The sequence below is a fragment of the Lathamus discolor genome, chromosome 11, assembly GCF_037157495.1.
Source record: "Lathamus discolor isolate bLatDis1 chromosome 11, bLatDis1.hap1, whole genome shotgun sequence".
In the NCBI taxonomy this organism is placed as follows: domain Eukaryota; kingdom Metazoa; phylum Chordata; class Aves; order Psittaciformes; family Psittacidae; genus Lathamus; species Lathamus discolor.
Window position 1 is genome coordinate 8,362,821 of NC_088894.1, and position 72,089 is coordinate 8,434,909.

General features: G+C 40.8%; 2 protein-coding genes across 2 annotated transcripts; one reads left to right on the forward strand and one right to left on the reverse strand.

Annotated features, from left to right (window-relative positions):
- Window positions 1-13,289: 13,289 nt before the first annotated feature.
- LOC136020465 (1,25-dihydroxyvitamin D(3) 24-hydroxylase, mitochondrial) lies at window positions 13,290-22,498 on the reverse strand. The gene is made up of 12 exons (XM_065691581.1): window positions 22,265-22,498; window positions 21,971-22,161; window positions 21,513-21,606; window positions 20,745-20,841; window positions 19,476-19,567; window positions 18,579-18,690; window positions 17,024-17,169; window positions 16,529-16,695; window positions 16,263-16,341; window positions 15,653-15,847; window positions 15,431-15,542; window positions 13,290-14,571 (listed from the first exon to the last, which is right to left on the reverse strand). Exons 1-11 carry the CDS (start codon window positions 22,484-22,486, stop codon window positions 15,432-15,434), a joined length of 1,506 nt encoding a protein of 501 aa, XP_065547653.1. The 5' UTR covers window positions 22,487-22,498; the 3' UTR covers window positions 13,290-14,571; window position 15,431.
- A 14,874-nt stretch (window positions 22,499-37,372) lies between these two features.
- On the forward strand, window positions 37,373-40,059 carry PFDN4 (prefoldin subunit 4). The gene is made up of 4 exons (XM_065691331.1): window positions 37,373-37,569; window positions 38,429-38,536; window positions 39,178-39,321; window positions 39,646-40,059. The coding sequence occupies exons 1-4, from the start codon at window positions 37,546-37,548 to the stop codon at window positions 39,775-39,777; spliced, it is 408 nt and encodes a 135-aa protein (XP_065547403.1). The 5' UTR covers window positions 37,373-37,545; the 3' UTR covers window positions 39,778-40,059.
- Window positions 40,060-72,089: the final 32,030 nt, after the last annotated feature.

A 72,089-nucleotide genomic window follows, 5' to 3' on the forward strand; every position in this document is an offset into this window, starting at 1 on the left:
CTCTTCAGGTAACGGAGTCCAGTAGACAATTATTGCCTGACACTTTAGTTTTCTATTTGGATAATTTGACCTTTTAATTGAGCACTTAACCTGAAAGTTTACACAGTTTGGGGCCACTTTCAGGGAAAAAAGACCCTCTACTATCTATATTCTTCTCCGATTTTCCAATTAAATGGAAAAAGAACTGAAAGGTGTAAAGGTTTTCATTTAGCTGATGGCTGGTGTTAAAGTTCATGTGAAAAATACAGGGGTGTTTTTAACTTCAATTGGTGTTGCCCATGTTTTCCAGCAGGGCAGAGTGGGTCACGTACTCATGTCAGCGGTGGGATAGGCTGCACTCTCTGGCCTTTCCCTTATCGCGTGAAGGATTCATGCTGTCTATTTGTTCTGCACACACATAGTAGATCCAGTGTGAGGTGGGTTTGCTGTGCATACACAACATGACCATATTTCATGTTTTCCCAAGAGGCGATGCTTTCCTGGAAGGACTGGATTCGCTCTGTGTGTGCAGTTCATTCACTCAGCAAATTCTTAAGGACATGCTCGGAAAAGGCTTGAGGAGGCAGCAGCTGGGACTGGGCTGTTCCTGCTGCCCGGATGATCAAGCCTACCTGCAACCTGCTCTCTTCACTTCCCAAATTGCTCCCAAGAAGAGGCATTTCAAAGACTGGGCTGAGTACTCTTTTAGTTGTCTTGATGGTCCAGATACTGCCTGCAAGTTGCAGGCTGAGTTGCATACCTAAGATTGAGACTGCTTATCAAAGACAATTCTGCTGAAAACATTGTTTGTTTAGGAAAGCCATGTCTTGATAGAAGAAAATACAATCCTTCGTGTACTTTCTGCAGCAGCTGGTTAATTTTACAGCTCTTACAGACTGCCCAGCTGGTAAAATGGGTTGTAACTCTACAAAGAACTAACATGGGGTTTCTGACAACTCAAATTCCAATGCTGGTGTTTTTTTCTCACCCTTAATAGTGTCTAATAAAAGATAAAGGATGAGAACCAAACTGTTTTCCTTTAGATCAAAGACTGCTGAAAGCAAGGGCAGTGCTCTTACTCATAAGCAAGCTTGATAATCCCAGCAAACTCACTCATCCATTCTCTGAGACAAACATATTCCAGTTCAGATCATGCAGTTCATTTCTGGTAAGAAGGTGGGACAAACTTTTGCAATAAGTTCCTGTGAGCTGATCATCCTTTTCTACTCATTTTTTTTCCTAACAGGTTGCCCAATAAAATTAAAGATAACCCAAACTAGACTTTGCACACCACTGACTACCCAATGCTTTTGTTGGCTGCAACAAACCTGGACTTAGAAGATTTTGTGCAACAGATAGGTGGAATGGGTGGTGGGGAGAATAACTGAAAATGCAACACCAACTCAGCATTTAGGATGTGGGATTTAGGATGCTTCTGCGTTGGGTAAGAGAGGGACAGAGAGAAAGGAGTTTGACACAGAACCAGTTCTAGCAGAAAATTCTCAGTGAAATTCTAAGGAATTTAGGAAGAAATGGTTGTGGAAGATAACTTTTATAGCGGTTCTCAAAACATTGGCATGGCAAAGATAGAACAGTGGCTATAAAGACTTTTATGTCTTTGTTGCCAGTTAGGCTCTGATTATTTTCAGCATCCTCTGTGCGGTAAGAAAACGACGTTGACTTAAGCCTCCTTGAACAAGGTGTCCACAACTGTCCTGATTGGCAGTTCTAGCTGAAAAAACAAGCAATTAATGTGCAAAATTAATTATAAACTCTGTTCTAGAACAAGACTCTTGAGCTAGTGGAGGTTTTATGATGTCTGTCTGGAAATGGTCATTTCCAGCAGAGCCAGACCTACCCCTTTTACCACCAAAACCAGGAAAGTAATGTTGTGCATTTGGGATCTTGTATGTCATCGTAAGATGGAGATGATATACAATTAATGGAGACATAAGCTTTAAATCAAGGTAAATGTAAAGAGTCTTGTTTAGCAAATATAGCCACTGGAACCTCCTCCTGCTGTGCTGGTGACAATGATCAGACACATTTCCTTGTACTTGCCCCATTTTCTTTCATAATAAACCACCCACTAAACCATGAGTGGACAACAGACAAAAATGGCAGAAAAACACTTTTCAAAGAACAGCACATAGCTACATTCCTTTTTTCACACACCACTAATGAATAACTTGCACTGAGAGTTGGGTTCCTTGGGCTGGCTCAGAACACGCAGTTCTGTCAGCTCTCTGGGTGAGGGCTAAATTGACTCCTGCTTAATCAATCAGAGGTACAGGAGTTCATATGAGCTAGCAAAGGAAAGTCATAACCTGCATGTGTTTATTGTACTGTCAGTCAACCCATTCTGGCTCTAGCCTTGCCCTGAGACACAGCCATCCCAAACCTTGTGCTTCCTCTGTTCTGGCTGTAAGACCCTTTTCACCTTTACCCAAGGAATGGTATCTGTGGGCTCGGAACTGATAAGGTAGAAATCTTGCTCTGACAGTGCCCATGAGAAGGAATATTTAACTCGTAAGAGCAGGTAAAAGCATTCTGTGTGTTTTTATTATTCGTGCCTTAATCCTGTCCAGTTTGGAAATTTTTTTTCACATATTCCGTATGTGAACACAAATATAGATTAATCCCTCTAACCTTACAGGAAAACTGGGGGTGCTGAAGGTCCAAAAGGAGGGGAAATCTGTATGGGCCTGAAAATACATTAACATTTTTGCAAGTAAACATAATGTGTAGTTGGGTGATAAAAGCTGCTGCATTAGTTCAATATTATTCTTGGAACAGAGTAGCAAGCACTCAATTTCTGTTTCTCACTTAACCTTTCAAGTAAAATAACATTAGACACGAGAGTGTCTTATATTGCTGTGACATAAATGCAGCTCTCCTGGCCTGGTTTTCCTACCCAGATTTTCCTCCTTTCTTCTGAGCTGTGTCACCCACACACTGACACTGACTCCCACTTGCTGCACCACAACCCATGGTGGCGTTTTTGTTTTACACATATGACCCACATTATCTTTCTGCAACAAGGCATCTTAAATGATCTGGGGTTTTTATTTCCTCTTAAATCAGGACTATTCCCTGCTTTTCAGGCTCAAACCGGCTCCTGACACACTTGTATTAGGGAGTCTGGGAAGAAAGTGCAGCTGAGACTTGTGATCCTTTATCTGCCACTTGTCCCTGCATCCCTGTGAGACACTCCAGCCCCGTGATGCTCCCCTCCTACATCAACAGGCAGGTTGAGGCAGGCAGCTTGTGGCTATTTGGCCCCAGTTCTGACTATTGAGGCTGTGGCTGCTCAGTCACCAGCCAGGAGGAAGCTTGTCACCCTGGGAGCAAGAGCCCCCCCCCCGCCCCAGCATGCGGATGAGTCCTGGCCGCACAAGGCACCTGCTCCTTCTTGCCCAAGCATCCTGGCAGAGCCCTCTATTGTTTTTTAAGTGGGTATCAAGTCATAAGGTTCACAGAAGCAAACTGCATCGCAGTGGGAATGTATTGCCATGCACTGTCAGGCTGGTTACTTATTGAGACCTTTTCTATTCATAGTAAAACACCATCAAGAGGTCAGGAGTGCAAGTTCAGTCGGTGCATTTTTCAGCTGAAGGATGCCAAAAATAGACACACAAAAGTCCAATCCTGATGAAATTTTAATTGTTTTTAGTACAAAACACATACTACACTGACTCTGTGAGCCCTGGAGGCACTGATCCCTGATACTCACTTGCTACTTCCGTGGAAGTTACTGAATAAACACTATGTTAAAAAAAGCAGGTGAGCATCATCTGCTTTATTTGTAATCTCTCTTTTAGTAGTGTTTACAAATTAATATAGATCAAAGTTCATTTCTGCTTTTCAGCTGATGAAATCCTTGAAGTTCATGGACTTTTAAATGTATTTTATTAACTGCAGTCATTAAGCAACTGTTAAGTCAATTCTAAACCAAGTAAGGTATTGGATTTCAGATTAAATGTTATGAAGCTGCCAAGATTCATCCTATGACTGCAGTCACCCCTAGTTAAGAACCTACCTGTTCCCAAAGATATTCCACTAAGGACCCAAACCTACATTTCTTGAACTTACAAGAAAGTTAACAGGTATTTTCAGCATTCAAGACAGGATTGAGCACTGCAGTATGTAAAGACAAACCAGACTAACCAAAAAGTTGTTCTCCATATCTGAAGAACTGTTCACCCTAAGCAGCAGAACTTTCAGGGATTAACAGTGAAGTAGTTAAACCTTCTGTTTCTGGGATGCGCTGAATAACAAAATATATGGTGTAAGAGCTGCTCCAGATCCCTCCAAACACAATCCTAGTTTTTTTCCATGCCCTTCCACAGGAAGAAACAGTGACAAAAACAAAAAGAAGAAAGGGCTTAAAAGAAAGGAGTCGTACCAGCTATACCCTTGTCTCCTCCCCGGCAATTGTAAGACATTGCAGGGATGACGAATCATTGCTTTAGACACAGTCTGTAAATTTCTCTTCTTGAAGCAGATCAGAAGAGGTGCTATGTGGCATAGTCCACCTTTTTTTTACATCTCACCTACTGAATGCCATTCATCAATGGCAGCAGGTTCATATTCTTTTGCAGTGGCCCTCCACAGTGTTTTGCTGGGGCAATAGCTGTGCTAAAACAAGCCTTCTGGCCATCCTAAAGTAGCTCAGCCATGGACACCGGCAGAATATGTTACCTTCATTGCCCTGTCTGGTTTCGCTTCACTTGTCTCAAGGAAGATATGGTGCAGGCTGAGAAAACATCACAGGGAATGCTAGGAAGTGGGTAGCTGGGTGAAATACGCATGTGGGGATTATCCAAGAGCAAAGAAGAAAGGTGTCTGACAGGCTGAGATAAGCACCGAGGGTGAGAATTGATGGATCCTCCATTTCTGTCCAACGGCATGAGATAAATCTGGAAAGGTGCAGCATGAAATGAGTGCTCTGCGGAGACACAAAAGAGACAGCATCTGCCTGCTTTTGAGCAAGTGTGGTATTAACTTTAAGTCAAATGGTGTTACCAGGGCTTTTAAAACATCTTCCTGATTTAAGTCACCAATAATAAAATATTTATGCTTGCTATGCAAGCAAAGAATATTATGAAGACCTGCTCAGACTGTTGGAAATGACTCAGAGGACAGGTTTCCCCTGTGAATGACACTGCCTAACTAAAGTGTGGTCCTCCAAGGCAAGTGTCACAGAAGCAAAACTCTAGCTCTGGATTAGCAACCGAAAATAAACTAGTTGACTCTTTGTGCACATGCTAAGACAAGAGCATGTAGGAAAGGGAACAATGGTTGTGTATTTCTGAAGACTTCAGTGTTATCCACACATAAAATAGATGCAACCTTTGACAGAAATCCAGTGTAAAGTTTTCTGATGACTACTCAGTCATTCATCAGGAAAAATCTTTGTCCTGGCATAATTTCTTGTAACAGCCCTGCTACTCCTTAAAAACAGTTCTAAGGAATTGTTTTCCCTGGAAGGGAATCTAAAAGTTTCCCACTTCATTTTTGTTTAATCCCATTCATATTTCCAAACACAGAAGAATTTTATATTTCAAGATTAACCAAAAAAAAGAAATCAAACCTATTTCCCATTCTCCTTCAGCTGCAATGGAAGTCACCAGCCCTATGCAAGATGTAAAGACAAGGAGCTGTCAGCTTCAGGACACATAGCACAGAGTACAATATCCCTCCGGAAAGAAGAATGGAAAGTGGAGGAGTTTGAGCGTGGCCAGTGTCAGGCATGTGGCTTCACAGCCACTCTGTTGTAAGACTGAGCGCCCTGTAAGACTGTTGGGGAGGACAGCACATGTCCGTGCTTTGCGTAGTGCATTTTGTTGTGACTATACAAGCACATTCCTTGGCAGTGCAACTGTCCCTGAGTATTTGTGCCATGCAGGTCCAGCATCCGTCTCCCTTCCCTGGGCACCCTACCCGGGTGCTGGGAGATGGGAGCTAGGGGATGTGGAGCCTGGCGGAGGCTGTGCCCAGCACGAGCACTCATGCTGCCAAACACAACATCTGCTTCCTGTCATAATCCTCATCAGCTTTGTTCCTGATCTCTGTTACTGATTGCTGTGTGACCTGTCTGAACACCCTCTACTTTAACCTCCCTTATGAGCATGTTAATTCCATTCTGCAGGATTCACACCTTTGTTTATTTGCCCAGCAGCTCTCATTTTCCCCAGAACTGCCAGTTTCTCCTTCAATTGTTTTCCCTGGATCCCATTGACTTCTAAAAATAGCAGAGTACTCTTCATGTTCTCAGAAATCTTTTGCCTTTTCCAATGAAGCACATTGGGTGCCAATCACAGCCCAAGAGGGGCTTGGAGGAAACAGTGGCTTCCGAGGGGCTATTGAATATGCAGAAAAATGTGTGCTCTGTTTTCCTAAGGGCACCTGCCAGAACCCTGCTGTTGGATCAAAGCACAGATCAAATATTTGGCATCAGCAGGTAGTATAATATGCTATTTTTTAATATTTATTCCATTCATTTATATCTACACATAAACAAAACTTCCCTCCCTTCCCGCAGTGACTGGTGAATATCTGCACACTGCTGGCTCAGAGCTACCTCTTTGATTCCTCAAGGATTGAGCTGATCTGGTTTCTCTTTCAATTCTGCCTTTGGGCAAGAAAAACTTTGCAGGAGTTATGAGTCAATTGTATTTGAAGCCAGTCTCCTTCCTGGAAAATGTCCTCAAGCACATCTCCCCATGCATTAGTTGCCAGACTTCCCACTGTGTGTGCCCCTTTGCTGGAAATCTGCTTTGCCATGGTTCAGCAACAACAGCTTTCGCAATTCTTTTCTGATTTGTTCAAAACAGAAGGAAAGTTCCTGAGTGAAACTTTGGCATTTAGTGGAAAAAAAAAATCCCTAATCCCCCAAATGAAAACATCCTCTAGGATGTAGATGGCTTAATTTAATGTAAATATTTAATAATCTGAGGGGTTGCATTGAAAACTAAATGGTTCAGCACCCATATTTCTCTTGAGTGATCTTGGGAGTCAACTGCAACTACAGGTACAGTTATATGGTTCCTATAATATACCCTAGGTACATGCTCATGCCACTTTCCTGCTGTTGACTCCAGCAGTTTTGTAGCTACGTGGTGAATCAGAGCTCTCTGATCCTACCTGCAAAAAAGGGCTTTGTTTGGATGAAAGTCTCCTGGTTGAGAGAGAGCAGGATACACAGTCATGAGAGGGGTGGGTGATGACAACCCATGATTAGTCTGTGAACCCACAAAGTTCTCTCGGGGTGCAGTCTCCATGGGGCTTTTATTGGAGGTTAGCTAACCACACCTAAAAAATCACACGACTACCCTGCCTGCTCTTTTGAATTGGTGTCAATGGACAAGTCCTTTCCATTTTCAGAAGAGGCTGCACAGTTTTAACTCTCACTGAGAGCTAATATAATGGAAGCCCCAGGTGGCTAAATCAGTGATGAAAACATCATTTATAAAGACACCTCAAAACCCTCCAAAAGTATCCTTATAATTATGGGCTTGCATTCTTCTTGTAACTCTACTGCACTTTCCCTCCCTGAAAAGTCTTTTACAATCTGCATGTAACTAGGTATTTAATACACAGGCAGGTTGAGCAGAAGCCTCCACAAAGATGCAGCATTGCTTCTGGATGCAAAAAGCAATTTGGCAAAGCAATATTGCATTTCACTGCAAATGTTTCCCTCAGTATGCACTTTTTATCAGTCTTTTCAAGACAAAGCACTTAGACATGAACCTTGAAGTATTACATTTTCTTAGGAAAAGCAATACCTGATATGGAGCCAAATTCTAATAATATGAACGTATCTTTAATTTTTCCTCTTTTCTGGAAGCTGGTGAGGAAAGAAGACTTAGAGTTCTTCTTAGTCCAATTAACATTTCTTTTATTCAAGTGTTAAAATGTATAAGTCATGATAACTGAACATCTGCATGGAGCACTGTTTTGAATTGAGCTGGTTGCCATTAATAGCAAAGCGCACTTGGACTCTTGTCACTTAGAGCAATAGCATCTTTTTATTAAATAGATCATTCATGGTCAGAAGTTACCTTTTTCTTCATAAAAAATCCAGTATTTATTCAAAAGTGTCTCTGCAGGGATGTATACTTTTGATAGGTACCAAAACATGACTTTTTAGTATCTTCCTTGATGACAACCCAGCATTATTTTGTGTTATCTAACAAATTTCTGTTCCTCCACTGATTTATGTTCTTCAAAGCTAAATGTCAGACACTGCTGTATACCTCCCTTCCTAAAAGCAAACACCCCCAAATTGCTTTACTTTTCACCTCTCAAATAACATCTTCCTCATTTACTGATGAATAATTTGTATTAGAATGTAAAACTGAAATTTCTTAGCAGAAACTCAGTTCCATAAAGAACTTTATTTGGTCACTAACCTTGCGAAGAAAATATCCTGAGTTTTTACTGAGTATTTTTAGAGGTGTTATCAATGCTTATTATAGGCTTTTGAATTTTTTAAATACACGTAGTTGAAGATCTCCCTGCTTATTGCAGGGAGGTGGGTTGGACTAGATGATCTTTAAAGGTCCCTTCCAGCTGAAGCTGTTCTATGACTCTATGACATACCCAAGTGTTTCATTCACTGCGATGACTGAAAAATGTCATCAGTGAAACACTGCTGTGGGAAAATACCTGTCTGATTCATCCCGTGATGATATTTAAACAGAGCATTGCATTCAATTTAAGTTTAAAGGAGAAAAACTTGTATTATGAAAAACTAGCACCCAGAATTAGCTATTTAATAAAGGTATATTGCTGCTGGTCAGGTATCATGAGCAATTTGAGTATATGAAGTATGTTTAAGGAGCAGCTAATTTTTCCTTCTTTGAAGTTATTGAAGGATTTCACAACTCTGCAAGCTGCACGGCCTGCTTCCCTCAGGTAGAAAATCCAAGATGCTCTGGGGTTTAGTCTTTAATGATTAAAACCAACTTTCAGTGGCATTCCAACCTCTTGTACACTTATTAAAAAGAGAAGCTACAGTGGAAGCTCCTGATACGGATTTAATAATATGTCCAGGTTGTTCAATTACTTGAGAAATTCAAATCAGGGTGTTCAGTGACTACCTACAAGGTATCTCCTGTTTTGTTGTCTTTGGTTTGGTTGGGTTCTTTTTAGTAGGGTGTGCTTTGAAGCTTTTCACTTGCACTGAAATGAGATACTGACTGTGTGTGTCACAGGAGCAATGCATATTTATAGCTTTTCTTTTCTATTGCTCTGACTTTCAAACATAGCCAGAGGGAAGACAGACTTGTTCTGGAGTACCAAAACTTGGCATCTCCTGAACAGAGCAAATGATGTGTGTGAACCCAACTACCTACAATGTTATCGTGCCCACAATCTTGCTCCCAAAATCTTCCTTATTCAACTTATGCTCTGCAGGCCCTATTTAAAATGAATAAAACCTGGGTCCCAGCCAAGGACTTCTCCTGGGCCAGTTTAATCCTATCCGGTGCAACCTCAACACAGTGAATGTGTTGGTAAAGAGCAGTTGGGTCTCTGCAGCCTGTGGTTGAAAGCCCCTGCCAAAGCAGCTCCCAGTTTTAGGACTGAGGGTGGCCTTTGCCCATGGATCAAGCTGGCTCTTGGCTGACACACCTGATCAGATATGTGGGTACCTTTGCCTTGAACCAAGTGCGACTGTGCTTGATTCAGGCATTGACCTCATCTGCAACACTATTTGTGATTCCCGTTGGTATAACTGAGATAAACAACAAGGGGTTTTTGTTTTTTATGGGAACTTGAATGTCTAGATAAGTGCAGTCCATACTGCCTGAGCTGTGAGCTTTTCAGACTTCCTTCCATTTACATTCTTTCATTTTTACATTAAATTTGGATGACATTTTTCCATTCTTCACCTTGAATCTACTCTGTGCCACTGGAAGTCCACCTGACAGTGAGGATCCCCTTTAGTTTAAGGTAATCAAGACATGCACCATTCCCCTGCTTTTCTCCTGTCTCCTCTTTTATGTGGAACACAGTTCAATTGCAGTGTGAATTGGATGTGATTTGTTTGATTTACAATCAAGTTTCTGGGTACCTAAGTTGATAGCGAAAGGTAAAGTATATCATAAACGTGCATACGAGTTGGGGAAGACCAAGGGGTAACTCTCGTACTCAGAGTTCCCTTTATTGCCTTGTTGTGCTCCTTGCCAGCAGCAGTCTTCACTGGCTTCCCTTCTGCTCTGATATGTGGTGCCTGGAGTTCATTCAACATGCTGAATAATTAGAGGCAAGGAGTCCGAACTTGCCAAGAGGAACATGCCCATGAAAGCAAAGTATAATTTACCCTGATTATAAACTGCATTCCATTCCACACCTGTTTGACACTGTCCCTTGGAGAAAAATATTCTGCCTCATAAAGAAGTCTCACTGTTGTTTTCCTTGTCAGGAGGAGGATTGCTCTATAAGTGTTCAGCTCCATCCAAAACCCATGATGTAAAGATTTATGAAATCGCCTTCTGAACCCTAATGCTGTAGCTAAAGTTTAACATTTTTGTTGTTGTTCTAAAGCCACAGGCTCCTGATCTTACAGCTGAGACAAAAAATATGGACAAGAGATGGAAGTCAATGTAGTCCTTCTTCTGCTAGCAAAGAAGAATATAGAAATATAGAGGTTTAGGTGCAGATAGGTATAGTATGATGTGTTAATGCACTTCCTGATAAACAGACAAGAAAGAAGCCGGCAGTAATATTCATATGGAGAGTTGGGCTGTCTTGGAAAAAGAACACTGTAATGTTGAACCAGGTCCCAAATGTGGTCTCCATCAGCACTGGTTACATTACCCTGCCCAAACAATTGTACTGATTCTGTCGTGACCAATACCGGTTTTGTGTTAGTTTACATTTCTCGGTGTCAACAAATGTATTCCTGGTTTATATCTCAGCATATGAAAGGGATTTAAGGCAGTGAGATTGCAGCCCTGAGCTACAGCACAAGAGAGCTGAGAGTTAGGAACATCAGCAGAAAGGACAGGACGTGCTATTTCTGTGACAAAACAACTTAGCATCTCTCTATTTTTTACTCTCTTGAAAGCTGACACTCAGAAATACCCAAGATTAAATGTAAGTATAATGCTCAGTTTCATAATATAACATTAATGCTTTTTCCCAAGCCATGCCTAGGAGGACACACCAAAAAAATTTGAATACAGCCACCCACATGATGGTATATCAATCCACAAGTCATCAGAACAATACACACATCCAGGGCAGGAGATTAATGAGACTGCTTGTAGTTTCAATCTCAACAGGCCCTTTGTTTCTATTGTCTGACGTAAAAAGTCAGCTTTTTCCTCTAAAGCTACAACCCTTACATGAATTTTGAGCATGTGTGCCACAAATGACATGCTGGAAATAACGATAACACAATAAAACCCCCACATGCGCACATACAGCCTCACTGAGGTCCATGTGATGTTTCACTTAGTTAAAGCTAAGCATGTGCAAAGTTATTCCCCTACAATTTGTTCTAGAATGAACTTTAGCTGTGAGCACCTTTCAGAGTTATTTTTTCAGAGCTTGGGTTATTTTGTCCCATCAGTTAAAGTCAGCATTGACACAGCTGTGAATCCTACCTCTAGCTGCTGAGAACAAAGCTCTTTCTCAGTATACAAGAAGGCAAACTAGAACACCTTATCTGTCATCTAATCACAGCACTGAGAGGTGTATGCAAAGACTGACTCAGAGCAGTGTGAAACAGCCAGCTTATAATGAGCAGGACATGTATGAAAAAGGCCAGCTTGTCAGTCCTGAAAACTGGCATCCTCTACTCATAAAAATCCCCACAGATAAGTTGGCTCCAACTTCATTTTTATCATTCCCACTAACCTGCCTAAAGCCTGAAAAGGATTGCTTTCCTTTTGGGTAGGTAAACTTCGTTCACTTCCTTGTTGAGAAAGTTAATGTGGAGGCCAATTAATTCCATTCATTTTACAATCCAGATATTTTCCTCTGAGGAGTAAGTGTAGGAAACTATAACAGGGAAGTAGTTGTGCCATTGTCTTTCTCGTAAGTAATTCTGAATGAGCAAACCATTGCAAAGAAGCAAAGAACTGAACTGAATGTATCCAGCTGACCACAGATGAAAGGTTTCGTGGACATTTATTAATCTCAGAAGCATCATGCTGGATTTATGAAATACGAGAAAAAGCAAGCCATATGGGTTTCTCAATGTTAAAGTCTGGCTTGGTCATTCATTATCTGTGTAGTTTGATAATTACCTATTTCCTAGCTAAATCGCTTTGCACATTTACTTCGAGGTAGCAGATTAATGAAGTTCTTTGAAAACTTCAGGAACTTGAAAATCTACAAAGCTTCCGGAACACGATTTTCCAGGTCGGTGGGTATTGTACTTTTAGAAATCCAGAAGACAGCACACATTTGTTGCTCAAAACCTTAGAGCAACACTTGTGTAGATCTTTGTGTCTACTAAATTTAAATAGTGAAAATAATCAGTATTCCAGTAAGCATGAACCTGTGATTTACTATACAGAAGCAATAAAGGATTTCAAAATAGCTGATAACTAGGCTGTCAAGGCCAATGCGACTAGATAACACCTCCTCTCTTTGGCTGTCTTTAAAAGTTAAACCATTGGAACATTTGTGTGCAGGGTGATGTGCCCGGAATTGTACAACAGACCTCGCTTTCTGCTAACACTTGTTTCACATTGGCACAACTCCATTGGCTCTAAGGAGTTATATTTGTTTATAATACTATAAACAATATAACAAGAGACTTAGTGCATATTATTGTTGTAGCACCTTGTGTAGATCTCTGCACATGGTCTTGCACCTCAGGGGAGCTGCCAAAGCTTCCCATTGATCATGCAAGACCTATGGTCTCCCAGCCCACCCAGTGCTCCCAGCTCTCAGGTTAGTTTCAGCAACACAAACCACAGTCACTCCGAAGGACACGTTGCAATATGATCTTCAGAGAAGTGACATGCTCACAGAGTGCTGTATGGTTTTTCTTACACCACCACTCACTCAGCCAGAGGCAGCCTTCACTTGGCACAAACAGCACGGTTTTGATAACTGTCAGATTTGCTCTTTGCGTAACCACCCAGCTGTCAGTCACGGTGCTGGGTCGGTGGCACTTTTTCATATCCATCATTTCTTTTGATCCTGCAAAGCTTCAAACTATTTTCATCCTTCCTCAAAACTTTATATTGATTTTATTTTGCACCACAGCAACTTGTTGCAAGAAGTTACCACAAATGAAAAGATTTTTGTAATGCTACAAAGACCTTATAGTAAACTATGGAAGACTATTTATAGACAAAAAAATAGATATCTTTATTTTATTAGAAAATTTACTATTACCAAATGAGACAGACCAACAAATGCCATGAAGCTGTAACATTGCAGAATGTAAAAAAATAAAAATAACCATTCATGTCATATATATAAACCTGTACTTGAAACTGCGTCATGGGAAAATACACTAGTGGCTGTAACAGCTAACATACGGTATAACATGCAGGGCAGTGACAACTTTAACCTTCAGATACAGATATTGAAATCTCCACAAAAAATAGATCTCTTAAAAATATTTATTATCCTTATTTCTTGTGGTTCTTTGAAACACATATTTTATATTGCTCATTGATAAAGTAACTATCCTGTTAGGATATCATAATTTAATAGTGGCAGAACCCATAGGATTCTAGTGATTATATTTATGGATAAAGCCTTTCATGCAATAAAAGACCACTAAGGTTTTGCAATAAAGTCATGATAAAATGGCTTGTGTGGGAGTTGGAGGCACGAAACTCTATGGGTAAGAGCAGAGTATGCAGCAGTATACTCTGTACTCAGTAGTACTGCAATTGTTGGAATCAAAGTACTGTGCAGGAATGAGGAATAAATCCTGTTATATCTCTTTGTCCTTATTTCCCTGTTATTAAGGAAGTGAATAATGTTAGGGAAAATATATTTCTTTAACTATCCTGATTTTTAAGCCCTGTTGTTACCTTTGCTACAGACTGCCATCTTACTTATCAGGTTAATTCATGACATTGGCAATTTGATAAAGACTAAGCAAGTTTCTTTCCCCTTAGGCTGACTTCTCAAAGCTCCTCAACTCTGAGCTAACAGGGCAGTTCAGTTGGGGCTGTTGTTCCCCAGGTGTCCTGTATGATACCCACAGACTGGAAGCCAGCTCTTTCCAAGCCAGCCTGTTGAACAGCTTGAGGACATAATAATTTCACTGGTCACTAATAAGAACTGTACATAACACTGCACAGCTCACTATCAAGCTCTACCCTGAACAGTCCCCCTCAGCTGCACTAAATCAGTATATTTGCATAGGTATATGAACGTGCATGGTATTTTTCTTTCCTTTTAACACTGCTAAGCACAGCTGAACTAACTAACCACATTCTCCCAATAAAACAGTATGGGAGATTTTCTTGGTGCTGTTTCTGGCTCCGCAGTTGTTCAAGGGATGTGTGTAGCAGTTTCTCCACTGGTTACCATAGGCTTTGACTTTCCCAGTTGATATGTGTTTTTTCGCAGAAGGCAGCAGCAGGGGTGTCATTTATTTTCTGCAAGCTGTATTAAACAGAAAAAGAATCTACAGGGTGATCGATTTTTAAAAGCAAATAGCTCTGAACGAATTTCAGTTAAAGGAATTAATACCCTTATTCAGATTGTGCTGGGGGATTTTTCCCCTGTGGTGTTGGCCAGGCAAAAAAAAAAATCTCTCTCACAGTATTTAAATGTCACTTGATTTCTAATTTGAAAACTTAAATCTAGATCAAAGACCCAGCTTTCCCATTTAGATTTTTACACAAATAAGCTTTTTTATTTTTTTTTTTTATTATTATTATTTTTATAAGCTTGTGAGCAGAGAAAATCTTGCATTCAATTTTTTGGAAGCAAAAAATTTATAATAAGTTGCAACACTGCATCACTATTTACAAATGGGTATTTCTTTTCTCTGTCCTTCTGCCTAAATATTTTTTTCTTATCAATACTCCATAGTGCACTGGTGCATTCTTCCTTCACTAGGGAATTTTCTTTTTAATCTGTGCACTGATGCTCAAAATCAGATGCTATTTTCCAGGAAATATCTTCTAGAAATGCAGTGGAGAATGTATAATAATAGCCATTATCTTGTTTTCTCCAATGGTATATACATTTTGATTTCCTTGTTTCTGATCTGCACCATGCACAGAAGACATGCTCTCATGGAGTTTAAAACTTGACAGCTAACTTCAGAGCCATAAGTACAAAACTTGTGTTCTTAGTACATGGAATATTTTCTGTTAAAAATAACAGAACGTGATGGTGTTTAATAAATCTCACATTGTGAGAGTAAAGCTTAGACAGACATCTGCTTTGTGATCCTATAAAAATTCTAAATGAGGTTCAAAGAAAAGCCTCCCGAGAGAGACCCTTAGGCACATACCTTATCGTCTGTGAAACGCAATGGGAAGTTCCCTGCTGGGAATCAGTATTCCTGAATGGAGCGTTTCTACTGGTTTGTCATCAGTGGCTACAATTTGGTATTTGCGAATGAGCTGAAACACAGACATTTCGGTCAGCATGCTATGGCTTCTAGACCTTCTCATTAGGTTACGTGTTGAACAACCAGGCACTGTGTACAGAATGACATTTTTAGAGTATTTACCCAACAAAGAGCCAAGTGAAGCTGCAGCTCTGCGACGCGGCGTCCAATGCACATCCTCTTCCCAATGCCAAATGGAACATGAGAAAATGGATTTATTAAGTTTTTCTGAAACCAGCGCTCTGGTTTAAACTGAGTCCAGCTATTAAAGTACTCTTCATTGCAACCCAAGGCATGGCTATTTATCATTAGTATGGTCTATAAACAAAGCAATAGAAAGAGTCTCATTACAAATTGGCTTAGAGCTACCAAGGGAATCAGATTGTTAATGGAACAAAATAATTCAACAGTAAAGGTGAGGCAGTTTTCACAGAAAATGCTGTGTAATTCTCTGAAGATCAAAAAGGTCATCATTTTCTCAGAAAATCATGGGAAAATTTGACAAATAAATTTCAAATAGCACGCAAAACTATTTTTGTCTAACTCCAAAAGCAGTGCAGGCGGGTATGGCTTTCCGTTTATGGGAATTCTTGGTGCAAATTCCCCATTCCTCACTCTGGGACTTGTCCTTTGGCAAAATCATTTTGAGACTGAAATATGACCAACTTCAGTGGTTTACAGGACAGTTAATCAATGACAACATATTCTAGTAAGGTAAATTAATTTGACTTACCCCTTTGGGCAGATGATAATCTCCCAGAACCATTTCTGTGTCGATGGTGCGAGTGGTAAATGGCACAGATGGTGTTAATCTACAGCGAAAGAAATAAAATGGGTTAAATTTCCAGCATTTTTTCTTCCTATATTTATCATCGTTTCCCTTAACCAGAAAGGTGAACAAAATTATACATACTAGAGAATTCTTTCTCCCTGTTATACACTGGCTGGTAAAAACCTTTGTGATCATTTTGATTTTTGCAAATTATTTGAGAACTTTACCTCATGGATTCTTTCAGACATGCTTTTAGGTAAGGCATATTTTTCAGGTTCTCAGCACTTGGACCCTCATTAGCTGCCAAAACACTCTGTATTTCCTGGAAAAGCTTCTGCTGAACATGCGGATTGCGTGAAATGTTATACAAAGCCCATAGTAAACTATTGGCTGTCTGAAACAAAGCAAAAAGAAATGTAAGACCTCTGTTGGTGGTGACACAAACATGCAGTTGCCAAAAGTGCAAAGCTGCCTCTATGGCTGGTTGCTGTTTTGCAGTATTTTGCAAGCCTAAGGGGTTATGGGCCATCCCAGTTGTTCTCTAGGAGTACCGAGCAGAAGGAAGAATTTAGTGACTTCAGGTAAAAATTCACTTGCACATAGGCCACCAAAGGTACTACGGGATGAGCTCACTCTCAGATGTTGTGATGGTTAGGTGATGGAAGAAAGCAGGGAGTTGCAAGGGTGCCAATTTTCGCGAGCTCTTGGAAAGGCAGGTTTACCGTTTCAACTCCAGCAATCTGGAGCTCTGCGATGGCAGCATACAGCTCCTTCTTGGAAAGTTGTCCTCCAGAATAGATGTCACACAGGAAATCCTCCTGAGGGTTTGCAGAGTGTTTTTCCAGTCGGCAGTCAATGGAGTGCTTAGCTGAGGAGGGAGGAGCAGTAGGTGATTAGTAGAAAATCACTATAAATACTGTAATAATAAAAGCAAAAGCATGTTTCATGCAGGATTTTGAAAGAAGATACCAAGCTGTGCTCTTTTGTCAAGCAATGAGCATTATATTGAATAAATAATGCCATTTTCACCTTTTAGACAAAAAAAATAAATAGATCACAAAAATCACTTCTGAACAGAAGGAGCTTCTGCAAACTATTAGGAATTCTGCTTTCTTAAATTAGCAGTGGAAATCACTGATGTGTTGAGTGAAATATTTAGCAAACAGGAATACAAGCATGTAAAATTTATTAGCTTGGATTTTCAAAGGGATCAAGATATTAGAAAATCAAAGAGACTTAGCACTCAGAATCCCTGAGGGGAAATTGAAGCCTTTGATTTACAAAGGGAAGGCAAAAACAGATGCCAAATTTTTACATTTTGTTTGTTTGCTTTTAAATATAGAGGACTAGACTTCGGCCACCCTTTCTCATGAATATCCCGACTGTTTAGAGCAGTTCCTACTAAGGAGCTCTTTCTGTCAAGTGAAGGTGTCAAACTATTTTTTCTGGACAAAACCGGTTTCAAGTGTCCTTCCTAAAGCCCATAAACTAAGAAGTAATACATAAGTGCGTATGTGGCTGGCATGACCAGAAGTCCTGACATACCAAGTACTCAAATACCTAAGAGAAATATATCACTGAGCACCTCAATCATGCAAATGCCAAGCCCTCTCTCAATCTTCACCTAGAACTGTCACTATCTAGAAAAATATTGAAAAAGAGAAACTGAACTTCATATCTGGAGTTAGAGTAATTTTTGTAATGTGAAGGCCAATCCATCTTAGACATTGTTGTCAAAAATGTTGTCAAAAAGCCAAACTGTAGTTTAGGATTTAGATTGCTGATGCTTTTAAGAGTTTAGACTATATTCCAGGCTGTTCTGAAAACCTATAATTTCTCTTTGTTTTACTGAAGCAAACAGGCTTTCATTGTATGTAAAATGCTTGTTTCTCAGGAAAAAAACTCCCTTTGAGGTGCCTTTGAGAGCAGTCCCTTTTCTCACCCATATACCTCATATTTAAAGAGTTTATACGCTTTCTGACTATTTCATTTTATGACAGATTAAAGTTGGCTCACAGCGTTGCTAGCTCCTAAATTTCTGGGGCTTTCCTGGGGATTGGGTATTGCCCTACAAGCAGACCTAAGTGTTAGTCATAAGACAACAGTATTCTTGTGCTTGGAAGAGCTTTGTGGTTAGCTGCAGCAAGTGTCTCAATCTGTGCTGAAGGCAGCAATGAACAGCAGCACAGGGCAGTAGCAAGTATGAAGGAAGTTAATTCCACCAAGTAGGAAGCAGAGACAAAGGGAAAGAAGACAAATTATGTTTAAGACAATAACCTGTTTTAAATATATCATCCCATGCTTTTGTGTGAGCCTGCCAGACTTTAGTGTTCAGACCCTTGTGAAGTTCTACAGGGGTCACCATCATCATTCCAAAAGTAGCCATCATCTGTGGTGGAGAGAAAGTTCTTGAAATCTCTCTTTAATCTACCTACTTGCAATCTCCAAACAACATTAGACTGTAAAGTAGGAAGCAATTTTTAAGGAAGTCAAGATTCCAGCAGGTATTCCAACCTGGACCAAAAGGATGGGTCTCAATCTACTTGGAGCATATCCAGCTAAAAGTTAGCGACAACCAGCGGAGGTTAGGAGACATCTCCAGCGAGTGATTCATCCTGTTTTAGGTGACTGTTTTAGAGTGGGGCAAGCCACTCTTTGGCAGTGCCTCTCTCTCCCTTGAAAATGGATGGAGCCTAAAGTCAGCCATCTAAAAGATAGGTACCTGGTCTAGTTTTTTAGGCTAAAACTAGGCAGATGCATATCACCCAAGTCCATATTGCAGCAAAATGCACATCAGGTGTGCTTGCAGGAGTGACTAACCTCCAAGCCCAGTGTATTTGCATAATCCCACACAACTCCAGGAGTCCCACTCAACAAACAGCAGTGTTGCACAACGGGTGTCTCACAGGGAGAGGAAAGTTAACCAACCAACCTGACAACTCTATTTCCAGGATTACCCTCATGTCCACACATTTTTCCCCTACAGCTTTAGGCATTTTATAAATGAGACTGTCAGATGTTCAGTGCTAGCTTTGCACATACAAGTGTCACCTTGGATGTGCAAGGCTGCCAATACACTTTTAGTACAGAAGCTTGAGTTTCTTTTTTCAGGTACCCTCTCATTAGTAATTAGAGTAGAAAATCAAAACAGCCCCTGTAAAGACTCCTCCATACCGTTTTTACTGCCTTGATGAAGTTCAAACTTTCTTCTTCTACATCGTTCTGTAGGAGACCAAACCTCTTTCCATACAGCACCAGACAGATACCTGTTGTTAAGCAATATTATAATTAAATGATATAAACAGAAGGGTGCATGGTGTCACCATTACTTATCAAGGAATGGCTTGGATTAGCCTAAAAAACATTCTATGATATGCATCTATGAGAGCAGCACTTTGAAACACCTTCTGCACATTTGCCTCAGACCCAGGAAGCAGTATGTCTAGGTAAGGTGTCCTTACAGTAGCAGTTTCTTCACAAAAAAGAATAACTACATGGATCCCCTCACAAGCAGCAGATCATTGTGCCAAGCAGGGCTGGCATATTTGGCAATGCTACTGAAAAGAACTGAATCGCAGAAAACTGGAGCTGGAGAAGCCATCTATTCCAGCATCTTCTTGCCCTTTCCACAGCCGGAAAGCACTTGCAGACACTGGCTGCATCCCACACTCCACTAGTTTCCACCTCTTTCCACTTTCTTTTTTCTTGTTTTAAAGCTGTCACTTCCTATTTCTCCCTTTCTAAAAGCAGCCATCACCACAGAGTGGAAAGAAAAACCACACCCAAACACTTTGTGAGCTCAGTACACAGGTTGCTGAGATGAGCCAGCCAAGAGCAGATGTGTCTGGCAGAGCTTCAGTTCCCCACTGTAGCTGACCGTCCCTCCTTTTGGGAACCACTGATGCAGTTTCTTCTGCCTTAAGTCATTCCTGGCACAAGGTTCCTTAGTGTACTCTGAAAGGTTTCTAAAGGTGGAGGCTCCCGTCTTGGTAACTTATTCCAGTGCTCCTCAATCCCAATGTAAACATTTAAAAAGGGGATTTTCTAACCCTTGTTTACAATGAATACACTTCACTGTTAGTGAATCGGTTCATCAGTCTTGTGCAGCTGATAATTAACAAATATCAGATGGACAAAACCAGTTGAGTGCTCTCTGATCCCACTCCAGATAAATGCACTGTGATTCCTCCAGGCTTTGGATTTATAAGCCACTTTTATGTTTGAGGTTTTTTGGAAGAGACATAGATGACCAGAAGAGTCTGCATACCTGCTGCTGAATTTTGCACGTGTACTGCTAGTCCCTGGCTCTTCTGCAACTCACTTCCCATATAGTAGGTGACAGCTTGGAAACGATCAGCCCACAAGTTTCTCACTGAACATACTTTAACTGAAATGCCTTAGAAGGTACAAAATGCATACTGTTTACAGGCAAAACCAACTTACTTTCAAATGACCATTTGTTGAATTCTGAATAGACATCTTCCATTTGTCCATTGTGATTACAAACATCATCTATTCTGTGCATGAAGTCTTCCAGGACCTAAGTGGTGGAGAGAAGAGAGAGAATAAAAGGGAATAAAATGACATCAATTAATAAAACCCCCGTGCAATTCAGCATTTCAGCTGTCTTTTCAATAGATAACAATCTCACATAGGAGAGGAATACTTATGTTCTTTGAATGAGATTCAGTTTCCCTCTGTCTTAATATATCTGGATTTTACATGACTCTCTTGTTATTACTGCTTGTACATTGATGAACTGAGCTTTCCTCCACAGGGTTGAAATGCTTCGGTCTGATGCTGGGACAATAGGAGTTTCACAGTAAGAAGGATTAACCTGTTTATCACAGATGCTCCTCAAACTCAGTGAAGAACACAGAGGTTAAAGAGGATGAAGGAATAAAGGCAAAAAACACAGAATACAAGAAAAACAAGAAAAAACTCTGGGTTTGCAGGTGCCTGTATCATTGTGGAATAATCTTGCTATTCTTGGGGAGACAGACTGTGTCAACTGTGTGGTCTCACTTGTGGTCAGACCCTGATAATCCGTTTGTCTTTATTATTCCCTGGCTGATTTCAGAGTATCATCAGCTCATGGTTTTACTGCTGTAGTCCACAGCTACCCAAGTAAACTGGAACATTTGATCTGCCTTTATTTCCCAGGATTCCAAGGGAGTGGGAATAGAGAAAGACTTTCTCAAAGCACAATACCTCGTTGATCGTGGTATCCAGCTTCGCAACTTCCCTGGGTTTCATCAGTTTCTTTTGAAAGGCAGTTCTTACCCTCTGCCAGTCCTTTCCTTCCCTAGATTGAATTAAAAACAGCCAGGTTGGGAAGAGAAAGGCTAAAAGAAGGAAGAAAGAAGAAAACAGCCCCAAACCGGCAGCATGTGCATCGGGACCTTCCCCGCAGCGCGGGGCGCGGATGCGCGGATGCGCCTTCACCGCCCCGACGGGCGCAGACTTGACGCCGCAGCCGTCTCTCGGGGACACGGGATGCAGCCGGCTCCGGGAGGGAGGGGAGCGGCGGGCACAGCCACACAGGGGAGGCCGGACCGGCCCCGCGGCCGCTCGCTCGCCCGCCCGCAGCATCCACAGGCACCTTGGAGACCACAGGGAGCAAGCGGCCCTCCCCGCATCTCCGCAGGTGCGCTGCCGACGCCACTTACAGGATCAGCAGCCCGTAGCCCTCGTCACGAAGGTCCCGATAGGCTTTCCAAGGCTTGATCTCCAGGCGCTGGGGGCAGGCGCTCTCCCGGCGGTACAGAGCTTCCAGGAGGCAAGGGGCTGCGATGTGCACCGAGTCGAAAGCCCCCAGCTTCATGCGGAAGATCTTCCCAAACCTCCTGTGGTACTCGGCCTGGGGATGTAGAAGAGACCGAACACGCCTCCGGTGAGTGCGGGGCGCTCCCGGCTCCCCCCCACACCCCGCCGCAGCATCCCCATCCTTCCGCCCGCCTCACCAGCGTGTCGTGCTGCCTTTTCAGCCCCCCTTTCCAGAGGACGTCGGGCAGGCTGCCCATCAGCGGCCAGCGGGGCGGCCCGGGCAGTGCGGCCAGCGGGTGCCCGCGGCCCCGCGGGGCGCGCAGGGAGCAGCTCAGCGGCCGCAGCCCGGCGGTTCCGTGCGCGGTGGGGCCGCAGGTGAGGGCGGGGCGCCGGAGGAGGAGGATGCTGAAGCCGCTCATCGCTGCGCTGACAGGCGCCCATCCGTCTATAGGTACATATATAGCAGCCAGGAGGCCCGCTGGACTTTCGTCTGGGGCCAATGGGAGCCCCGGGCGCGGTGAGGTGGGGCCGGCCCTGCCCGGGGAGGACGAGGGGCAGGCGGTTCGTGAAAGGGTTCAGGCGAGGCAGGAGGGCACCGCGCCAGCGCCGCCCTCCCCAGCGCCCTGCCTGGGGGGCTCCCGGGGGCCCCGGACCCGCCGACCTGCCCGGGGGTTGCGGCGGCCACGGGGCAGGTACTGGCACCCGCTCCCCGGCGGAGCTGAGCTGCCGGCATTGTGCGGGTGCCCCCCTTCAACTATTTCTCTTATTTATTTATTAGGGGCCCGGGTCACATCTGCATGAAGCATGGGGGTCTGAGGGGTTCATCCTGCAGTGCGCAGGTGGATGGACAGTTCAGTCTTCCTTCAGCATTTGCACTTTGAAATGATGGAATAAAAACAAAACCGCAGGGAGCTGAGGAATAACAGCGTTTGGTGGTTGGGCTGCTCTTACCCTACCTAGCTGACTAATCACTTATTTATGAAAAGGGCATGTGTGTGCACCCTCTAAGAAGGCAGAATTCCCTTCACTCTTAGTGTTGGCAGCCATTTAATTCTTACAAAAATCAGTTATTTCCAGAAGAATTTTAATTCCATAACCCTCAGAGAAAGGGGTAACCCTCAGATTCTAAGTGAAGGCAGGAAAGGTGCTAGTACAGAGAGAGCAGCACAGGGCAGCTGGGTCCTTAGTGCTCTGTCCTCTCCTTGCAAAAGAAGTCAGAGAGGTTGTGTGTGGATCTTGCTGGGAGACAAAAAGCTTCCCATAAGCCAGGGGATTTCCAGGAAAGACAGAAACACTACAATGAGGACTTGATTTCTCCCACCCCATACTACCTTTTCTCATCTTTCCCAAGTTGCATTTTGTGACTCAGATCTTAATCCCCTTTATTTGTCTGATGGTAAGATGCAGAGTGTGCAGACTGATGGGTATGTTAGACCAGGGACAAGCAGAGGAATAATCAGAATATGGGTTTGACATGGAACCTGAGACCCATAAAGGCACAAGTCTCACAGTGAAATTAGTAATAATAAAAGACTGAGGTATTAGTGATCACTACAGAAAAAATGTACAAAAGCATGACATCTCACTGCAGACTTCCATGATAATTGTATGCCCTTCCCAGTTTTGCCCCTCTATTCCAGTGATTTTCTTCTATGGGATCATACTATGCGGGTTACAAGATGAGAGCACTTTTGAGGCAGGCTTTAAAATTAAAGCTGGTTCAAAGATTTGTATTATTATTTAGTTGGTTTTTTGCTTTGTTTTTAGAGAACCATACCAAGTGCAAGGTCTGACACCTTGGCCAGAGCAATCCCAGGCACAGCTACAGGTTGGGCAGAGAAGAGATTCAGAGCAGCCCTGCGGAGAAGGACTTGGGGGTGTTGGTCAATGAGAAAATGAACATGAGCCACCTTCAGTATGCGCTTGCAGCCCAAAAAGCCAACCGTATCCTGGGATGCATCAAAAGGAGCATGACCAGCAGGTCGAAGGAGGTGATCCTGCCCCTCTACTCTGCTCTCGTGAGACCTCACCTGGAGCATTGTGTGCAGTTCTGGTGTCCTCAACATAGAAAGGACATGGAACTGTTGGAACAAGTCCAGAGGAGGCCACGAGGATGATCAGGGACTGGAGCACCTCCCGTATGAAGACAGGCTGAGGAAGTTGGGGCTGTTCGGCCTGGAGAAGAGAAGGCTGTGTGGAGACCTCATAGCAGCCTTCCAGTATCTGAAGGGGGGCCTATAGGGATGCTGGGGAGGGACTCTTCATTAGGGACTGTAGTGACAGGACAAGGGGTAACGGGTTAAAACTTAAACAGGGGAAGTTTAGATTGGATATAAGGAGGAAATTCTTTCCTGTTAGGGTGGTGAGGCACTGGAATGGGTTGCCCAGGGAGGTTGTGAATGCTCCATCCCTGGCGGTGTTCAAGGCCAGGTTGGACAGAGCCTTGGGTGGTATGGTTTAGTGTGAGGTGTCCCTGCCCATGGCAGGGGGGTTGGAGCTAGATGATCTTTAGGTCCTTTCCAACCCTAATTTTTCTATGATTCTATGATCGTATGAAACACCACAAGTTAATATTCTTGTGATTTGCTTTCTTTGAACCAGTTCTACTGAGAACACATCTTGCTGTCCTTGTTGTCCGAGGGCAGTCTGGGCTTCATTCAACGGTAAGTTCTGAGATACAAGACAGGAAGAGACAATTTGTATGCTCTGTGGACACCTGTCTATTTAAAGAATGAAAATGAACTCATTTGAAGGGTCACAGCTTAGTGTGTGTGAAATGATCTCTGTGGAAGAATCTTGATGGAATAGGCAAGTCAAGACTAAACTGGGCACAGGTCAATCTTTCTATGTTCATCGCTGCTATGGGAAAGAATCCACCCTGTTAATACGAAATCTTCTCTATTAAGCTATTTTCAAACTACAGAATGGAAAAGGTTTTATTTAACTTCTGTGGTCATGACATAACTCTCTGGCAGGGAAGCTCGGGTATTTGTCGCTCAGCTAGGCCTGGAGCTGGGAGAGCTAATGATTGCCTTAATTTCTGGTTAAGTGCAGTTCTAAGGGCATTTTCAGCCTTCACAACTTCCTCCCCTCCCTTTTAAGAGATCTCAAAACAAACCTTTAATTTTCAGCAAGATCTTTTCTTGTGACCTTTAGAACATATCAAGGGTTATCTTAAGTATGACACTACAGGGCTCTTGAACTGAGTTTTGGGGGCATATCCTCACAGGAGTATCACTCTACCAAGGGACCTGTACTGGTGAAGATGTCACCCTTGTCCCACAGATGTGTATCCATATGACTTCCCAATATTTTCTGATGACTGTAAGAGGCAATGACCACTGTTGAGTGAAAAGCCCTCTTCATTTCTGTACCACAGCAAGGTGTACTTTTAGGTCAAACACCAGGAAATGCATGAAGAAGATAACTAAATAGCTTATTGTACATATTCTTCTATGCTTCAATTTTGCTACAGAAAAAAATGTCATTTCATTTCTGCAGTCTCAGATGGCAGGAGAGAATGTTCCTTGACAAATGATCTGCCAGTCTGATGCTTCTGAAGAAGATCTGACAGGGACTGTTGTAGAGGTACAGAAAGGCTGTATCACAGCATATTTTTTCATCACTAAAATATTTAATCAGTACTTGAAATCCAAGTTTTATTGCTGCTTCCTAAGCAGAAGGAATCGCTAGTGCTACCACTTGGGAAACAATAGGAACATATTCTTCAAATAAAGCTTGAAAATCCAATCAAGCTACAAACTCCTTACCAGGATTTAAGAGACTGAGATGTGCTTGGAAACCGCACCAAAACAGCAGCTGACCTTCCAATAAACATATCAATAGCAGCGAGCTCCTGCAAAGTGAACTGAGTCCTTTGCATACAGCGCATTTCAAATACACTAAATATTACCAAAAAAACTCCTCAGTGGGAAAGACCTTAGTTTGGTAGTGGATTTTCTTTCTTAACACCTGTAATTCCAGGAGGTTTGTTTTGTGATATTACACAATTCCTGTCTCCTGACCTCTAGTCTTTGTCCTTGTTGGATAAAGGCTTTTGTTATTTTGGCTCTAAAATGCTTGTGAAGTGTCTTGCATTTTCTAAAATGCTACAATGTAGAAGTGCCCAAGGAGAATGGGTAGACTACACAAGGAGAATCTCTGTCACAGGCAGAGATTCAGAGGCAAGGTATTTCATAATGCTGGGGAAGACAAACTGAATGCACTTGTAAATGCCAGTGTCAAAACGCAAAGTCATTATTCTAGGTTTTTGCTCATGTTTGTTTATACACTTTTAATTCTACACCTCTTTCCACTTGAGGATCTAAGAGTTTTGTAAATATTGATGAATTTAGCTCCAGATTAGGAAATAGAAAAGTACAGTAATTCACATCCTACAGATGAGAAACTGAAATGTATTTGAAAATTGAGATTTCCAGTTGTTATATAGACACTGACTGTGAAATTAAAGCAAAAGACATCTTTATTATATTTTTACTCAAACACCAGGGCTTTTAACACAAAACTCTTCTGATCTCACTGCATACTAGTTGATTACACTCCTACAGGATGACAGTAGCAGTGTGGAAATAAAGGTCTGCTGAGCAAACTGAGACCAAAATAATCCTTTGAGAGGCATTCAGAAAAACAGAAAGGTAGATGAACAGCTCAAACTCCACCAGCCAAAGAATCTTCTAGCTGGCCATGACCTATTTGGGATATCTTCCTGCAATAAACATTTCAACATTCAACTACTGAAGGAGTCTTTAAATAAGTGAGTACATGGTTCAAGAAAATTGAGAGATTTCTTGATTTAAAGATAGATAATGCTTACCTAAAAAAATAAAATGCAACTATATTTTCTGTGCATAAATACTATCTGCTTTATGTGGCAAAAGCAATGCTCCACGCACACTGCATTCTCTAGACAGTTAAAACTTACAGGGAGTCAGGGAGAAAGTCGCAACCATAGACCAAGAAATTGAGGTCCATGAGAAGATACTCTAACAGTCAGCTTGGAAACACGCAGGACTCGACTGGCTCTTCCCTTTTCTCCTGATAACTAGAATCACTCTCTGGCCTTTTAGAGTTTCTTGTCTCTTTTAGCAACTTCGTCCTCCTTGAGCAGGGAAGGGAGTTGTTTTAGTGAAGGATTTGTGCATTAGGATGCTGCGAGAATGAGTTACTGCCCCAGGCTGAATTCTTCTCTTTGGACAGAATTGACAGAAGTCTAGAATGTTTCTTCCGCTTCCACACAGCACTGTGGAAGGCACATTTAGTTTAAAAAGGAGCAGCATTTAGGAATCTGTCAGAATATTTCATTTTTCAGAGCCTTTGTTTCCTGTTCAGGGGGTAGGAATTTCACTAGTGGGTGTTCTGCCATGGAAGATGATACTGGAAGTCCTGGGTTTTCTTTATCATTCTTCAACACTTCCACGGGGAAAGTGAGGAAATTCAGAGTGAACTGAATCCCTCCAGATACCTCAAAAGTACCTACTGGAATAATGATTTTGTGATTGAGCAATAATTGCAGGTGGATAAACTTCATCCTAAACCAGTATAGGATAAGCCCTGCTGCTTCTCTCAGCCTCGTTTCTCCCAGATGTCCATAACCCATCTTTTTTCCATTGACACTCATCCAATCTTTCTCTGTTCTGCAGTTATTCACTGGCTTAATGTGCAATCTAACTATACTCACATTTGTCTTGATGAGTAGGGATGCAATTTGGTTATTTACTTGCAAAATAATTATGCATGTTTATGACAGTGTAAAAGTATAAGTGTCAATTTATTGCTCCTGTTATCAGCATAACACAGTGTTATGCAAAGGAAATCTTACACGACACAAAAGGTAGAATGTTAATAGGATTTTCCTCACCACTTCAACAGGGTGACTTACCCTCTTTCATGCTGCCTAATGATCCATGACATTTAAGCACTGTGCCTTTAGATTTAGCCTTATTGAAATATTTCAGTTTAGCAGTATCAACAAAAGACTATAGTGATATAGATTCCATAAATTACCATTAAACTACTTTATTTTTTGTGATGGGTGTCAGTGACTGTAGAGGGCGTATCTGAGAATCAGGCCAGCTTGTATCCAATTCAGGTTAGACCTGCAGACAGTCTGTGTAAATATGCAATATCTAGGTATCTATCTTTATTGGCTGATCCTAAAGGTACATAGGGCAGGAGGGTCCTGGGAAGTATTAGGAGGGACTGTGAAAAACTCCACCTAATGAAGCATGTAGGTGGTTAAGTTATGCCCAAGATTCAGGCCAAAAGAGTCTGTTAAAATTTGCCATATCACATGGAGACACAGAGTGTTAGATCTCTATGCAGTTCAAAATTTAGACCTTCAGGCATCTCAAATGCAAAACAATTCTGTAGGTATTTATGTATTTATGTCTCCAGCTGTAAAACCCCCTAACAGCTTCCATCTCTGCCAAAATGAATGTACGCAGCTATCTGCATTCTGAGACACTAACTCTTGGTGACTTTTCCCTAGTGAAAAATTAATCTTGATCATAGCTCTGCTTACAGAAACAGTGTACTTGAAATCAATTGTGTATATTCATTTTTATGTGCAATTACACATTTAACCTTCTGCTAGGACATTTTACATGTGCAGTTGCTTTGTTCACTTGGAGTTAATGCACAAAGCAGTACTTGTGTTATGGTACTGAACAACTATGAAAATATTTTCAGTGCTAGTGGGACTAAGAACTCTACAATGCAAGTAAAAACCAAAACCATTTGCCAAAAGCAAGAAAAGCTCTCAGGAGCAGGAAATATTGAGTATGACTTTATTTTAAATAGCAATTGAAATTTAAAATCATGATCTGTATTTATGAATCTGAAGCTTTTAGTTGTATGACTGTCTTAAATGTCTGGAAAAATAACAATCACATGTCCTCTTGAGAGAATCTGTTAAAGCTGGTTATACAAACACTTGAATCAGATGCAAACTCATGCAATTTACTGGATTTGTTGATTAAGCCTGTAACGTTTGCACAGATTATTTTATTTTTGGTGTGATGGATGGGTTTTTGCTGAGGTAAAACTGACCTCATACCAAGTCTTTTTAAAAGCAAACAGATGCTTGTTACTTGCTAAGATTTTGAAGGCTCTATTTCTATGAGACGGTACTAGACAGTTTGTCAAAGAAAAGCCACAACAATATTGTTTCTGCACATTTTCCTTACATTTATCTTACAATAATAGATATTTATTGTATTGCTGCACTGACATGTTAAAATCTCATAAAATAGAATTGTGTGAATAGTCTTCCATGTTATTTTTGTATTACACAGTATTGTAATTCTAGAATTAGAGTTTCACAGATATTAATCTCTGTTCTCTATATTACCCTGAAATACCAAGACGATAGGTGATGCTTTTATGACGTTAGCATCTTGAACTCTTGCCAGTATATGAGAAAGATAGTTTAGAAGGTTCAGTTAGTGCCTAAGTAAGTGATGCCTCCCCCTAAGCCAGTACAGAACTCAGAGCCCCAACCAGCTGCTAGTAGCTTCTATGCCCTTTGCAGCTATGACTTCTGATGCCATCTTGGCCATGTTTACAGTTTGGTGTTCTCTGAAGTTCCCAGAAGTGACAAATAAATGGGAAATTTTAAATGTTTTTGCTACTGCGGAGCACTGCTGTTTCATCCCAAGGAAGGGGTGTGTGAAACAATCCTTGTCTGTAGCCTTCGGAGTGTTTTCTGATGAAAGGTCTAATAGATACGTTAAAGATACTATTAATCCAGCAGTACTTCTGTAAAACCACAAAGAGATGAGTTTGAACTTTAACTAGTGACTTGCTGTGAAATGAGTGCATTTTGCTTCTATTGTCTTCACGAGAGTCATAAGAAGATATGAAAACTCCATCTCCCTTCACCATTAGTCAGCCAAAAGGCACTTGGGCTATGCTTCACTGAACTCAATACCCTCTGGGCCACATCCTGGTTACTTCTAGTCATTGCTTTTGGAGGGATTAGAGCTGACTGCATCAGTAGTTCATCAGATAAAGCCCTTGCCTGAAATCCTGCTGTTTATTTCAGTTCAAATGCCTGGCTGCAGCCCTCTCTAGGGAAGGGTTTAGTTTCCTCAGATGTATGACTACTGAATGCAACTACTGCCCTTGGGAAAACATTTAATGTATTTATTGCTCTATTTGGTAAAGTATCAAATGAGCACATCTGATACCTCCCTGAGGAAAACTCTTCTCCCAGATTCCATTATGATTCTGCATGCCCTACCCCCATCCCCGCCCCACCTCCCCCCAAAAGAAAGGAAGAAAAAAAAAGAAAAAAAGACAAATTTGTGCAGATTAAAAAACGCTGAGTAACACTATAGCCAGGGCATGTTACTGACAGACCTCCTGTGAGGTTAGAACCAGCCTCTAACTTCAGTGGCAAATAAATTTATAATGCTTTAAGATGACAGTATTCAGAAGGGTGACAGTTCAGGAGGGAACAGGACTCTACTTTTCCTTACTTGTATTTTCCAAGAAATATTCATTGACTTTTAAAAGTGGCCCTGACAGTGCTACTCTTGGAAAGGAAATTATTTCTACTTGTACAGGTGTAACTGAAGACCTAATTTCAGGTATACTTTGTGAGCAGTTCTTGTTGAAGATGAATGACAAAAGTAAAAAAAGCACAAGACTGACACTGCAGTTGTAGGCCCTGTAGAGGGGGTTCCAGTATGGGCCACAAAAAATTCCTGGTAAACAGAGATACTCCACCAGTACAGCTGTTTCTGGGAACAGGATTGTGGAGCAACAGAAATACATGGCCAATATTTTGGACTCTGGCATATTCCCTGCTGACACTGAGGTGCCAAGTAGAGGTGAGGAAGGGCAAGGCTGCAAATCCAGCTCTTACCTTTTGTTTTAAATAAAACCAGCATGAGGCAATAACTGTTCTGCTGGGCCAGAATTATGGGATTAAAACGCACTGTGTTTACAGACTATCCTGCAACAAAGGTGGAGTAACATCTCTACTGTGCTTAAACATAAAGGGATTTCCCAGCAAAAGGGAATTTCCAGCTTCCATCTCACGCACAAACAGCCAGCAGAAACTCCCCTTAGCTCCATGGATCCAGGTGATGCTGCAGAACTCTCTGCAAAGCACTACAGCAAGGGAAAAGACAAGTTTCCTTCACAGAGGGTGAAGTTTATTAGGATAACTTGTAGAAAGGAGCTAATGCAATTTAATAACGCTAATGCTGGATATATATGAACATCAAGGAGGGCTTGAATGATGAAGTGGTGATGTTTTTTACTAACAGGAGGGATTTTCTTTCTTTGAAAGAAAAAGCTTAGAAATCTGAGAAAGTCTGCCTTACTTGACCACAAAGAATGAAAAGTTAAGGGACATTTGTCCTATAAACACTTAAGACTTGTATAACATGAAGAGCTGGCACGTCTTTTTGGAAAAGAACACCCTTAGAAGGGGATTTTTCCTTTGGCCTCCATTCCCCCTACAATACAAGAAGGTACAAGAAGGGCAGACAGGCATTCTGATGTAAGGACGTTTATACCACAATAAGACATGTTGTCTAATATTGGAAATGCCATGCTACTTCTACCTTGGAGTCTCCATGATACGGAAGCTGTACCTCTTTAGTATAGTGGCATAGTATATACTATTACCATATACTATGCTATAATCTATTAAAATAATACAACTTTATGCAGCTTTTGCTAATAGCAATCTACTTTTAGATAAATAGCAATTTATCTAGATTTATCTAAACCTATATAAAACAACCACTTCATCCCCAGTAAGTTTTCTTCATTTCTAATGCATCTTTTATTGATGTGTAGGTATTTCAGGATGCTCAAAGACTGATCAGAGCTCTGTATAACTTCAGGGAAAGGGTAAAGAGTTTGGTAATTCAAAACAACTCAGACAGCAAAGAGCATGGGAAGACTCTTTCCCACTGAGCTATATTGCAAAAGGCTACAGCAAGTAACATGGCATGAAAATATGAACAAGAACCACAAAGGACAAGTAAGATGAAGGGCATGAGGGTTACACACACCATGGGAGAGATCCCACAGCAGTACAAGGTGAAGCTAACCACACTTGCAACAAGGAGGACCAGCACAAGAAAGAGCAAGTCTTTTTATGCAACTGAAAGAGAAATGAGGTCAGTGAGTTCAATGAGTTTATCTTACTCCACCACTAGATGCTTGCACTTGAGCACTGTTTTCACTTTTATTTACATAAGAAAGGTCTACAGTAAGTTACTCTTGGCAACATGCTCATACCACAGATCTTGCCTGAGCATGTGGGAGAAAAACATTTATTTTCAAAGCCTTCAAGTCATCAAATTCTTACGAAATCTTTTTCTCTTGAAGGAAATTACACTGGCTCAGACCTAACAAGCATTATTCAGCTAATCCACCCATGGAAATAACCACGGTTTAGGTTATATCCGTCATAGTAGGATCTTTATGAAATGAGAAGATATATGACTTAGGAAAGAGCAGGACAATGGCCAGAGATGAGAGTGTTTTCTCTAAGAAAAAGAGATACTTAGAATGGTATTTATGTTTTCACATCAGTTAATGATAACATAGTTCTCCAAGGAGAACTTTTGTGACTAATTTTTCCCTCAGTGGGAAACAAGTCATACTTAGGCACCAAAATAAAAGGTAAGTAAGTCAGTGTGAGGGCCACTCAAAATATTTTCTTTTCTATTTTGTTTTTTTCTATTAGTTTGCGACAGGAGTTTTGAAATGAGCAGTCATTCTGATAAAAAAAAAAAAAACAAACAACCCCCCCCCAAAAAAAAAAAAACAACGAAAACCACCCATAAAACAACCCAGAACTTTTTCATTCAGTAAATATCCCTTACAGAATATTTTGATATATTAATTGTTAAGCTAGAAACCTGCTGCAGTCTCTCCCACAAGTAGCTGTAACTTTCTTACATTTATTCAGCAAAAAGCAGTTATTGAAAGAGAGCTCCCAAGCCAGCTCTGCTATGAAACGAAGCTGAACATTGTCAGTGTAAGCTCCATCTCCGTAAGTAATAAAGCAGGAACCCAAGCTTTTCCTTCTTGCAGACAGCAGGGCTGCTATACTGTTTTCATCTATGATGGACAAAGTCAAGGTTGAGAGAGAATGGTGTTGACATATGTGCTAAGACTTGAATGGAGTATGCCACATTTCAGCTCTTCCTAATAAGGCCTAGTTGCAGGAAATTAATAGGAAACTTTTAAAATATACACTCATTATGTTGGGTGTTGTCTTCTATTGTCCTTCATGGATCCCCTTTGGAATGGGCTACCATGGAGGATGGATTCTCCCGCAGCTGCAGGATTTGATTCTTCCTCACAGCATAGTGGAGACCTCTTAGCAGCTTTCCAGTATCTGAAGGGGGGCTATAAGGATGCTGGGGAGGGACTCTTCATTAGGGACTGTAGTGACAGGACAAGGGGTAACGGGTTAAAACTTAAACAGGGAAAGTTTAGATTGGATATAAGGAGGAAATTCTTTACTGTAAGGGTGGTGAGGCACTGGAATGGGTTGCCCAGGAAAGCTGTGAATGCTCCATCCTTGGCGGTGTTCAAGGCTAGGTTGGACAAAGCCTTGGGTGACATGGTTTAGTGGGAGGTGCCCCTGGCCATGACAGGGGGGTTGGAACTGGATGATCTTAAGGTCCTTTCCAACCATAGCTATTCTATGATTCTATGATTCCTCAGCAGCAAGGGGTTCTAACAAAAGTATCACCTGCTACAGGCTCAGGGGTGTTGCATCCCAACTAGAAGGAAGTGCAGCAGGAGGGCCAGGAGACCTCCTTGGGTGGATAAGGAGCTGCTGAGGAAAATTCAAAGGAAAAGAGAGGCTTATAAAAGGTGGAAGCAAGGACAGGCGGCCTGGGAAGAATACAGGGATATTGTCCTGGAAGCTAACGACCAGGTTAGGAAAGCTAAGGCCCAGTTAGAATTAAACTATTTTAATTGGCTAGGGATGTTAAGGATAACAGGAAGGGATTCTACAGGTATGTAGCGAACAAAAAACAGACTAGGGACAAAATAGGCCCCCTGAGGAAGCTCTCGGGAGAACTGGCTACACAGGATTTGGAGGAGGCTGAAGTTCTGAATGATTTCTTTGCCTCAGTCTTCACTGGCAAAGGCTCTGACCACACCACCCAAGTCTTGGAAGGCAGACGCAGGGACTGTGAGAATGAAGACCTTGGGCCCACTGTAGGAGAGGATCTGGTTTGAGACCATCTTAAAAACCTGAATGTGCACAAGTCCATGGGACCTGTTGAAATCCATCCGCAGGTCCTGAAGGAGCTGGCGAATGAAGTTGCTAAGCCACTGGCCATCATATTTGAAAAATCATGGCAGTCAGGTGAAGTTCCCGACAACTGGAAAAAGGGAAATATAAGACCCGTTTTCATGAAGGGGAAAATGGAAGACCCAGGGAATTACAGACCAGTCAGTCTCACCTCTGTGCCTGGCAAAATCTTGGAGCAGATTCTCCTGGAAGGCATGCTAAGGCACAGGAAAAACAACAAGGTGCTTGGTGACAGCCAGCATGGCTTCACTAAGGGGAAATCCTGCCTGACCGATTTGATGGCCTTCTATGATGGGGCTACGGAACTGATGGACAGGGGTAGAGCAGCTGATGTCATCTACCTGGACTTGTGCAAAGCGTTTGACACTGTCCCACACGACATCCTTGTCTCTAAATTGGAGAGACATCAATTTGGGTTTAAACCACGACAGATGGATGGACCACTCAGTGGATAAAGAACTGGCTGTATGACCACAAAGAGTTGTGGTCAATGGCTCAATGTCCGGCTGGAGACCAGTAACGAGTGGTGTCCCTCAGGGATTGGTGTTGGGACCAGTCTTGTTTAACATCTTCATCGCTGACATGGACAGCGGGATTGAGTGCGCCATCAGCAAGTTTGCCGATGACACCAAGCTGTGTGGTTCGGTTGATACACTGGAGGGAAGGAATGCCATCCAGAGGGACCTTGACACGCTTGTGAGAGGGGCTGATGTCAACATCATGAAGTTTAACCATGACAAGTGCAAGGTCCTACACCTGGGTTAGAGCAATCCCAGGCACAGCTACAGGTTGGGCAGAGAAGAGATTCAGAGCAGCCCTGTGGAGAAGGACTTGGGGGTGCTGGTCTATGAGAAAACTAATACGAGCCGGCTTCAATGTGTGCTTGCAGCCCAGAAAGCCAACCGTATCCTGGGATGCATCAAAAGGAGTGTGACCAGCAGGTCGAAGGAGGTGATCCTGCCCCTCTACTCTGCTCTTGTGAGACCTCACCTGGAGTATTGTGTGCAGTTCTGGTGTCCTCAACATAGAAAGGACATGGAACTGTTGGAACAAGTCCAGAGGAGGGCCACGAGGATGATCAGGGACTGGAGCACCTCCCGTATGAAGACAGGCTGAGGAAGTTGGGGCTGTTCAGCCTGGAGAAGAGAAGGCTGAGTGGAGACCTCATAGCAGCCTTCCAGTATCTGAAGGGGGGCCTATAGGGATGCTGGGGAGGGACTCTTCATTAGGGACTGTAGTGACAGGACAAGGGGTAATGGGTTAAAACTTAAACAGGGGAAGTTTAGATTGGATATAAGGAGGAAATTCTTTCCTGTTAGGGTGGTGAGGCACTGGAATGGGTTGCCCAGGAAAGCTGTGAATGCTCCATCCCTGGCAGTGTTCAAGGCCAGGTTGGACGAGGCCTTGGGTGGCAGGGTTTAGTGTGAGGTGTCCCTGCCCATGGTAGGGGGGTTGGACCTAGATGATCTTAAGGCCCTTTCCAACCCTAACTATTCTATGATTCTATGACCCCATGCACTCTGTTCCATGGATTATTCCTATATTTTTCATTATAATGTTCATTGGATGACATACAGAGTTATTCATGGTTCAGGCATTAGGAGGGTGGTGAGAGACAAGAATTTGGATCCCAGCAGACAGCAAGGAAATTAACAGCAGCCTCCTGTATTATCAATCAAGTGTTTGAAGAACAAGGCCATTGTGTGCTATCAGGGCATTAGGATTTGTAAAGCATAACCTGAGAAAGAAAGTTTATAAATTTTGCCTTCAGGAAATGGTTTTGATCTTTGGACTCCAAACTGATCTGAGAATAGGTTCAGCAGTTTTGGTTGTCTGGGACTGAATATGCTGACCCTAGACACCTCCCTGGTCACAGCAGTTGTCTTTCTGGAGATCCAAACTCTCCCCAGACACTGCTCAGTGGGCTGCAGACTCTACCCCAGCTTTCGAAATTCCTTTCCAAAGCCAGACACATTAAAAACACACCAACACAGGGCCCTGAACTCTCTGTACCCAGGTACTTCCTTTGGGTCTAACCCCGCGGCTCACAGAAGGGCATAGGTGAAAGATGAATCACAGCAGAGTACCTGAAGATGTTTTCAAACACCTTTCTGACATACACTGCAGGCTTGTTGCCATCCCCACCTGACACTGGCACCACAGCGCATCGCTCGGAAAGCTTTGTAGCTGAGGTGTATTTAAATACAGGTGCTGGAGGTGCTGATCGTTCTTCAGGAAGGTCTTGGCAGACCCGAGCAGGGTCCCAAGGAGTCTGAGCCGCTGTTGGCAGCAGCTTGGCCAGCGTGTGGCAGCGCCGGCGCCTCCAGCAATCCTGCCGGTGGTGAGCCCTCGCCTCGCTCAACATCCACGTGTGCCTGGGCCCCAGGCTCTTGGACCACGGGCCCTGTACGCACTGCAGCTGGGTGTCAGAGCACACAACACCCGAGCTGGGAGATGTGATGACCTGCTTTGGGTTTTCTTTTTGGTTTGTAGCTGTGAGAAGCTAAATACAGTTCAGCATGTGAAGGTAATCATGCAGCGTAAATGCTAGCTACCCCTGTTCCTGTTTAGAAACTGTCAAACAGTCTTTTCAGAAAAAAAAAAACCCAAAAAACTTATTTTTGCTTAAAAGCCCCTCTGCAATGATTTGAACTTGAAGGCCGCTCACACCTCCGTTTCAAGAGAGGCGGCTGGTTTGGTTGGCGAGGGCTGAGGACGGCTCAGAGCAGTCCCCTGCTCAGGGGCCGCCCCCCTTAGGAGGCACCTTGTACCCCCCAGCCGCCGCTGCGGCACCGCCCCGGGCCCCGCCGCCCTTGCGGCATCACCGGGGGGGGGAGGCCGCGGCAAGAGATCCGGCGCCCCGTCCCATGGCTCCCTCTGGCGGCAGCGCTGGCAGGCCGCAGCCTCAGCGCTGCTGTCCGCGGAGCTGGGCCGCTGCCCCTTTAAACAGGGCGTACCATGCGCGGCGGGATGGGCTGAGGTTTATTGTGTGCCCTGTGGTGGCTCCGAGCAGTCCGACGGGATGGGGCGGTGGGGAGGAGGAGAAGCGCCCAGCCGCGGAGGGCCGCAGCCGCTGGGCGCTTTCCTTCGTCTTTTCTCATTTTCCTTAAGCCCCCGCTCCTCCTCTGTGGGGAGGACGAATGGTTCAGTCCTGGCAGCATGGCCGCCACCATGAAGAAAGCGGTGAGTGCGGACGGAGGGAAGGGTGGGTTTTCGTTTCTCGGTCTCTCCCTGCCCCGCGGTTCCTCCGAAGAGGGGGATCCGAGGAGGAGGCTCCTCCGAGCCCCTGTGCTGCCTCCCCCGGGCTGGGCCGGCCGGGCCCTCCGTCTGTGGGGGGCCGTCGTCTGTCGGTGCTGGGGAGATGCGGCCTCGTCACCTCAGCGCTGCCTCCCGCCCCTCGCTCCGGCACCGCAGAGGTGCCTCCCTGAGCGCCTGCCCCACGTTCACTCAGCCCCCGGGCGGCAGGGCCGGGTGTGTGTGTGTCCGTCCGTCCTTCTCCGGGTTAGGCCGTGCCGAAAATATCCCGTCACTTGTCCGTATGAATGTCTTGGCGTTGTGAGCTTAGCTCTGTCGGTCTGGAGTTTGGAGCGTTTTTGGCCTGTTTAGTCTAGAGAAGAGGAGACTTGAGAGCGAACCTCATTAATGCAGATCAATATCTCACAGGAGGATGGTGCCAGACTCCCCTGTAGCACTGTAGCATATCACTGCTAACCAGGTAGCACAAAATGATGTTGCTCATGGATCACGTTAACGTGTTATACTCAACCCTGTCATGGAGCAGAGGTGTCTGGTTCAACTGTCAGTGCTGTCCAGGAAACAACAATTTGGATACCGTGGACAGCTGGTGTTTTAATTGGCTGTCACTACAGCCTCTACCTAGCTAAATGTGGGTATTGCTCATGTCCTTGAGGACGCTTTTTAAGGAATCAAGTGTATAAACGGCATGTAAAGCTATTTTTCAGAACATCTGTAGGAGTAATCTTGTCATGAGATTCAAGTTTATGTAAGAAATAGAGTTCATTTTGACCTCTCCTCCTTGTAGGCTGCAGAAGATGTCAATGTTACTTTTGAAGATCAACAGAAAATTAACAAGTTTGCAAGAAATACTAGCAGGATCACAGAGCTGAAAGAAGAAATAGAAGTGAAAAAGGTATATTTGCTTCAAATGTCACTTCTTCATTGCCCTAACTTAATTCTCAGCTGTAACACAGAAAACAGGGGGAGTGGAATACTGCAAGTAATGCTTTGGTTCTAGTATTGGATTTCTGATATTTTGAAAATAGAGAAAGTTAAAGTGGAGAAAGAAGTAATGAGAAATAAAGGCCACCAGTATATTTCTGCATGCAGTTCATAGAACTCCTTAGTTGTAATGTACAAAGCATTGTCTCTATACAATGGCTGTTTGTACTGTTTGTAAAATTTCCTGCCTGTGATTGTTCATATTTATTTTTTCTTGAACCAGTAAGGCGGTTGTATGTTATGTTCTTCCTTTGATGCACTGACAAACTGAGCATCTGTATTTCCCTTGTCTAGACAGTTAATTACACTATTAATGACAGATAATAAGTATTGACTAGAAATTTCTACTGGTAGAATGAATCTAATACTTAGGCTAAATTACACTCTGGAACTATACTGTTAAACATGTTGATATCATGCTGGCAGGTAGGATTTTTGCTCACAATACGGACTTGGTGACTTCATTTTACTCAACTGGTAACATGACAATGTATCCATTGAAATAATTTATCCAGTATGAAGTGACCATCTTTCTTATATCTTGATAAATAGAAACAACTTCAGAACTTGGAAGATGCTTGTGATGACATCATGATGCTTGATGATGGTGACTCACTACTGGTACCCTACCAAATTGGAGATGTTTTCATTAGTCATTCTCAAGAAGAGACACAAGAGATGCTGGAGGAGGCAAAGGTTTGTCTGGGCAAAAGGGAGCTCCTATACTGTATTGACTGCTGTGGTACAAAGAGCATTGGAGTGGGATAATCTGTCCATCCTTCAGCCTCTTACTTTCTAAAGTTCATGTTTGATTTGTAATTTGAGGAGGTGAATGTGCATACATGGCAAGTCCTAATTGCCATGTCAGTATACAAAGCCTTTGTTTTGCCTTGTAATGAATCTTGCAGCCTGACTTAGCAAAAAGTTGGCAAAGAGTGCCTCTTAATAGTTTATATGTTGCAGGCAGACATGACTCAGTTTGGTTTAATGTAACTGGTTGATTTTGTTTTTCTTTTTCAGAAAAGTTTACAAGAGGAAATTGATGTGTTAGAAGCCCGAGTGGAATCAATTCAGAGGGTCTTATCTGACCTGAAAGTTCAGCTCTATGCAAAGTTCGGAAATAACATAAATCTTGAGGCTGAGGACAGTTGAAGGTCTTCTAAATACACCATACAACTTTTCCTTGGTTTAATAAATATTTTGATATCATTGTTCCAATTATATTTAGAACAAAATCTGATACTTCTTTTTGTTGTTTTGGGTTTTTTTACTTTCCTCACTTGGGTTCCATCTATTTAATGAGAGCTTTCTTATTTTGGTTATTGCAGTTATTTATATGTTCAGGAAAGCATTAGCTTCATTACTGATGATAAAGCATCAAGATTGGAATATTTGCATTGTATATTAAAGTAATAAAGTCAGGCACTTATTGTAGTTTCCTTGGTCTTGTTTTCCACTCATGAAAGTGCTTAAGTAGAAAACCAGTATAAATAGGGAACTTTTGATTTGCCCTGTAACAGCTGTTTGATTGTATAAGAAGTTTCTCGTATACATGATTCCTGATTTGGCTGTAATGCTGTTTATTATAATTTTATTTATAGTGCTGGTTTTAGCCGCACTCTTGGAAATACTAAGTCTCTCCTTTGTCTTTCAATCTTAGTTCAGATAGCATACACAGTGTTAGCTCAGTGCACAGCATGGCAAAAAGTTGACGGGAGAAAGATCTCCTTAAAACCCGCATTGATGTTGAAGAAAAGCTTTTGGAGTCACAGTCATATTCAGTCATTTACTACTTTGTATTCGGCAGTCACAAAAGATGCTGTAACTCAGAATGGTGAGTCTTTAACTTCTAATTTTCCTGAGCAATAATTTTCTAAATCCACATTTATGTATCAAATTAATGTCAGAATAGTTCATAGATGATGCTGCTGTGTCAGCGTCAATCCTTGGAGCTACACCTCCATCACTATGTGAAGTTAAAGTAATTTTTAAATGTCTTGATTTGCTGACTCCTTACATCCTTCAAATAATTATGTACTGTCTCTAAAATTCTGCTTTTGGACTTTCACCTGCTGATAAATGTGCTGTTCCATGGAAATACCTGCTCTTTATGACTTTGTTCTTAAAAATTAAATCTTAGCATACTGGGAGTGTTGGGATGGGTTGATGCCCACCTACCCCAGCACATCTATTTTAAAGCTGCCTTGACCAGCATGGCAAATCTCCTACCAAAGCAGCAATTACCCATCAGACCAGCTCCACCATCTTCCCGTAGACCTGGCCTCCCAAATCAAGTCCCATGTTCTAAATAACCAAATCCCTGACTATGGCAACACCATTCTAACCATTTATTAACCTGAGAAATCCACCTGGCCTTTTTTCAAGGTCCTCCCTTTGGCATGGAGGACTGATTAAAAAAAATGTCTGTGCTCCAGAGCCCCTAACCACATCTCGCAGGGCACCGTAATCCTTCATGGTTCCCAGGCTACTGCTGTCAGTACCACTAGCAGGACTTACCAGACCTGGCAGCCTCTCTAATCCGAGCTGCTGGTAGGCAACACACCTCCCTCAAGACTGGGTCAGGCCAACAGATAGATGCCCCTGTGCCTTTCAAAGTAGAGTCACCTGCTACTATGACCTGCTGCTTTTTCCTCGAGGCACTGATAGTAATCCTCTTTACTGGTGCGTCAGCAGGATGTTCATTTGGTGCAGTGGGCACTTCCTTGCTAGCCCCCTGCAGAACTGTGAAGTGGTTCTGGGTGGAGATGTCGGATTTTGGAGGAAGCTGCTTGCTTTTAATTGTCCTCTTCCCCCTTTTTTTGTTGTATATTTTTGTTTTTTTGTTACTGGTTACCTGCTTCTTGGATTAATGCCCTCTTTCTTTTCTGTATGCGCTGTGGTGCACGCTTGTGGCCCCTGCATGGTTTGGGCCCGGAGCAAGCAGTGCAGCTCCCTCTCAGCGTCCCTGACACCTTTCAGCTGCTGACAGTCTCCCACAGCTCAGCCCCCTGCTGGAGGAGGGCCTCCACCAGGGTGCACCGAGCGCACTCTGTCCATTTGTACACCCTTGCCTCAAGAGACCAGTTGAGGCACTTTCTACACTTTGAGGTCTGTGCTGCAGCCTCGCTTCTCATCAGTTTTGTCTGGGTGCTGATGCTATCCCTCCTGGTGCTGCCCCCTGTGAGTCAGCTGCTCGCATCAGCTGAGCTGCTAGCTCCTGGGCAAGTCCTGTTAACGACTTGAGGCTCTCTTGGTGGCTCTTGCCTCTCAGAATTGAGGCTCCTGGATGCTCTGTATCCCTCACTCTGGTGTTGAAGGCATTTTCTATGGAGCTACTCACCTCTGCAAATGACTTAATATATTTGTTCTTAATATAAATAATCAGAATGTGAGATTAGTGTATTTTCATGAAGTGATTAATGCCTACTTATCATGTGTCAGTTGTGTGGCATCTTTTCTTCAGTGTAAACCTGGAGGAAACAAAAACAGCACATGCTTTCTCTACTATTGAAGTAGTTTTAACAGGGTAATGATACTGAGCTTGGCGGTCAGTATGTCTGAACAAGATTTCACGAGTGCACTCTTACTTATGAATTACAGCATTATAACTTACATAGTTGTTTACATAAATTTGTTTAATGTTGAATAAGGTTTAGCATAACCTTAAGAGAGTACTGTTTTCGACAGGGGAGATCTCACACCTCAGCACAATCACCTCTGTTGCATACAATGTGTATCAACTGGTGGCTCTAAGTTTCAAAAACTGTGCTAATGTTCTGTCTTGCTTGTCTAGCCCTGGCATTTCCCATGTTTCTTTTTGGTATAATTCCAGTGGTTTTTATGCTTCTGCTGCTGGACGTGTTTACAAATTCCCTGGCTATAACTGTACAGATTTTTAACTTTGTTTTCTGATTGTGGTTTTAATTCAAGTCTCTGCCTCAGGAAAGAGATCAAGTTTTTTGTTACTTCCTGAGTGAACAGTTACTCTTAGGTAAAATTTGGATCTGGTAGCCATGGCAACTCTGCTGCTGTATCTGCCAGCCAATGCTTATAGCAAAACAAGTGCTGGGCCTTCAAGGAGACACAGGTGTTCCTTTACATAATTTCTGAACCCTCCATACAGTTTCCTGTGTTAGGCATCAAACTGCTTAGAGGAGTTTTGGTTGACCCAGAGTTGTTATTTTAGGCAATAAAGAGAGAAGGAGGTGGCCAGTTATTTGATAGAAACCGATGAGAGTCTTGTGGGTGACTTGGGTGAGTCAGTTCTGCCTTATCCTCCTTTATTAGATACAGCAATTAGTCCAAAACTGTGAGCAAGGTTATTCTTAGGAGCCGTTGGTATGTTGAGGTTTTTTCCTAAACAGACAAACCATTCATTTGGTATGTTAAAGTAAACCATCCAGGGCACTTGTCATATAATGACAAACCAAAGATGTAAAAGACTTCTTTCTCCAGGTGATTGGGCTAGTGATGGAGTTAGACCCATAATGAGAAGCATCCAGCAGATGGCGTCAAAGGACGCGGAAGCCCTTTTTAAGGAGCCAGTGTCTCATCCCTGAGTGCCCGTGCTGATGTTAGTAGCATGGAACTTTGGCTGCAGTGATCCCATTCTCGTTGATTGGTTGGTACACTTTAAAATTCACTCCAAAGTGATTGCCGTGCCAGCTGTCCTGTTGTGAGCATGCTCATGGCTGTGCAGACTGCAAGTACTTAAAATTATCGTGGTTTCCAGAGAGGCAAAAGTATGGATGTGGCTTCATTATGGAGAGGAAAAAGGCAGCTAGTAAGGCTTAACCATGATTCCAGTGACAGCTATAAGACTGATGAGGACCTTAGTACAGTAAGGGACCCAAAGGGAGAATGCTAGCAAGGTGTGGAGAGCTTGCATTATCCCTGATGTTCTTTGGTGTCCTATAAATGGAATTGTCCATATATGACAGCCTTGGTGTTTAGGGAAAAGAAGCCTGTTAAGACTATTCTTATGAATGCCAAAGGTCTTTACTCTTTAGTGCTGGATTTGGTCCAATGGGGTTTGTTTTGTGACCCCACCCCCTTATTTTCTCTATTTTTTTTTTACTTATTATCATAGTGTTGGTATATTTTAGACGGTTTCACTAGGCCTGCCTGCACTACTAGAGTTTAGGCTTTTATGTGTATCATGCATCTTTCCTGTTTGCTTAGTCCTTACTACAAATTGTATGTCCACGCAGCCTTGAAAATGTAGGTGCCTTTTTGCATGTGCAATGTCTAGTTTTCTGGTAGGGTTTGGAGAGTTGTGTTTGCAAGTCAGGCAAATAATTATCCAACAGACTTTTTCAGATTAGTCTCTGGGTTTTTGTAGTTTAGAGAACTACTATCCCAGACAATCATTTGCTATTTTTATATACGTAAAATAGAACATGCGGAAACTTTTTTTTTGTTCTTCAGTTATCATTGTAGAAGTTAATTTGCAGATCATCCATCAGTTGCTTGGAAGTATTTGACAGAGTCCTAGTTTTTTCTTTTAATAACCTTTCTCCTCCCTAGGGAATGCATGCAATTGTTTTTCAGTTGGCATTTATTCTGTTTAAAGCCTCATCTTCTGAGTACTTTTTATTTTTGGTAGATTGGAAATTTCTCTTATCTCTAATGATGTTTGCCTTCAGATAATATAAGCCCATTAAAACCCCCTGGTCCTGTGCACCTCTGTACATGTCATAAATCATTTAGCTGCACTTGACTATAGATTTTTTAATGCTGTTGTCAGAATGCCAATAGTTTACTGTCATTTTCTGTTTTGTCAAGGGAGTGACATTTGTAAAGTACTTGAAAAATTAAATTCACTATAAAAGGGATTTAATTTTAATCTAAGGGCTTCATGTTGAGTGTTGGGCCTATGATCTCTTATGATCTCTTAGAGACTGAATTAGCTCCATTATTGTATTAAAATACCATTTACATACTGGTTTTGTTTTGCGAGTCATATATCCACCAGTGGCTGGCTTCTCACTTGGTTTCAGCAGTCAAAGGAGGTGAACTAGCAAGACTGCAGTGAAAGAAAGCTCATTTCAGGAGGTCAAGGAGCCTTAACTTACCAGTTTTCAAAGTAGCTTGCTAAAAGCTGTTAAACATAGTAGGACACAATTACATTTTCATGGGCTTGTTTGTGATTCTGTATCTTGTCAGCTGATACAAAAATGTTTTCCACATGATGATCTCTAGCATAATTTTCTCCTGTAGAACCTTCATTGCTTTTGTATAGAAGATCCTGGGATATCATTGCATTCCATAATATAAATGTGGTTGATATTATTCAATAATTATAGGAAGTGATGTGTAGCCAAAGTACAGATAATTTTGTGGTATTAACTATCACAAAGAGCAAAAAGAAATTGAATTCTGAATACTGAAGCCACATTTTTCTGTAGAAGCAACAGAATTAAGTAGTTTGGTTTGCATGAGTCAGTAGCTCAGATAATTTATCTAATGTTATTCTAATAGACTGATTCATGAAAGAAAAAACAAGGATATGTATAGGCATGATAAGACCTGACAGAAACTATTTACAACCAAGTTTGTCTTTATATTGATTCTATGAGTCATACAGAAAACCAAATTATTTTGTAATTAAAAGTTAGCTGCTGATGGGAGCGCACAGAACGCAGTGCACCAGACAGGCATAAATAGTTATGAAGAATTTCCCTCAGCAAGCCATGAGACAGGTTTGCAGTTAAGGGGACTGTTAACTGCATCCAGCTGTTAGAGATGTAATATAATATTATAAACCTGAGTAAATACATGCAGATTTACAAAAATCTTTTGTTTGCTGTTGCTCTCCAAAGCTGGTTAGTATCCTGTGACTCTGATCTCCATTTATGATCTGCAGGTATCAGTAGGTGGCCGTCTATACTCAGGCCAGCAAACCCCATCCTTAGGGATGCTGAGTGGTGAGGTACAGGGTTATAATGTCAGTTCATCAAAGGATTGCTTCATTGTGGTCTGGTCTGGCATTGTACAGGGAAGAGGAGAGACAAGATGGACTTGGTGTTGAAATACAGGCTTGGCCAGTTGTCCTGGGTTTGCCAGTAACCGTTTTTCTCTTTCTTAGTAGCTGGTGCAAGCTCTGTGTTTTGACTTCCAGCCTGGGAAGAGAGCTGTGGTTGGGTTTAAACCACGACACCAGTATTGCACCTGGCTATTTCCTTAAGATAGTGGAAAAATTTCCTGCTTGCTTTCTCAACACAGCCCAGCACAAGTGAGGAAAGGTGTTGTTTACTTTTCCCACTGACACAGACAGTAAATCTGGTAGGCTTATTGGAGCAAGGTGGTAGTAGACAAATACATATAGACTGTCTGAGCAGATGGGACTGTGTTGATAGGCTATGCACTTTGCAGAAAATGCTGCTACAGCTCATATGTACACAAATACAAATATTAAGAATTACTATTTCTTGAAAAAGGAGAAAAATGAAATTGACTGTGGAAGTGTTCTGTCCATGATTACACATTTTATTGTGGTCATGGTCTTTGATTTTCTGAAAGTGGTAGCAAAATCAACTGTAGAGTTTATTTTACTAATTAATTTGTTTTAAAACATTTGATGGAGCTACAGCTGAGGATGTTTTTCTTTCTGTTCTCTTCACCACCCAGCTTTGGACATTAGTGATATGCAGCAGCTCTCTGCTTGTGGTTGTTACTGTGAGATGACTGTTGCTGAGGTTTTGCAGTTATTCCTTCCCAGATTATCCTCCTTGCAGTTCATTCCTATGTGAGGTAGCCATCAAGATTAATAGCGAAGGAGTGCATTATAGCAATCCTGCTTACCTGTGCAGTCACTTCTCTGGCACCTCATTATTGCAGGTACGAAGGACCATGGGATGAAGGACCCATATATCATATAACATACTCTAGAGGCAAGTATGGGTTAGTTGGTTGTGGGTTTCTTAGTTTATTTTTTTTTTTTTTCTAAGTTCTTGAAGAAAAAGCAGCTAGAGGGCACAAAGTAGGATGTTGTAGTCAGCTTTGAATTGGATACAGTAGCTGTCAGTTAAAAAAGCTGGTATTTTATCTATATGGTATTGTTACTTTCTAGTAAGAACCTTGATCTCAAATGAGACATGGAACTTTGATCTATTTCTGACACTCCCCAAACAATACTTTGCATTTCAGCCACGTGTACTGTGACACTGAGCTACTGCTTTTCATTTTTTTACATCCAGCTTGGGCTTTGTATTCTTTCACTTCTCCAGACAGCAGACTGCTAAGTAGCTCTATGTATTTATAATGCTGTTTGATGACATCAGCACAAGAATTTCACGTCAGGTTGACTTTTATTTATTGTCACTGGCTAGAACTTCTTGATGCATAATTTTATTGCCGTTATATTTGATATGACAAACATCTAATAAAGTGAATTTCGTTTTATATCAAAGCAAAGATTTATTTAATATCATCATGAAGTTTCAACCAATGCCCGTTGCTATGACGACATGCAGTAACTTTGAGGTTAGCATAGGAATTATCTCAAGAATTTCCTGAGCTTGATGTCAAATCTGAATGGCTTGCAAAGCTTTCCTTGTACTAGACAGGACATGTGGGAGAAAGATCAGAGGCTCTTTCCCTCTGCTTCTTAAATGCTGGCTTCAATTCCCGTTTATTTCAAAGGTGAAATTCTTCTTGATGTCAAACTTGATATAAAAGTTAGGAGATTTTTCAGTGTAATTTGTCTCTAACCTGCTATTTTCGTTTGTCCTTTGTACTGCAGTGGAGAATACGGAGTTTGCTTTTTATTCCACAGCAGGTTTGATGCATTGATAGTGAGCTCTGGATCAGGCTTTTCTATAGTTCACACACTTCCTAGCGTGCTGAAAAATACGTGTTTAGACTCTTACTTTTCTCTGCTTCCTGTCGAAATGTTTGTATTTCAATTCATGGAAGTGTATAGATGCTAAAATAATGAACACTATTCACAAATTGTAAAAACAAATGAATCAGTCCATTAAAATGAAAAAGTGATTAATTCAGAGCCAACAGAAGTCAATTCCCCTTAGCTGTAATGAATTCTGAAAGGAGCAAATAATAGAGATTCTCCGTAAATGTAACTTCTCTGAAAAGTCTCACTATGGAAACAGAAATCTGAGCTATGGAAAAAGAGTAACTAACTTCATTAATATGTACCTCTTAAGTTTATTCCATACTATTTTTCAAAGAATGCCACAGAAGTGGTTGTTATGCACCAGTGTATCACTTACACCTAGCTGAATTACATGAACCAAATTGTGTCACATTCTATTCTGTTAATCATCATAATGGAGGTAGAAAGATCTAGTTCAGCTTTGAAAATGCTGCTATCTTGGTCTTTTGGTTGTGCAATAGAACTGAATTAATGAGCTATGGTACTCTGCATAATTATACAGGAACAATTGATTTAAGGCACAAAGCAAACATGTAAATTTGGAACAACTCAGAAACTATAGAGTCATTTCCATTTCACAGCTATTATTGTTCATTTGGAAGCAACAGGGTAAGAAAGATTAAGAAACAATTTGCATCTTGCAGCGAAAAGGTGACACTAGCAATGTTTGAAATGCCTGTACTGTATTTTATAGGCAACAGAAGTGCAGTAGGGCTTTCTGTTCGTAGGGCATTAATGAGTTCCATTCCAGCTTTTTCTAAAAGGGTTCTGAGCACACCTGGGAAAACAAACGGTGCTTTGGAAAAACACCCAAGCTTCTTTTTTGTGTATACTTGTGCAGAGTTCCTGTATTTGTTGCTGTTGCATTTGTGTAAAATCACTATGTGTGGAACTAAGGGTGGAAACACAGAATAGTTCCCTGTCTTGTCTATGGGGGTTTTGTATTGATGTTAGTAGATTTATTAAAAGTCACTGAATTTCATGGTATTGGGATTTTCTCCCACACAAAGCAAGCTGTGGCACGCCCTCTGTGTTCTTTCTTTTACCTAGATGTGGCATTTCACAGAGTTTATAGGGAATCATTTGATTGTAGTTGGAAACAGGAAGAGATGATACGTTCAGACATCCAAGCCTTTTGTATGTCTGAAACAGCTTTGCTGATGATCTTGGTCATGACAGAAACAGCACTGCAGAGCAGAAGACCCCTCAACAATCTGCCCACTTTTCCCCACAGTTAACACTTCAGTTCTGTTGAAGTATTGAAGTTGACCCTTGTCTGCTAAACCATTACTGAATGCCCCAGACACATTAGGCTCGAGGAAGGAAGCAAATTGAACATAAGCTTCAACACTGTCTATAATCTGGTTAATGTAAAACCACACGTGCAAAGAGCTCTGCTGTAGTAAAAACAAATGTCCTCAACTCAGAGTCTGCAAAAGTTGAATGTGATTTGCATTAATCAAATAGTTCACATTTTTCCTAGACTTTGTATTAAAATTGACTCAAAATCAGTGCTAAAGTCTGTGAGAAATGCTGCTTTAGAACAAAAAGTCGTAATTGGCATTATCTCTTAAGAGAAAAGGCAAAAGCAGAAATTGAAAAAAAGCTGACTGGCATAAGTGTAAGTCTCTCAGTGTCTCTGCAATGTAGTTTTCAAGATTATTATGTATTTCAGAAATGGAAAATCTGAAAAGCACATTACTTGTATTTTCTTTCTACCCTGTGGCATAAAAAGGTGTACAATCAGTAGGCAAGGCAGCATTACTGTGAGAAGAAAGGACACAGCCACTTTATAATGAGTAATGAGATGAAAAATACAGTAAAAGCTACAACTGTTCTTTCCTTGATTATTGATATTGAGCTTTATTAGAGCATTTAAAAGCTTGGAAGGGATTATAGTCATAGTACTGACTACCATGGAAATGCCACTTTAAATGGTAAACCCCTTAGAGTGACACTGGTATTTCAGAGGATATCACAAGTAATTATTCAGGAAGAAGTGAATCTGGGAATTTATTTCTTTATTCTCCCCCACGTCATTTTCTCCTGCCTTTTAAAAAAAGCTAATTGTATCTCATCTCTGTTCTCTGTGAGGCAGGTGTTTGGAATGCTTATTTCAGCTTTCCAAAGCAGTATAGATTACAGTCATTGCAGCTAAGAACACACCTATCCCTAGTGCCTGCAAAGTGTTAAAACAGAAAAGCGGGACTGTTTCTTAGTCCCTAAGGAGAGGAAAATTCTTTTCCTGTAACTTGTAATAGTATTAATGGAATAGAGCCAGACAGCTGTGATGTCCAGTCTGTTGTAGCTAAAAACTTAAAGTGCATGTAGTTGACCTGGTTTCAACTAGCCATGTGTCTGACCTGAGAAAGAGCTGGAGATTTGAATGCCTGTTTTTTAGCCACAGCCTCCTAGGCAGAGCAGTCATTAAAGAGGTAGCAAGGTAAAGACATGCTGACATTTATACACTAATCCTTTTGCGTTTTCAGAAGAGGTTCAAATTGTGTTATACTGTGTCTGAACTAGTTCATAAAAGTTGAAGACGTTGAAGACAGATGAATATTCAGGTATGCAGAACATCTCCCTTTGAGTACAGTGTGATTTATAACTTGAGAGAAGTTTAAGCTCCATAATTCTGCTGGCCTTCTTCTAGAGATTGCTTCCATTATTCTCAGTTAATCATAAAAAGCCTATCTTTTGCATAAAGATCCAATCAGTGCTAGAAGCTTCACTGAAAGTATAAAAAATATTTATACTCTGTGTCTCAGGGACATCACAGCAACTGTTCCAAGTGTTTTGTGAAGCTACATACGAACATTTTCCAAACTGAGAACTAGTAATGAAAAGTGATTTTTAGGCCAGAATTGCAGTTAAGAAAAAAGGAATCTAAATCCATTGGAAGTATCTATTTTACAGTAATTTCATCTAGTAATTTAGACCTGAAATCTGTGGATTTAGGTAGAAGGGATAAATCTTATTGGAGGGACTTACTTTCTGCTATCAAACACTCTGCTTGCAGACTAAGTGTGGGACTGAGAATTCACCACTGAATTCGGAAAATTAAATTATGGACATGAAAATGCTCATGGAAAGACTAATAATGCCTCCATTACATATGCAATGAAACCAAGACTTGAAACAAATGAGACTCCTCAAAGTCTTATGTCCTCAGCAGAGGATGAATTGCAGCCATTAAAAAACAAGCAGGGATGGGTGTATTCTAAAACTTCAGCAAGAGCTTTGCCTGGCATATATTGATGTAGCTCTCTGGACAGTTTACCCACAGAAGAATCAAAAGTGTTGCAGATGCTCTTCCTTAGCACATAAAGCATTTCCTTTTTGGTATATTCACATTGGCTATTTCCACGGAGACTACGTAGGATGACAGAAGACTTTAACTTGCTTCTTCAGTTATAATGAATACAGAATTGTGTGCGGTTTTAATAATGTGTCTTTTAGAATTGTCACAGGTGAAGAAAAGCAGCCTCATGCAAAGACTTACTAGAACTGAATAAATAATTCATGATGAATAGTTTATTCAAACACATTGTTTCTCATTCTGTTCACAAACTGGCCACAAATTGAGTGACTTTATTTGATCAATTATTCAAGAAATTCAGTGAATAATTTTTGGTCTCAAGTGCTGTCATATCAGCTTTATTAAAAGTAAGAGAGATTTGTAAAGTAATCTGTTGAACGCAAATCTCATACTATGGATCTTGTTTGAATGAAGGGACATGGTTTAGTGGTAGACTTGATTGTGCTGGGTTAACAGTTGGACTCTGTGATCTTAAAGGTATTTTCCAACCTAAATGATTCTATGATAGCAACTGATTAGAGTCTGGGCTTTACTTAAAGTTGCTTTTTCATCTGATGTTTGAGTTTTGTGTTTGCTTTGAATTTGTTTCTTATAGCTACCAGTATTCCTGGAAATAATATCATTCACAGTAGAACACCAGAGGACCACCACCAAATTCTGTGAGATAAGAGTATTACAAGGGGAAAAAATAAGACAAATTCCCAATGAGACCACATAGTTTACTTAATATTAACAGAGTCATACAACTCTTACCCTAAACTTCATGTTTTAAGGCATAAGCCAACCATTTACACAGGAAAGAGAAAATTTCTCTCCAGTAACTTCAAAATCATTGACTGAAGATTTTCGTATGTTCTACATACAAATCACAAAAGTAACACCTCTGATTGAGGAAGTCAGAGCAATAGTTCTTCAGGCTGAGGGGCTACACCAAGAAAACCACTGCCATAGGTTGGTTCTGTTCACATAGCCACCTTTGTTTTGACCACAGTGGATTGCTCTCAAAGGAATGACATGAGCTAGAATGATTTTCAGGCTAAGCTGGTGTGGCCTTTCTGACACAGGGCATTTCAGGATATCATTCTGACTCACTACAGCAATAACTGTCAATTTTGATTGAATGCTGTGACAATATAAATAAAGCTTACTTTTTAAGTTTTTGAACATTTAACCAAAATCAGAATTGAAAATGTTTTTCTTCAGATGAATATTCTGTCCAGTTCTTTATCTCCTCCTCAGATAAGCTGGATGCCTTTACTTATCTGTCTCAGTTATTGCAAGGGTGAATTAGTCAATGTTTTCAGAGCTTTCTAAAGCATCATGTAGGTGTCAAGATGTTAAGTAATCTCTCAGATAACATTTATCACTATATGTAATAGGCTTTCAATTAGAATGACAATTAAAACTGATTTGTTTTAAAGAAACAGACATTTTTAATTACAGCATGCACATTCAGAATTGTATTTAATTGCAGCAAGATTGCTGAAATGGTGTCTGTATTCCTAGATGCACAAGGACAAAGCTTTCACTCAGTGCTCTGCAATTGGGATGAAGTAGGAATATTAAATCATCAGGTGCAGAATAGCTCTGTAGGGAAGAGCTGAGAAGCAGATTTCTGTGGCCCTGCTGGCTGAATGGCTGTAGTATTCTAGAGATCAGCCCCAAAACGGAATCTGGTTACCAGCATTTATTGTGCTAAAATCTGTAATCACAGCTCAGGAAAAGCTGGAATTGTGATAGCTAGAGCCCCATCTCCTACTGCAGAGCTCACCATCCTGTATTGAAGTTCTTCACAAGAGTTACAACTAATACCTCATGGAAGCAGCATTATTGCAGACAGTGTTTGGGCTCCTAATCTCCCCATAGTCTACACAGTGTGACTTTTGTTTGACTGTAAGAACACAATGCTGCAAGACAAGAGAAGTATTCATGTTGTTCATCTGGGGCTAGCATAATCTGTGTCATGCAAGATGCTCTTGGCCCTGCTGGAAGGTAATGGTGGACTTATTCTTGACTCCATCACTAGGCATATCAAGGATGAGGGGGTCATTAAGAACAGCCAACATGGTTTTATGAGGGGGAAGTCATGTATGACCAACCTTATAGCCTTCTATGAGGAAGTGACTAGGTGGAGGGATGATGGTAGAGCGGTAGATGTAGTTTTTCTTGATTTCAGTAAGGCATTTGATACTGTCTCCCACAGCATCCTCATAGATAAGCTAAGGAAGTGTGGGCTTGATGATCAAGTAGTGAGGTGGATCGAGAACTGGTTGAAAGGAAGAAGGCAGAGAGTTGTGGTCAATGGCGCAGAATCTAGCTGGAGGTCTGTGACTAGTGGAGTTCCTCAGGGGTCGGTGCTGGGACCGGTGCTGTTTAATATTTTCATCAATGACCTGGATGAGGGAACTGAGTGCACCCTCAGCAAGTTTGCTGATGACACAAAACTGGGAGGAGTGGCTGACACACCAGAGGACTGTGCTGCCATTCAGCGAGACCTGGACAGGCTGGAGAGTTGGGCGGGGAGAAACTTGATGAAATTTAACAAGGGCAAGTGTAGAGTCTTGCATCTGGGGAAGAACAACCCCATGTACCAGTACAGGTTGGGGGTTGACCTGCTGGAAAGTAGTGAAGGGGAAAGGGACCTGGGGGTCCTGGTGGATAGGAGGATGACCATGAGCCAGCAATGTGCTCTTGTGGCCAAGAAGGCAAATGGCATCTTAGGGTGCATTAGAAAGGGAGTGGTTAGTAGGTCAAGAGAGGTTCTCCTCCCCCTCTACTCAGCCTTGGTGAGGCCGCATCTGGAATATTGCGTCCAGTTCTGGGCCCCTCTGTTCAAGAAGGACAGGGAATTGCTTGAAGGAGTCCAGCGCAGAGCCACAAAGATGATTAAGGGAGTGGAACATCTCCCTTATGAGGAGAGGCTGAGGGAGCTGGGTCTCTTTAGTCTGCAAAAGAGGAGACTGAGGGGTGACCTCATCAATGTTTACAAATATGTGAAGGGTAGGTGTCAGGATGATGGAGCTAGGCTTTTTTCAGTGATATCCAGTGATAGGACAAGGGGCAATGGGTGTAAACTGGAACATAGGAAGTTCCACGTTAACATCAGGAAGAACTTCTTTACTGTAAGAGTGACAGAGCACTGGAACAGGTTGCCCAGGGGGGTTGTGGAGTCTCCTACACTGGAGATATTCAAGGCCCGCCTGGACAAGTTCCTGTGTGATGTACTGTAGGTTACCCTGCTCTTGCAGGGGGGTTGGACTAGATGATCTTTTGAGGTCCCTTCCAACCCTTGGGATTCTGTGACTATGAGGGTAATGAGGCCCTGGCACAGGGTGCCCAGAGAAGCTGTGGCTGCCCCATCCCTGTGTTCAAGACCAAGTTGGATGTGGCTTGGAGCAACCTGGTCTAATGGAAGGTGTCCCTGACCATTGTCCAACCCTATGATTCTATGACTGGAGGGATGGTTTAAATGAGACTACTTGGGTTATACCATATTGTGCCCTGAAGGCAAGAAGGCCAGGCTCCAGCCCTTAGATTCTAGTCAAAGGCCTGAAGAGTGCACAAAATCCAGTCTATAAGCAGTCTCACTGAAAATAGGACTAGACAAATATGTCAGAAGCTTGATAACTGCAAAATGCATTCCTAAATCTGGTGTCTAATATGCAGTGTCTACAAACTAGAACCCATATTGAGTATTATTTCCTTTCCATCATGCTCTCAGATCTCACTTTGCAAGTTCTGTCTTTACTTTTACCTTGGAACATGCTACACTGGTATTAAAAGGTCTGGTTTATATTTTAGATTTTTTTGTCCATTTGTAAAGCACATTGATTCTTAATATGTCATCTAGCAGCATTTTGAATCTCATGCTTCTAGATACTCTGGTGTCAAGGTGGATGTCTATCAATTTCCTTCAGTTTTCCAGTGTTATGATTATGCACAAAAGCTGGGCTTCACTAACTACAGTTAGAGGAAATGCACCTCTTGTGAAACTTCTCGCAACTAATGATATTGAGTGTAGATTTGGAATATGGCATTATAAATAGTGGTGCTGATCACCAGTGTGATCTGAAGTATCCTGTAAAAAGAGTTAACCATCTTCTCACAGACATTGAAGCCTGAATTTGTCCTAGTGATTTATCACTTGCCCACTAAGGCAGGATAACTATGCATGGCATTTTCCAACAGCAAAATAACGCATTAGCTTAAACCACCACAAAGCTTTCACCACCCATCATTCACATTAGAAAATAGTGGCTAAACACTGAATTCATAGGTTCTTAGAACAATGCACAGCATGACAGTATGTATAGTAACTGTAATGGTACTCCATTCCCACATGAGTATTGAAGTACCTCTTTTCCAGAAGATCTAAAGTCAAAAAGTTGAAGATTGAAGTAATTTTGAAGCAGAATGTGACAAATGTCTGGACTGTGTACTATTTGCAAATGGAACAGAATAAGCTTTTCAGCCACTTCTATAATTAAACAAGGGTAAAATAAACCCAGAGTGGAAAATAAATGGAGCTGGGGATATGATTGCACCTAATTTTCATGGGCTTCATGTCATTCCTCATTCACAGTATAGTTCCCTTTTAGCACAATTGTAAACATTCTCATCTGGTCATTGATTCCTCTTATCCTAAGGAACAATTTCATCCATAAGCATCAAGTAGAATATGGACATCCAGCCCCTCTCCATGATAAATGTCATACTTTCAGGGAAAAGCTGCATTTGAGTGCTTTCCCTCCACTTCTATTATATTCTTGGCACATGCTCCAAATTTGAGCAAAAAAGATAGACCTAGTCTTGTGAGTCATTTGCTTGATTGATCTAATTTACCTTGAAGGTTAATGTATTCTAAACTAATTCAGAGATTAATAACCACTTAAAGATATATGAAAGACATTTAACTGTATACCAGGCAAGTGGTGTAACCTAGTTTATTATCTTTTCAATGACTTTGGGAGTTCATTTGATGAGATTTAAGAGTTATTTGATTGTTTGATACACAGAGTGGCAGGCGCAAAGGAAAAAGGTGTTTTCAAAGCTCACTAGTTAATTCTAAAAGCAAGGATGTAATTCAGTTTGCTTATACTGCATAGTTCAAATGAAACATTTATGTTCAAGGTGATAATGTTTTTTTCTTATGGCATTCATTAAAATTCTTTCGGTGAGTCAATAATTAATTGGACTAGGACAATACTGGACCTGTCCATTCTCCAGCCTGCTTTTGACTTCTAGGACAGCAGAATTGTCCAGTAATTTTCTGAAGAACTTATGTCTGACCTGATAGGACTAGCAGATGGAAACATGAGACAGTACTGTGTGTGCTCAGGAGCCCTCAGTGGGCTGACACATGTTCAAAAGTCTCATTTTCCAGTGTAAGTGGAGATGTTAGTCATTATTTAGAAGTGCTGAAGATCTCAATAGTAAATGAGGCTTTTGTGTGAAGCTCTGTACATCTGCACTGAACAGAAGCATTTGTGACTGCATCAGATTTAGTGTGAACGTAAAATAAAACCACTGCATATTTGCAATTGATTTAAAGTTATTCAAAACCCTGGACAGAAATGTTGTATGCTGGGGCTATAACAGCCTGTGTTTGGCCTGGCTGCTCTCGTCAGACCAAAGCTGAATGAAGGCTGAGCTCTGTATGTCGTTCTGGTAGTCCAATTCCAGATTTCTTCCTATCTGAGGGAAGGAACATTGGCTGCTTAATCTGTATTACACAGATTATATGAAAGCTTTACACATGAGCTTGTGGCTTAGATACTTCCTGAGTTGTGCTAAGGATCTGCTTCTAGACCAGGAACCCTGTTCTGTATCACCAGAGAATGTTGTTTGATATTTACAAATGCTGAACGTCATCAGCTGCCAGAAACTGGTGAGAGTTGCATTGCAAGTATTAAGCAGCAGCTGGGAACAGATCAGACAAACAGTGGCTATTTACTCTAAATATTTTGTTTTGTACTTACGGCCAGAAAGGTACCAAAATTGTCAGAAAGCCAGTAGGCACATTATTTCCTCTGAATATTGTGTGTGTGATCCCATTCACTGACCTTTATAAATAACAAAGATGATATACAAGGTGGTTTTTTTGCCAAGAGAATAGTATCCTACTGCTTGTAGAGCTTTTGTCATGTTCTACCTGGGTTTTTATCTCAAGCCATTGTTGTATGAACAATGAACGCACAATGAGCCCTGGCTACCTGATTTATGTCTGCAAGCTTCTCATGATTTCATAGCTCATGAGTATCACAGCAAAACTGAGCCGAGACTGATTTGTGAAGGGGCATCAATAAAGAGCGGAAGAGAGGAACTGATCTAGAATCAGGGCTCTGTATGCAATATTAGGCTAAAGAAGTAGGTATGCAAGTAAAACCTATTTCATACCTAATCCAAGCCAAGCAGAGAAAGTTATAAAGTAGTTGTAAATGAAGAAAACCCACCACAGGCTTTGTGGGACTTCAGGTGACATTATGGGGATCTATGCATAAGTTCTATAAATACAATAGCTTTTAATATTAAAGTTCTGCTGGGCTGTCAGAGGGAATAGAAAGCCTCAAAAAGAGGTATGTTCAGAGTCTGTAAAAACCTTGACAAATACTAAGAAAGAATCAAGTGAATGAACTGATGAATAGATACATGAATCTATTAGAAAATGCAGTGTACTGGTACCTTGCTGAAGGCATATCCTGTCAGCAATCGCCATTAGTTGTATGTATCCCTTTGCTTCCTCAGACTGGTCTCTCAGGGCTTGTTTTGTCCCCTCAAACTGGAAAATACAGGAAAGGCAGGATTTCAAAAGTGTCGTTTTCATTACCATTAACAATTAAAGGAAAAACAGCAGAAAATATCCTGTCTTGAGCAGCACTCTGCTGGAATGTTTTCTTGAGAAGAATGTCGGTACATGCTATCTGATTCATGATATAGCTTAAAATGTGGACGAGATGCAGTCAGTGAGGTATTTGTATAAGTATAGAATGGCATCTCTGTTCTAGTTCTTATCAGTGGATTTGACAGAAGCATTTGACACTGTCAAGACTGGGACTTTCGCAATGACCTGTAAGTTAGGCTCTCCAAGAGAAAAGTGTCCAAACCAGATGTAAAATTCCTTCAGAGGCCTTGGGGTTTTAGCATGCCCCAAGAGGGAGTCGATTGTTTCTCAGACAGAGACAGAATCAGATGCAATCCAGGAAAGCGTCTGCAGCAAGTGAAGCTGAGTAGCTGTGACAGTATCATGAGATTGCTCTGTGACAGAAAGCCTGCCAGATGGTGTAAGATTGTCCTTGCACCACTGATGGGCCAGCACTGTGTTGTGAACACAGTTGAACAGACTGTGAAGTTTTGCAAGGACTGAATGCCCCTGATCTGCTGATAACTGCCCCATGGAAGTAAACAGGTACACAAAAAAACATGAGCTTGGTTTGAGAGGTATTTACTCATAGTTGACTTGGTGGAAAAGGACATTGTGTATGTCATTTTGTATCACAGCCTGTCATTAGTCATTTTCATTTGCAACATATGTTAGCCATGAAAATGTTTGCTATTTTGGAAATACATTATTGGAGGGTGTTCTCTTGGACAAAGAACTGTCAAATATCGTTAGCACAGCCTGTCCATCTTTGGTGGGGTTGTTTTAAGAACTAAAGCTTGGAAGCAATATGGTATCAGTCAGTAGATTAAACGAAGGGTCTGCAAAGTGGATACTTTATCTAATTTTCTATACAAGAAGGCACAGATTTGCTACTGACAATGCATACAGCTCAGGAGAGATTTCATCTGCTTATCACACTGTGCAGTCAAGGAAGGAAGAAGTTTTCTTTTAAATCATTTTAGAGCATAGCAGTCTTCCAGGGAGCTGAAACTGTGATCGCTACAGCACACTTCACCTGCCTGGTCTTATACCTGGAATTGAAGACAACAGTTTGGGAAGATTGCCAAGTCAGATGTTATTTGTTGAACTAACAGAGGGAGTATGTCAGCAGGGTAGTCAGATGGAAATCTTCCAGGAAATAGTGAAGCACAACCTCAAGCAATATGATATTGATATAGGGAATTATTGACAACAAAGAGGGTGTGCTGGTGTTGGCAGTTTATGTTGGGATGGTTTGATCTGACCAACAACGCATAGCTAATGTCAACGCAAATGACACTGAAACTCGACAGGTTCACAAGGCAGAGGTTCGAAAGTTTTCTGACTTGACTTACACCTCATCATGGAAAGGAATGAATGCCCTTCATGTGCTGGACTTCTCAGGGTTTGATGAGCCAAGATGCAGCAGAGTGATTCAAAAGTACACTGTGATGTGAGTAAAAAATACTTATCACTATAATGCCATTGATTACTGCAGCATCTCAAGATGCAGCAAAATACAATATGATGTTTATCAGAGAAGAGGCGTTCCTTAAGATGCACCTCTGAAGCCTGAAAGAAAACTCACATCTTAAACACTTCTAATGTTTTTAGTCTTACTGTAACCCAACGTTGCTCTGCACTTTGAACTTTTGTTCTTGGCTGTTGTGCTGCTATCTTGAATGCTAATAGCAACAACTATAATAATCAGATAGATGATCAACTCAGTAGATCTGCTTCCAGATCATGAACAAACATACAGATTTTGTTGTCAAAGCCATCTTAATTTATCACTTTTATTTTCCCTCATAGTATCAATTTGGTTTTGATGGCAGTTAAACAAGAAGCAGTCAAATACATTTTCAGAGTGTAGACTGTAGGATTTGGCTGGATAAAAAAATGAAACCTATTCCCACTGTCAATAACTTGATTAGGTTATGTCTTTCATCCTGTCTTTGGTTAGCCTCCAGATCAGTTTCATACTTTAAGATTCTTTATAATAAGCTTTTAAAGCTTCTATGAACTAATCACTTTTCAGTGAGAAAAAGGCAACTTTTTCAGAAAAAATGAGATCTATTTTTGCCCAGTTCTAACAATGTGATAGTAGCTGGTGGCTTAATTACAAAACCAGAATATCATTTGTTAAGCAATGCAGAGTAACAAAGACTTTCACATGCCACTAACAAACGCGCTATAGTAACACATGAAATGAGACTTTCTCCAGTGTCTGTGGACTTTGGCTCAGCTATCTTACTTTCACTTTTCCCAAAATAGTCCATTATATCCATGTGCATTATATCCATGTTTTGACATATAAGTTGCAGTTCTGACAATTCAGCATTAACACTGAACATTCTTGACTATCTTAGCTTCTAGTTTAAGTTCATTACTTCACAAACTTTGTAACATTTATTTCCTTGGTACCTGTAGTCACTTAGCAAGTTCATTGATAGTCTTGAAAATTTAGGTTCCGACCACCTGCAGGTAGGACTGATATCCTGCTTGAGGCCAAGTATTTTAATTGTCATCTTAAAAATTTGTGGATTTTAATGTCTTTCTTTGGGTGTGCAGAGCTTTAGGAAAATGCAGCCAGACTCACATGTCCATTTCTTGAGTTTAGTTGATTGCAGTAAGTCCCTTAGCCACTTTAGAATTGTAGATGGACAAATTGTAGCTATTTAGTTACAGTGTGCACACAACATTTAGCAGCACAAAGGTGATATTTGCAGGATCTCTTATTTCACCATTGGCACTGATTGATTGGTTGAAAAACATGTTTAACATTTCCTATAAAACAGAAAATTACTTCTTTCCTTTCTCTTTCCTATTTGATTTGCTCTTTCCTATTTGATTTGCTTCGGTATCTATGTCAATTGCATTTTTTTTATCTAACTTACTGGAGTGATTCTGTAATTCTTACTATTAAATGTGCAATTAAGGCTTAAGCACTATTAGCACAAAGGGTTTGGAAATTGGGATGAGATTGAAACACTGACATCAAATTTAAATGTCAGCATTACTGGAGTAGGAAGCGTGACTTTCATCCTTCAGATAAGAGCTATGTAGCTCTGCCATGCATATTGCTAACGGGTATAATGAATGATGAGGCATCAGGACTCAATGTACCCAGCAGCAGTACTTAACAGACCTATAATGGATTTACCCATGGTGGTTTTTTTTTGAATTTGATGTATGCTGACAGCATACAAATGATGAAACGGGGCAAATTATATTATTTTAACCTGTTTATCAACTTGTCATCATCACACTTTTTTTCCGTGCAGCAGTGTAAATCTGACTCATGCAGAGCAAGTCACAAAGATGCACTGGCCTGTCTAGATTTCCAGCAATATTATTATGAGAAATACATTAATTTGTCTGTTTGGAAAGGGTTTGAATGTTGTTGCATTCGTTTGTTACCAGGGACCGAGCACTTAATCACACAGACTCAGTTCACCAAGAAAATTATCTCTTCTTTTCAAGTCCATTAATAGTATTTTTAGAGTCTTAAGAAATGTAAGTACTGGAGGATATTAATGCAGATGACATCTATACCTGAGGTATTGATGGTCAAAAATGTGATTAAGTGCCCTGTTATTTAACTTTTTTTCCTATGTTACTTGTAAAAGTATAATCATTTTTTGAAGCTAACTGGACTGCGTAGAAAAAGACCAGTGGGCTGACCTGGGTGAATTGTTGTTCAGTGACTTCATCATACACACTGTATAAAGCAAAAGCTGAAGGGAGTATTTTATTATTACAGCAGTGCCTCCATGAGCACTCCTCCCTCCTCTTACTATTCTTGTGCCACCAAGCAAAACTTTGTTGCAACAGTGAGAGAGAAAAACCTGTATTTTCCTTTTAAAGATTGGAATTTGAGGCATAGAAAAATTAAAGGTCACCAAAAGAGCATGTGAAGATCTCCCATTTAACAGTGATGTATTTCTTGTAATCAGTACAGTGGGAGTGGAGCTGGTTTGAAATTCTGGCTCTCAAGAGCTTAGGCTAGAATGCTCAGAGGAAGTACGGCATAGCTAAGGACTGACCTTGGGTCTCTTGAACACAGTTTGTAAGGCCAATCTTCTCACTAGGAGTTATCTTAAGTCTATCTCCTTACCTCAAACGGGCTTTTAAAAAACAAGAGGAAATCACATAGCTCCAAAATAGCATTTTCCTTATGAGATCTTTAGGTTCTTGACTGGAAAGATTTCCAGTGAGTTATGTGGAAGCTGAGTGAATGTAGGGTTTGCAGGGTCAGGCAGCAAGATTCTTGTCTTCAACAGAGTTCTCAGCTGGCCCAAGCACAACTCAGACTTGAGGAAGAAACCCTCTAACATACATTACATTACGGAACTAGCTGTTATGCATAAATCATTGCAGTTTTTCCCACAAGTTTGCCTGACCTCTGTTCACATGTGCCAGCGTTCTGTTAATGGGATTAATTCTGGTGAAAACACAGGTAGTTTTTCCTATATTACTGTAGGGAAAAAAAAAGGGCAAGATCAGTGCCTTTAGAAACAGACCTTCAGTTCAAGAAACTAGAAGGAATAACATTCTGAAATGTATCTTTTAGAATAGCAGTTCATACTCTTTGGCAGCGGGGTTTGCTATTTAACAGTGAAATATTCATTCCTGCTAGCTTCAATTTTTTGGAGAAGCTTCTTGCCTTGAAAAAAACCTCTAATAGCAGTTGTAAAAAATTATCAGCCCAGCATTGGAACATACTTCACAACCAAGGAGACATTAAATTCACTCTATTTCACTGCATTTGCATTCTGCAGTTATTAATGAGTTAATGATCTGTACAGTTTTAATGAATAGAACATAAATGGAGAAAAGGGATATTAGAGTGAGTGAAGCCCGTGAGTGAAGGCTGTAATTACACTCCCATCTTCAGGTCATTAGTTGCATAACTACCTGTGGACAATCGGATAATTATTCTATCATGGCACTAATGAATTTGTTTTTTGTTTGGATTGTAAAAATGTTAATATCCTTTGTATGAACAATTAAACTTTCTGACATGAGGCACATAAAGAACTGAAGTCAGCATACTTGACCATATTCTGCATGTCTTCCTTTACCCCTCATGCTGCTGCATACTGGTTGTAATTAACACTTTACCAGAATGACTTCCAATTAATTTCACTGCCATTTGGATAGCAAATCTTTGCAGTGCTTTGCAAAATGACAAGTAGCAAGCATTTAATTTTTCATAAGTGTTCTGACAGACTTTCTAGATACCAAAACTGGTTATGTTATTGTTGAACTTAAAAGGTACCTGCTTAAGGCTTTTTTCCCCCCCATAAAAAGTAGGGGTGTACCTCATGTCTTGTTTTTGGTAGTATAAAATGTGAGGACTACATAGGAAAAAGTTGTCTTAAACTTTCAGAATACCCAGGAGTAACAGTCATTGACATACGCCAAGGGGCAAGCCCATTTAAACACTGGATAACAAATACCTTGTTACCTGGTGCAGATTAACAAATACTTCAGATGTATTTTTCTCTATTTTTTTTTTAATTACTGTATGCCTTACAGGATTCTTAGGCACATAACAATTTAGCCCAAGGAAAAAAAAATTAAAAGACCATGAAGGCATCAGAAACTAAAGAACCATTGGACCAAGGACTTTCGGGTCAGTTTTGAAGACCATACGAAATTTCAGTAGCTAAATCAACAAAGTTCTTGGATCAGGGTGCTCAAAAAAAAGCTGATAAAAGCAAGCCATCAGCTTCCACCTGTTGCATTTATAGATATACCAGAGTATAATTCTGCTTCTCATGATAATTATGTACTGCAGACACCAAACAAAAAATCTTAGCACTTTTAAAAATAGCTTCCATGCTATGGAAGGCCTCCTTTGAACTGAAAACTGGTGTTTTATCACTGATTTAACAGGCATCAGAGTTGGAGAGATATTTCACCAGCCTTTGATCTCACATTGGATCTGTTTGTTAATTTATAGATTAGAAAGGACAGGAAGAAGGTAGTGATTAATCAAAGCAGGATCACTACAGTGTTTGCAGATGAACTGATAGGGTTGTATAAGTCATAGGAGAGCATAAAGAATAATGTGGGATTAAATTATTAGATACACTGATCATTTAAAAATACAAGACAGAATCTTGTGACATTTTTGCAGACTTGTGGCTTGGGTCCTGTTAATAATGGAGCAGATTATTGCTCATAGAAATTTTACCTGTACTGGACAAGAAAAGACAACCTAGATAACCTAGAAATTGTCCTGGCCAAATAGCTCTTAATCTGAATTTAGGAGGCGTAACAACATCTTTCCTGGAGCTGTTATGAATCTATTTTACAGTACACTTGTATTTGAACCAAAGCCATTACAATACAGTTAAAGCAGAAACCTTCCCTCCATGTATTTAAGGGTTTATATTTTTCCTTTTAAAAGCCCTTTTCTGTTTAAACTAGTAGTCTGCTTTTTACTTAAGCATTTTGTAACAGAGCTACAAGTTAATCATGCTGAGTGTGTCAGTTTTGACTGCAGTTAATAAGGCATTTGTGTAACCCCAGTGACTCAAACCAGGAGTCCTACTGTGCCTGCTACAATTTACACATACAAAAAAAGAACTCCTCAAAAAGGGAAGTGGCAGAATTAGCATGAACTTAATCAACTAGGCTTTATTCAAAAGGACTGTAAATGTTAGTGGCTCGCTTTTGACCTTGAAGTTATTGATCCTAAAGTTGCAAAGCTGAACCCCCATTTTTGTACTTCACTGGGGCATTGGGCAGAGAAAGGAGATGATGCGGCAGCAGTTGTTCAGCAGGTTACTGACCTGATAATCATTTATTACATGGATGCTGGAAGCTCATGTAAAAATTTAAAATATACTTTCTTCCATAACAAATATATATTCATAGATAATCCTGACATAAAAAGCCCGTGTGACCAAATAACACTTTTGTTCTTGTGAGACTTTGTTCTGTGTAGCGTTTTTATGGTTATGACAAGCAACCAGCCCAGACAGCTGTCTTTCCAGACCAGTGTGGTTCGAGTCTGGCGATACTTTTCCTGCATATCATTTAGCTTTTCTTCCTGGAAAAATAAAGAATACCCAAGAGTTTCTGACTGCTATAAATTTCATAAAGGTTTAACTCTGTATTAAATCTCTAACTTATCAAATACTTAAGAACACAACCAAAACATTGAATAGAAGATTATACCCTTTCTCGGGGAAATCTGTAGGCAATGTTATTTTGAAATTCCATAACAATTATTAAGCCTAGGTTTGTAAGCCAGAACAGAAGAGTTCCAGAGAACAATTTTTAAATTTATTAGGAAATTAATATATGAAAAACAAATTAAAAGAAATGCAGAAATTAATGTCTTTAGTTTGTGCATTTGACTGCTCTTGGGGTAAAGCTAGGTGCATTGTACAGACATACAGGATGTAGCGGACTACAGAATAAAGCTGTAACTGCAGCATATAGATATGTAGCTGTTTTCTGAATCTGCCTAACATAAGCTAGGCAAGTTTAACCCTTTTAATTCATAGAGCTGTCACTGAGAAATGTAGACTTTGATCAATAGAAGCTTGAAAGCAGTAAAGAAAATTATGCCTAGATGAAAATACCTATACACTTGTGAAAACAGTGAGGTTTTTAATTAGTGAGCTTTTCATAAGAGGTACATTGTTCTGGCCACTATGATGAAGGAATATAATCTAGACATTTCATATTTTTTATTGCTTTAATAAATTCAGTATATGTGACCAGATCACTAGTGCTTAGACAGGTGGTGTTTACAGCCAGTTCCTGTAGTTACCACATACTGTGAAAGCTCAAATGTAAGCTTTTATTACCACTAGCTTTACTAACAAATAAAACCAGGAAGCAGTATATCTAACTCGAGTTTTAATTAAAGGAGTAGTTAATTCTTCTGAAGTTAGTAGGTAATTCTACTGACCCTTCTGTTTGGGGTCAGCTCAGTCACAAACTATGTTTTGCTATGAGGAGGACTTCCCAAATCTCAACCATTAAAGATAGATACAGAATGGCACATCTCCAAAAGCCAGCTCAACAGTCTTCATATGACAGCTAAATAGAAAAATTGATCCTCCTGGCCTTTGAACCCCTCTCCTACTCCTTGGCCAGGATGATCCTCTTCCCCACACTGCATGATGAAGATAACTTGGAGATACTTGATTTGATAAAAAAGAAACAAGACATGTCTGTGAAGAAGATTCACTTGAAGTAGATTCACTCAGATAGGAATATTATTTGAGTAGTGAAAAGCTGTCAGTGAAAAAAAAATAAGTTGCACTTTTGGCTTATTCTTTGTGATTTTATACTGAATCTATACTATAGCTTGGTCTCTTTTGTATCACTGACATGGTTCCAGAGATTTGTTTAAATCGGTTCTATAAGCACATAGTTCATCTGTGAGTTTAAGTGACAGATGTTTTGAGTTGAGCTATTTCTCACCTAGTTAAGCATCTAAAATACTAATGACCAGACCCGTAGAAAGAAACATGATGTGACTCGGTATTCTAAGCAATATTCATGAGTTCAATTTTCAGATCCATTTCTGCAGACCAATAGACTAGTAATTGTTTCAGGGCATTTTGAAATGCTAATGGTGACCCAAATAAATGGTTTTCATTAGTGCTAGAGAACATTCCTACACTGTAAATGAAGACAAAAAGTGTGAGAAAAGGCGTCACTCAGGGAGCATAGCATCCAGGATATCAAAGATCAGTCCAAATACAGGTTCTTTTGCCCAGCCAAATTATATGTATACTGGGTGATCATACAGGATACTTTCCTAGTTGCCTGTGTATCCTTTTCCACCTCTTATTGCATCTGCAAACCCAATTTCTAGTTCATACCCAAGGAAGGATGAAAGGCTGCAAAGTCACCCTCCCTACTGGCAATTATGGTCCAAAGAACACCAGCATCCCCCAGGTAACAATGCAACTGCCAATGCAACTGCCCCACATGCACCCTAATTACACTAAAGCTGTTGTGGGTTTGTTTTCCATCACAATACCTCGTTTGTCTGAAGCAGCCAAAGCTTTTTGGAACTACTTAAGCTTCTTAGTACAGCAAGATCTGTGCAATGTATAGCCTGTATTAAATCAGAAGTGTTTACTTACAAAAAAAAAGTTAAGTCAATTTTTTATGTCATAGAATAGTAATTTATCACAGGGTCTCAGTTCAATGGTTTAGAATGCAAAGTAAAAAAGTACTAAAGTATTCATTGTATAAAAAACAGCCTTGAGGAGACATGAAATTAAAAATTGGACTGTGGAGTAGAATGAGTTTGTATAAACTGATTTAATTTTATTAAATTTGATTTTTGTTATAATCAAAAAGCAATATCTCGATTTATCAAAAAGCAAGTATAAAATTGGTATGAGCAAGCAGCTGCTTCAGCATTGTAAAATGCAGTCCTGGTTCAGTGATAAGAAACCTGAACGGCAAAAATATTTGGGAAAAGTATGACCCAGGAAAAATCATGTAAGCACATATGTGATCACACTTGAATGCATAGTTTAGGATGATCATCCTAGTCCCCTTAATAAAAAGCAAAATATCACTTAGGTTATCTGAAGTGAGATGGAATTAATCCATACTGTAAAACTTCAGTAGACTTGGTTGCATTATTTAGTAGTACAAATCAGTATTGCTCTAAAATGTCTCCAAAAGTCAAATGAAACATTCATGTTTTGACCAGCACTAATTGTTAGATTTTGCAGTTTAAGTCTCTATGTTTTTAATCCCTTTGTGCCCAAGAGAGCGCAATTCTATACCACTGCCTTACCCAGCAGATGCCAGACTAGCATCAGATCCTATCCCCTTCAATAATCATATTGATAATCCAGTACCCCAGTCCACTTAAGTGATTGGAGCAGAACATACTCAGCATACTCATGCAGCATACTGACCTATATTTATTTCTGTGGAAACACAACACTCTTCTATGCACAGAAGAGTCAGGGTTCCTTCACTTTGGTTAAAAAATTCTTGTATCAAGAGGTACAAGTATCTCTTGATACAAGTATCACTGCTGAAACCAGAGGTTAGTTTTTCCTAGATCTGGAAAACACTCTTTGTTTCCCTACACACTTACAATATAGTTTCCTTTTTCATAGGCCTACAGTGATTTGTATTTGTTTTGCGATAACTGGAATCTGTAGGCAGCCCTGGTGTTTGAATCATTTTTAGTGTGCAGTTCTTCTATGTGCAAGTACAAATATCCTCATACGTGGCAGTTTTGCAAGAGTAGCAGTATTCCCTAATGTTTTCTTTCATGACAACCTTGGTCTCAGTAGATTTGGTAACAGTTCACTTTTATGAGTTACAATAAATGGTTTGAAATAGGCAAAGTGACAGATAAACACTAAGTATATACAGTAAGTATGAGCAGCCTTAGGTAAGGTATTAAACAAGTTCACCTTAATGTTCTGGTGGTTTATAGAGCAGTCCAGACAAGGACTAGGAGCAGAGTGTGAGGACATTGGGGATAAAGTTAACTGCTTCAAGAAAGCATCCTGGGGTCTTTAATGTCCCCTGTGACAGGAAGAACATCAGTTTATTTCTCAGACCTAAAAAGGTAAATTGTAATATCAGCTTCAGCAGCATGTTTGGATTTTTATAGATCCCTTGTCAAAAGCCCATCTAGGGAAAAATCAAAGGAGTCCATGGGGAACCTATGATCTAGAAAGCAGCTCTGGTTTATAGATTAATGTTTTCATTTAGGAGAATGTTGTATATGTAGAAAGTGTCATGACACAGACCTGGCTGCACTCAGCTAGTGCTGCTGGAGCCTAGTTACATTTATACTATTAGTACTACTACATCCTTATTCTTTCATACAAGGACCTCAAAACACTTCAAACATTCCACAATTCTTTGCCGCATCAACTGAGGGTAGAAATTATTTTTCTGCTTTATTTCTTTGACCTTTTGGTTACAGACAAGGAACAAGAACAGTTCACGTACTTTGCTCAGGATCATCCAAATCAGTGAAGAGCTCAGATGTACAGATCCCAAAATCATACATAAACCAATAGATCATCATCCATCCAGTGGATAACTCTGGAGAGGATACTGGCAAGTGTAATATGTGCGAGTAGAATTCATTGTAGCTTTTCTGAAGAGGTTAGTTTAAAATACACTAAGAGTGATTTTTCTTTTGAGAGAGGTTCCAAACCTGCTTGATCCATTTTTGTCTGCACTTTACAAGTGTAATTGCACTTGCATGCAAATAGCATTTGAGTGAATACACAGATCAAATAAGCTGACAGCTCACATATACAAATCCAGTTTGCCTCTAATAGAGCTACAGGGCTAAGTAATGCACAAATATGGCTAATTTTTAAATACGTGCTGAACTCAAATGGCATCAATCACATGCTTAAGAGTTAATCGTCATTTTTGGGCTCTTTTTAGAAAGGGTAATGAAATTTTAAAATTATCCTTACAGACAAATATTTCAACCAAAAATAAATAGAGAGGGATCCAGGTCCTGTAACAGCTCCTCCACCTTCATAGCTCTGTTGGTTATCCGAAGTAAATGTCGGGGACTGAACTGACTGGGGGAAGTTGTGACAGGAACCAAGGCAGCAGCCAGATCATTCAGTATACAGCCTTTATCTTAATAAAACTGGCAAGAAACAGGTATCACACCAGCCATTGCATTGAGAGCCACTCTGCAAAGTGATTCAATCATATCATCAGCTTCCTATCAGTGGGAAAGAGTCTCTGATAATACAGCTAGCTGCTGATTGATTGCAGGTCTAGTCTTTACACCAAAAAAATTGAGGCCAAAAATAAATAATTGATTTGCCTTCCTTAAATGGTTGCCTGGTCAGTGGAAGCTATAATTTGTAGAGTTGGGAGAATATGTTCTATTAGAATGACCATTATGTTTTCTTAAGCTCTTTCTGGTTCACTGTGGCTTTGAAGAGGAAACAATGCTCCAGGCAGTATCATTTGAATTTAGATACCTCTGTATTACTAGCACGCCCCCTAATTTCATCAGTTGAGGTGTGTCCATGCACATGTGATCTTCCTCTCAACAAGGTTAACTTTTTCTGTTTCTTACTGAAACATGAATTTACCATCTATCTGGTTTGCCACTGTGCTGGGTGTTGGAGATCATATATGCAGTTGAAGTATTTAACAATCAGAGCTAGGTAAAATTCTCCAGGTCATACCTGAAAGATACAGTGACTGTCTCCAAATTATGTCTAACTTTGACTGAGATAATGACACTAATTCAAAGTACTGAGAATTGATTCTTCAGGTGAATTAGGGTTAATGTTTAGTATGTATCTAACATGAAACACAGGTAATACTGTGTTTGTAGATTATATCTTGTGGATTTGTATAGTCCAGGACCTGCCCTTGTACTTCTCTCTTTTCCTGCATTTTATAGATCTTTTCTGCAAGTCAAAGAGAAGAGAAGCAGGCACAAGTTGATCCTGGCTGAAAAATATAACCCTCAGGAAAAGGGAGAATGAAAAGGCTGTTTTAAAAGCAAGCAAGCTGAAGTATATTTACTTCAGATACACTGATTCTCATGTTTCTGCTTCAGGATGAGGGAGCCTGCTAAATGTCTGAATTTTAAAGACACACAGCTGCATCCATAGATGCTTTGTTTTCTATAAACCAGAGTAGAACAAATTAGAAACAAAACGGATTGCTGAGCCTAGCCACTTACCTCCTGTTTCCCTGTTTAGCCCAAACTACTACTTTTCAGCCACAATGTATAGTACCAATAACTTTTATTGCTACCTTTTTTGGGGAAATTCCCTGGCCGTGACGGAAGATTCTCAAGAATAACTCTTACATGAACTCTATCACTATTCTTCTTCACGAGGATTTTAGAAGCCTAGCAGGCTTCATAACCGCTCTGGAAAAACCTGATAAAATATAAGGTTATTTGGGGTTTTGGGGGTATTTTTGGTTTTTTTGGGGGGTGTATTTTTTGTGTATTCATTAGTTAACACATAGTATGTTAGTAAACATAATCCCTATTATGTATACAGAACGTCTTATATTTTGGAAAAAAACCTTTAAATGAGAAAGTTCATTGTGTAGCCAGTACCCTTTGCAGTTAATTCTATGCAGGATAAAGACCTGTTCACTGCTGAACTTCAGCTTTCCCTTAAACAAAACCTGCCAGTCTAAATAGGTATAATGAAGAGGTTGGAAAAAAGGTGGAGAGAGGAGGTGCCCAATGTCACAGAGCAGGTCAAAGTAGAGCCAGTAAGAGGACCTCTGTCTCCTTATGTAATTTATTTATTAGCTGTACCGAGGTTCGGAATTGCTTTCTGCTCCATAGGGGAGGCCTAATTACTCACTCAGGACTCCATTGCTAGTGAATTATGAAGCCATCTGTATCTCATGAATATAAATTCCATTCTTTCTGGTGTAGTTAAATATAGTTATATCATTAGAGGGATGGCATATTCCATATAGAGAAGGATAGAGGGATGCTCTCCTCTTTAAAAAACAGGAACAGTTTTCTAGCAACACGAATGATCATGTGTTTAGAAAGACAGATTATTTCATTTAACTCCTGCTGACATGCAATATGTCAATTAAAATATTAACATATTTTTAGCCCAGCAGATTGATTTTCACTTTGCCTTATTTTTAAGCAATTCATCTTTGTTTGCTGCCTGAAATGTGGTATATTTATTCATCCCCTAAGCCAAAATGGTGACCACTGTGTGAAATGCTTGCTTCCATCCTCTGCTGTTTTGCCTCAAAACTAACAGTGTTGTCAGTTTGTACTCCTTGGAGACAGGAAGTGTAGCAGAAAAAATGATTCTGTAACTCTATAATGTTATAGTTTCTGAAAATCCCTATATCTAGTGAATACAGACAACATGCTTTCGGTCCAGTTTTTCTTGCTGAGAGTCCACCAAAACTGGGAATGGTACAAACTGAGCCCAAACCATTATGCCCAAGATGTGCTATTTTGTGGAAACAACCCAAAGAAAAGGCTACTTTTATGACAGGCTTCTTTTCTTGTGTAAGAAAGATGTTACTGACATGAGAAGCTTCCAGACACTAGAGCAGGAAGCAGGCAAATAGTTTTAGGGCAAGAGGGGGAGCTTGCTTGGACCTTGTGTTTAGAAAAGCAAGAAAGGATGCAGCTTTATCCCTCTGCAGGACATGAGGAAAAGTCTTTCTCTGCTCCTGTGGGCAGTCCCTTGAAGTGTTTGTGCTGCTCTCAAGCCTTTAAACTTGTTTATCACTGACTCACTGAGACCAGCATTGGGCTGACATTTTCCAGAGCAGATTTCTGAAGCTGTGCAGTGAGCTGGTACTGAAATAATTGGCCTAATTTTTCAGAAGTGACAAAGATCCCACTGACATCTTCATTATATCCTGGGACATTTCAGAAGATA

Coding starts and splice junctions, on each gene's coding strand:
- PFDN4 (XM_065691331.1), top strand. CDS start 37,546: ATGGCCGCCACCATGAAGAAAGCG. Junction 37,570..38,428: donor CCGCCACCATGAAGAAAGCG/GTGAGTGCGGAC, acceptor TCCTCCTTGTAG/GCTGCAGAAGATGTCAATGT. Junction 39,322..39,645: donor AGATGCTGGAGGAGGCAAAG/GTTTGTCTGGGC, acceptor TTTCTTTTTCAG/AAAAGTTTACAAGAGGAAAT.
- LOC136020465 (XM_065691581.1), bottom strand. CDS start 22,486: ATGAGCGGCTTCAGCATCCTCCTCCTCCGGCGCCCCGCCCTCACCTGC. Junction 21,607..21,970: donor GGCTACGGGCTGCTGATCCT/GTAAGTGGCGTC, acceptor AATTCAATCTAG/GGAAGGAAAGGACTGGCAGA. Junction 17,170..18,578: donor GGATGATATATTTAAAACAG/GTTATTGTCTTA, acceptor CTCCCTCCTCAG/CTAAGCACTCCATTGACTGC.